The sequence below is a fragment of the Triturus cristatus genome, chromosome 11 (assembly GCF_964204655.1).
Source record: "Triturus cristatus chromosome 11, aTriCri1.1, whole genome shotgun sequence".
Classification (NCBI taxonomy): domain Eukaryota; kingdom Metazoa; phylum Chordata; class Amphibia; order Caudata; family Salamandridae; genus Triturus; species Triturus cristatus.
In genome coordinates, this window is record NC_140594.1 from 92,061,010 (window position 1) to 92,133,098 (window position 72,089).

Below are 72,089 nucleotides of genomic sequence, written 5' to 3' on the forward strand. Positions count from 1 at the left end.
TTTGTTGTAACGCTTTTCGCCCTAAGTGGGATGGGTATTCCCAGACGTGGGACCCGTGCTCACTACGCCACTGGAGTCAAGCTATCCTGGCTGATGACGGCTGATAGCCAGAAACCGGTCCTAGGATGCTTGATTCCGGTCCAGGGAAGACATGGCTTGGCAGTTCGGGCTGGACTGTTCCCATGAGGCACAGGGTCAAGACTGATTTGCATATGGCCATGTCTAAACTGGGGTGGCGTAGTGGGCAAAAGAACGATGGATTTAACCCAGATCTGTTGACTGGGGGAGAATGTCTGCATTGTCAGCATTCCGTCCATCAATTGTTTGTTGTAAAGGTTTGAAAAGTCAAGCACTCTTGCTCTGTGGAATTGAAACATTGTTTGGCGAACTTCTGACCTAACTCCACACAGCAGTGTTCCATGAGCTGTTGCTATGGTAGCAGGCAGAAGTCAAGTTGGGGGAAGGGTACTAGGCAGAAGTCAAGTTGGGGGAAGGGTACTTTTGGAAAAGGGTTGGTTTTCAACCAATAGAAATGTGTGATTACATTTGAAAAAAAGGGGGAAGCACTGAGATTTGAAACTAACATGTATATGTGTGGAAAAAGAGAGGGAACGTTTGCCATTATCTGGTTCTGCTGAGAGGAGAGAGGTGTAAAGAACAGAGATCCTGGCTCTGATAATCTGCTGTTTGAGTGCCACATTTCTTTCACAACTAACTAATTTTAAAGGTGAGTTTAGAGTTTGAGAGGGGATGTATATGGTAAATTAAGAAATGAATAATAGAAATGCAATTCTTTTTGTTGAAGTTGTGTTTATTATTTTCTGTTTTGGGAGAAATTTAAATGTGAGGAACAAGTAAAATAATATGGACTATGTTTTCTCAATAAATTAAGGTGTACTGGTATAATAAAAGAATAGTTTAAGGGTTTGAGGTTGGACTCAGTAATGCAAATACATTCAGCACCACTAAGGCTGGTTGCCCTTGCTGGAGTGTAGGCAGACACCCAGGTTACAAATGATGCTGGTCTGAAAAAGCAGTTTGGACATGTGCTTTTTAAAAAATCTGAAAAGTGGATTCATAATGTGTCAGTCTGTAAAAGTGTTTATCACTTGAAAAAAAAAAGAGCAGTAAGTGTGCTTTCAAATTGGCAAAGAAATGTCGTTTTGTGACTAATGTGAAAACATGACTCTGTGTGCAAATAGGAATTACAGGCAGAGATTTATTGCGTATTGCTCTGGTGATTTCACAGTTGCATTAGATGGAAAGGGGGAGCCATTTTTTGGTGCAGAAGCAGACTCTTAGCACACAGGTAGCTGCTTACCATGTGGAATCATGCACAGTATTCACAAGCGAGTGGGGTTTGAGGTTTCAGTCAGTAATGCAAATACATTCAGCATCACTAAGGCTGGTTGCCCTTGCTGGAGTGTAGGCAGACACCCAGGTTACAAATGATGCTGGTCTGAAAAAGCAGTTTGGACATGTGCTTTTTAAAAAATCTGAAAAGTGGATTCATAATGTGTCAGTCTGTAAAAGTGTTTATTACTTGCCAAAAAAAAGAGCAGTAAGTGTGCTTTCAAATTGGCAAAGAAATTTCGTTTTGTGACTAATGTGAAAACATGACTCTGTGTGCAAATAGGAATTACAGGCAGAGATTTATTGCGTATTGCTCTGGTGATTTCACAGTTGCATTAGATGGAAAGGGGGAGCCATTTTTTGGTGCAGAAGCTGACTCTTAGCACACACCCAGCTGCTTACCATGTGGAATCATGCACAGTATTCACAAGCGAGTGGGGTTTGAGGTTTCAGTCAGTAATGCAAATACATTCAGCATCACTAAGGCTGGTTGCCCTTGCTGGAGTGTAGGCAGACACCCAGGTTACAAATGATGCTGGTCTGAAAAAGCAGTTTGGACATGTGCTTTTTAAAAAATCTGAAAAGTGGATTCATAATGTGTCAGTCTGTAAAAGTGTTTATTACTTGCCAAAAAAAGAGCAGTAAGTGTGCTTTCAAATTGGCAAAGAAATTTCGTTTTGTGACTAATGTGAAAACATGACTCTGTGTGCAAATAGGAATTACAGGCAGAGATTTATTGCGTATTGCTCTGGTGATTTCACAGTTGCATTAGAAGGAATGGGGGAGCCTTTTTTTGGTGCAGAAGCTGACTCTTAGCACACAGGTAGCTGCTTATCATGTGGAATCATGCACAGTATTCACAAGCGAGTGGGGTTTGAGGTTTCAGTCAGTAATGCAAATACATTCAGCATCACTAAGGCTGGTTGCCCTTGCTGGAGTGTAGGCAGACACCCAGGTCACAAATGATGCTGGTCTGAAAAAGCAGTTTGGACATGTGCTTTTTAAAAAATCTGAAAAGTGGATTCATAATGTGTCAGTCTGTAAAAGTGTTTATTACTTGCCAAAAAAAAGAGCAGTAAGTGTGCTTTCAAATTGGCAAAGAAATTTCGTTTTGTGACTAATGTGAAAACATGACTCTGTGTGCAAATAGGAATTACAGGCAGAGATTTATTGCGTATTGCTCTGGTGATTTCACAGTTGCATTAGATGGAAAGGGGGAGCCATTTTTTGGTGCAGAAGCAGACTCTTAGCACACAGGTAGCTGCTTACCATGTGGAATCATGCACAGTATTCACAAGCGAGTGGGGTTTGAGGTTTCAGTCAGTAATGCAAATACATTCAGCATCACTAAGGCTGGTTGCCCTTGCTGGAGTGTAGGCAGACACCCAGGTTACAAATGATGCTGGTCTGAAAAAGCAGTTTGGACATGTGCTTTTTAAAAAATCTGAAAAGTGGATTCATAATGTGTCAGTCTGTAAAAGTGTTTATTACTTGCCAAAAAAAAGAGCAGTAAGTGTGCTTTCAAATTGGCAAAGAAATTTCGTTTTGTGACTAATGTGAAAACATGACTCTGTGTGCAAATAGGAATTACAGGCAGAGATTTATTGCGTATTGCTCTGGTGATTTCACAGTTGCATTAGAAGGAATGGGGGAGCCTTTTTTTGGTGCAGAAGCTGACTCTTAGCACACAGGTAGCTGCTTATCATGTGGAATCATGCACAGTATTCACAAGCGAGTGGGGTTTGAGGTTTCAGTCAGTAATGCAAATACATTCAGCATCACTAAGGCTGGTTGCCCTTGCTGGAGTGTAGGCAGACACCCAGGTTACAAATGATGCTGGTCTGAAAAAGCAGTTTGGACATGTGTTTTTTAAAAATCTGAAAAGTGGATTCATAATGTGTCAGTCTGTAAAAGTGTTTATTACTTGCCAAAAAAAAGAGCAGTAAGTGTGCTTTCAAATTGGCAAAGAAATTTCGTTTTGTGACTAATGTGAAAACATGACTCTGTGTGCAAATAGGAATTACAGGCAGAGATTTATTGTGTATTGCTCTGGTGATTTCACAGTTGCATTAGATGGAAAGGGGGAGCCATTTTTTGGTGCAGAAGCAGACTCTTAGCACACAGGTAGCTGCTTACCATGTGGAATCATGCACAGTATTCACAAGCGAGTGGGGTTTGAGGTTTCAGTCAGTAATGCAAATACATTCAGCATCACTAAGGCTGGTTGCCCTTGCTGGAGTGTAGGCAGACACCCAGGTTACAAATGATGCTGGTCTGAAAAAGCAGTTTGGACATGTGCTTTTTAAAAAATCTGAAAAGTGGATTCATAATGTGTCAGTCTGTAAAAGTGTTTATCACTTGCCAAAAAAAAGAGCAGTAAGTGTGCTTTCAAATTGGCAAAGAAATTTCGTTTTGTGTCTAATATGAAAACATGACTCTGTGTGTAAATAGGAATTACAGGCATAGATTTATTGCGTATTGCTCTGGTGATTTCACAGTTGGATTAGAAGGAAAGGGGGAGCCTTTTTTTGGTGCAGAAGCAGACTCTTAGCACACAGCCAGCTACTTACCATGTGGAATCATGCACAGTATTCACAAGCGAGTGGGGTTTGAGGTTTCAGTCAGTAATGCAAATACATTCAGCATCACTAAGGCTGGTTGCCCTTGCTGGAGTGTAGGCAGTCACCCAGGTTACAAATGGTGATGGTCTGAAAAAGCAGTTTGGACATGTGCTTTTTAAAAAATCTGAAAAGTGGATTCATAATGTGTCAGTCTGTAAAAGTGTTTATTACTTGCCAAAAAAAAGAGCAGTAAGTGTGCTTTCAAATTGGCAACGAAATTTCGTTTTGTGACTAATGTGAAAACATGACTCTGTGTGCAAATAGGAATTACAGGCAGAGATTTATTGCGCATTGCTCTGGTGATTTCACAGTTGCATTAGATGGAAAGGGGGAGCCATTTTTTGGTGCAGAAGCAGACTCTTAGCACACAGGTAGCTGCTTACCATGTGGAATCATGCACAGTATTCACAAGCGAGTGGGGTTTGAGGTTTCAGTCAGTAATGCAAATACATTCAGCATCACTAAGGCTGGTTGCCCTTGCTGGAGTGTAGGCAGACACCCAGGTTACAAATGATGCTGGTCTGAAAAAGCAGTTTGGACATGTGCTTTTTAAAAAATCTGAAAAGTGGATTCATAATGTGTCAGTCTGTAAAAGTGTTTATTACTTGCCAAAAAAAAGAGCAGTAAGTGTGCTTTCAAATTGGCAAAGAAATTTCGTTTTGTGACTAATGTGAAAACATGACTCTGTGTGCAAATAGGAATTACAGGCAGAGATTTATTGCGTATTGCTCTGGTGATTTCACAGTTGCATTAGAAGGAAAGGGGGAGCCTTTTTTGGTGCAGAAGCTGACTCTTAGCACACAGCCAGCTACTTACCATGTGGAATCATGCACAGTATTCACAAGCGAGTGGGGTTTGAGGTTTCAGTCAGTAATGCAAATACATTCAGCATCACTAAGGCTGGTTGCCCTTGCTGGAGTGTAGGCAGACACCCAGGTTACAAATGGTGTTGGTCTGTAAAAGCAGTTTGGACATGTGCTTTTTAAAAAATCTGAAAAGTGGATTCATAATGTGTCAGTCTGTAAAAGTGTTTATCACTTGCCAAAAAAAAGAGCAGTAAGTGTGCTTTCAAATTGGCAAAGAAATTTCGTTTTGTGACTAATGTGAAAACATGACTCTGTGTGCAAATAGGAATTACAGGCAGAGATTTATTGCGTATTGCTCTGGTGATTTCACAGTTGCATTAGATGGAAAGGGGGAGCCATTTTTTGGTGCCGAAGCAGACTCTTAGCACACAGCCAGCTACTTACCATGTGGAATCATGCACAGTATTCACAAGCGAGTGGGGTTTGAGGTTTCAGTCAGTAATGCAAACACATTCAGCATCACTAAGGCTGGTTGCCCTTGCTGGAGTGTAGGCAGACACCCAGGTTACAAATGGTGCTGGTCTGAAAAAGCAGTCTGGACATGGGCTTTTTAAAAAATCTGAAAAGTGGATTCATAATGTGTCAGTCTGTAAAAGTGATTATTACTTGTCAAAAAAAAAGAGCAGTAAGTGTGCTTTGAAATTGGCAAAGAAATTTCGTTTTGTGACTAATGTGAAAACATGACTCTGTGTGCAAATAGGAATTACAGGCAGAGATTTATTGCGTATTGCTCTGGTGATTTCACAGTTGCATTAGAAGGAAAGGGGGAGCCTTTTTTTGGTGCAGAAGCAGACTCTTAGCACACAGCCAGCTACTTACCATGTGGAATCATGCACAGTATTCACAAGCGAGTGGGGTTTGAGGTTTCAGTCAGTAATGCAAATACATTCAGCATCACTAAGGCTGGTTGCCCTTGCTGGAGTGTAGTCAGTCACCGAGGTTACACATGTTGCTGGTCTCAAAAAGCTGTTTGGACATGTGCTGTTTTCAGAATCTGAAAAGTGGATTCATAATGTGTCAGTCTGTAAAAGTATTTATCACTTGCCAAAAAAAAGAGTAGTAAGTGTGCTTTCAAATTGGCAAAGAAATTTCGTTTTGTGACTAATGTGAAAACATGACTCTGTATGTAAATAGGAATTACAGGCATAGATTTATTGCGTATTGCTCTGGTGATTTCACAGTTGGATTAGAAGGAAAGGGGGAGCCTTTTTTTGGTGCAGAAGCAGACTCTTAGCACACAGCCAGCTACTTACCATGTGGAATCATGCACAGTATTCACAAGCGAGTGGGGTTTGAGGTTTCAGTCAGTAATGCAAATACATTCAGCATCACTAAGGCTGGTTGCCCTTGCTGGAGTGTAGGCAGTCACCCAGGTTACAAATGGTGATGGTCTGAAAAAGCAGTTTGGACATGTGCTTTTTAAAAAATCTGAAAAGTGGATTCATAATGTGTCAGTCTGTAAAAGTGTTTATCACTTGCCAAAAAAAAGAGCAGTAAGTGTGCTTTCAAATTGGCAAAGAAATTTCGTTTTGTGACTAATGTGAAAACAAATGTAGTAATATATTTAAATAAAATAAAGGAATTTTTTTTTAGTTTTTTTCAGGTATTGCTGAAGAGCAGTGAACAAAATTTAAGATGCCTACAAAATCCAGAGTAAAAAAAGAGCACAAAAAAAACCTATATTTGAAGACAACTGGAGGACCTAAGTTAGTTGAAGATGCTCATGTTGGGAAGAAGAAAAAATCTTCTGGTAAGCAAACAAAAGATTTTCTAAGGAACATATTCAAAAAAAGGAAAAATGTACGAAATGTCTGTACTGGAAAGAATGATTTCAATCGAAAAGGACAGGAAAAAATTGAGAATTTAGTTAATGCAAATATACCTTCAGCAACTAAAAAGATAAACTTAAACAGAAAAACAGCGTTTAAAGAGATACGTAGAAAAATGTTTCAGAGGAGAGTTATGTCCAATTTGATAAAGGATGTGAAGAAATATAAGCAAAAGGCAAAGTTTTTTAAGAGAAAAAAAGAAATTGAAGCCATTGCAGCAAAGGCATTAGAATTAAAAAGGAAACTATTCATTTTAATTTTGAATAGGATGCGTACATTAGACAAAATGGCTAATGTACTGAAATCACATAGCAAAAGGAAAAGAGTAGTGAACAGAACAAACTTTTGTAAAGTTTTTTTAGGAAAATGGATGCATAGTTCAAGTAGTGAACCTTTTTTTAATGAAGAGAGTTATTTTCAAAGTAATAGTTTGCTGCATGCAGTTGACACCAAATGTCGTGCTTATGAAGTGAAAAATGGTTGCATAATGGAGAAGGAGATAATGGTTCCAAGAGATGAGGTACAAGTGATGGCGGATGAGGCTATGGGGAGACGTCCTAAAGCCCCAGTGTACACTTGGAATTGTAGTAGTATTTGCACTGTGCGTCAGGAATCTATTGATAAATTTCGTGAGTTTCTAAGAGAATATAGCAAAAAAAGTGTGAAACAGAAGATTAAGGTGCTTCAAAGTCTAGATCCATGCAGAGTGAGAGAGAATACTGGTTTGCAGGGTCATTCTCTGGCTTGTCTATCTAGAAAAGTGTGTAATAGTGTTTTCCATCATTTTAGGATGCTGGCTGTTCATCATACTGAAATGAGAAAGTTTGTGAGACGGTTGTATTTTGCTAAAAGTCCAGCAATAAAGTTAGATGAATTGAATAGGGCTCTGTTCCGTGGAACGGTATCAGATGTAGAGAAGGTTGTTGATGAAATTCAGTTTTGTTACTTTGGACCTGAACAAAACAGTGCAGAGAAGGACCCAGTGAATGAGGAAGAAGGGGAAGAAAATGTAGAACCCTCTGTAAGTAAGACATTTAATGATCACATAACAAAATTTGCAATAATCTCTAATAAAAGACCAAATATTACTTGTATTTGTTGCCGCAGAACTCATTATAGAAAACAAACCAGGTATGTTGATCTCTACAGAAAGAGTGAAAATGAAGATAATTATAAGTGGAAGGATTTTGCCACCTATATATTTCTTGAAAATTGTTTTGAATTGGGTGAAGTTCAGCGTATTTGTAAATACTGTTACAACAAGTTAGAGGAAAATAGAATGCCGACCAGAGCTGTACATAATAATTTAGAATTGGATGCTATTCCTGCTGAACTTTCTGAATTAAATACATATGAGTCTATACTCATTCAATGTGTTCATCCGTTCCAGACCATAGTACGTATGGAGCCCAAAACTGGTAAATTACCTCCTTCAGATTTACTGAGAGGTTTAAAAGGTAGAGTGGTGTATTTGCCCTTGGATTTGAAAAAAAATATGGAAACTATTGATGCGGATACTTTGGAAACTGAACCATTAATTATTCTGGTTAATGGTGTACCTACAAAGAATAAGAAGATTTGTCAGGAGCTGGTAGATGTACGGAAAGTACAAAGAGCAAATTTGTATTTGAAAAGGAATAACAAATGGTATGAATCAATTTATATAGAAGAAGAAGAAGAAGATTTACAAGAAGACACAGAAACACCAACTGGACAAATTGAAAAAGTGGACAAGTCAAAGGAAGAAGAAATTTATGAACATTTTAGCATACATCCTCTTCATTCAAAAGAAGTTATGGGAGACAATATTGATCTATTTCAGATGAAGAAAGCAAAAGGAACTCCCGTGAGTGTATGGGAGGAGAGCTTGGAAGCTCGATGTTTTCCCCAGCTGTTTCCTAAAGGAAAAGGAGGACGATACGATGAACGTCCGGAACAGATTCCAGCTTCTGAGTATCGGACTACAAGACTATATGCTGAAGATCCCAGATTTCGACAAAGTATTCCTTATTTGTTCCATCTTTTATTTGAAAGCGACTTGTCTGCACTGTCTTATGCAGTAAATCACATTTTAAAAAGTGGAGTACATTTACAAAATGTGTCTGCTAAGGATTTTACGGAGAAAGTGCAGCACCGAGATGATCATTTGGAAACACAACTGATCAATCTGATGGCTTGTCAGCGTGGGACTAATGAATATTGGTACCGACGCCATGGTGAATTAAAATGCATGTTACGGAATTTAGGAACTCCAACATGGTTCCTTACCCTAAGCTGTGCCGAGTACGCTTGGGATGATTTACTGGATTTTCTACGAGAGGCAAATTCAAACATTAAAAACATCGAATACAAGACAGCAGGAGAACTGTGCTCATTGGATCCGGTTAATGTTTGCAGATATTTCAATCATAGATTTGAGGCTATGATGTCCTTCATCTGCAATAAAAAAAATCCACCTCTAGGAGAAGTAGTGGATTTCTTTTGGAGAAAAGAGTACCAGGCAAGAGGTGCTCCTCATATTCATATGCTGTTGTGGATCAAGGATGCCCCAAAGTTTGGAACAGATACTGATGAAGCAGTGTTATCTTACATTGAAGAATATGCAACATGTGCTATACCAAAAAGCACAGAAGAGAAAAAGTTAAAGGAGCAAGTTTTACGTTTCCAAAGTCATCGGTGTGGAAAATACTGTCGACGGAAATACAAGAGCAAAGATAAATACTACACTAAATGTCGATTTGGATTTCCTAGACCTGTTCTTTCAAATGGAAGAGTTAACAGTTTTATGTCATCTGTGAGACATACTATCACAAGAAAATCACCTAAGAATACCTACAACCTTAAAAGAAAAGAAGAATCAAAAAATATAAATGACTACAACCCAGTGATTTTATCCATGTGGAACGCTAACATGGATATACAGTATGTAGCTGACAATTCCATTGCTGTTGCTCGATATGTAACGTCTTACATTACGAAATCAGAAAAAACAGAATTGAAGGAAATGTGGGAAGAGATTTCTCACGAGAAAACTGTCAGTAAGAAGCTGTACAGTTTCAGTTTGAAGATGTTATCGCATCGAGAAATTGGATCCTACGAATGTTCAGATAGGTTATCTTCTGCAAGTCTCTACTCGAAATCAAGAAGAATAATTTGGGCAAGTTTAGGCCTTGCAGCAATGAGAAATCGGGTACTGAAATCTGTTGGAGAAATTGAATATTTGGCCGAGAATGACCCAGAAAGTACAGATATTTTGAAATCAAACATGTTGGACACATATTACCCAAAGAGAAGTCATCATCTGGAGAACATGTGTCTCTATGAAGTGCTGCAGAACTACATTTATTCACGGAAAGCCGCAGAAGACATCAACAATGGAAAATATAAAGTCATTGGTGAGGAAGGATGTTTGGTGAAGCAAACAAAAGGAAGTTTGATAAATCACCGGAAACTGAGTTGCGACACTACTGACAAAAAGGAATTTTACTACTTGGCTCTTTTACAGCTGTTTAAACCATGGCGTACAGAGGATGAACTACTAGGAGAATTTCAAAGCTATGAAGATTCTTTTAATGCTTGCAAAGACAGCATACAATGCAATACATTCACAACTTATCTGCAAATGTTAAATGAAGAAATTGAACAGGAAACTACAATTGCAGCAGAAATAGCTAGAGACAGTTCTCAGGACAGCCAAAGTTCAGGAACACTCAGTCAAGATCCACTAGGACAACCAATCGTTGAAAATGAAGCATCAATAGCCATGAATGAAGTGGAAACGGCTATGAATCAAGCTCAAGGAGAATTTATAGACTTACAAAATTTGGAAAGACAACTGAACGAAGAGCAGCAACAAATTTATGAAGAGATCAGAAACAAAATTGATCACGGATTTCTACATGAAAAAAAAGAGTGCTCATGCACATCATTTCATCCAATCAGGATGTATGTAAGCGGACAAGCTGGAACTGGAAAAAGTTTCCTAATAAAAGTCATCAGAAGCTACCTTCAGCAAAAAACGGATTCTACTTTGTCTTGTGTGGTTACTGCTCCAACTGGGTTAGCAGCATATAACATAAAAGGAATCACTTTACATCGTTTGCTAATGTTACCAGTGGAGCATGAGAACAAAATACAATACAACAAGCTAACTGGAGAAGTATGCTTGGAAGTTTCAAGAGTATTGAAGAAGATGCAAGTTCTCATTATTGATGAGGTGAGCATAGTATCAAACTTAATGCTTGCCTTTGTGCATTTAAGAATGCAGCAAATTCTGAAGTCAGACTATGACGTGTTATTTGGAGGAAAACACGTCATAGTTTTTGGAGATCTTTTGCAACTTACTCCAGTTAAAGGACAACCAGTGTTTAATACTGTGACACATGAAGACACGAAGAAGTCATTGGGAAGCATCGGTAATACAAATATTTGGTCCTTCTTTGAGTACAAGGAACTTACAACTAATATGAGGCAAGCAAACGATGAAGAATATGGAAGTATTCTGAAAGATATCAGGATTGGACTACTCACAGAAGCTGGCAAAAAAGCATTACAGACTCGGCTGCTACATAATTTATTTCCAAAGGAAGAAATAGTTGCAGAGAAGATATACAAGAACATTGCAGAAAACAAAAGTGTCATCTGCTTAATGCCAACTCTAAGTGAATGCTCAATATTCAATGAGGAGCTTTTGAAATTGGAAAAGGAAGATATCAGGAAATTGGAAGCAGTGGACAAAATTGAGGATGGAAGAATTACTGTCACATTAACAGGCACACTGAAAAATAAATTGGATTCACTAGAGAAGAAGATTTCCAAAACAGCTGGATTAGAAAAAAATCTATATGTTTGCATGAACTGTAGAGTATTTTTAAGGAGAAATTTGGATGTTGAAAAAGGTTTAGTTAATGGAGCTATGGGAAGAGTTGTGGGTTTTATTAATTATCAGAAAAAAGATGGAATTGAATGTTTAAAAATAAAATTTGATCAGATAAAAGAAGTTAAAGACATTTGTCGTTGTACAGTTCGTTTCATGCTTGTGAAAGACTTATATGTACGTAGGAAGCAGTTTCCGTTTTCGCTAGCATATGCTGTAACTATTCACAAGTCTCAAGGATTGACTGTAGATTGTGCATTTGTGAACATTGGTTCAACTGTGTTCAAAGAAGGTATGGCATATGTTGCTTTGTCACGAGTGAAAACATTATCAGGTTTATTCATGATAGACTTTGATGATTCAAAAGTTAGTGCTGATACAAATTGTATAAAGGAGTATAATAGATTAAGAAGAAGCTATGCTCCTCATTTAGGTCAGTATCCTGTGTTGGAGAAACGTGTAGTTTCTCGTAAAAGGAGAAATGAGAATATCTGTAATGAAGATGTAGAGAGGAGGAAAAAAAAGAGGAGTGATGTAATTGCATGCAAAAAGAATAAGGAAAATGAAGAACAGGTTGTAGGATGTTATTTTGAAAATAGCTCTGGTGTCAACTGCTACGCTAATGTAGTGCTGAATGTTGCATTTTATCTGGAAAGTTTGCAAGAGCAGATAATAGTAAATCAGGGAAAAAGATTCTGTACTGTGCTGAGTCTCCTTTTTGAAAAGCTGAGTAATGATAAAACTCAAATAGAAAGTGCTACTGAAATTAGAAAAGTTTTAGATGTATGTTCAGGACGAACACAGTTTTCTCAAAATGTACAGCAAGACGCACAGGAATTCTTGATTTATTTTCTTCAGGTACTGGAAGAAGAAGGGGTTAACATTGAAAATGTATTTGGTCTCTCTTATAAATGGGAACATAGTTGTGAAAACTGTTATAATATATGTGGCTCTAATGTTGATTCTGAAAGGTTTATTTATTTAACATTGCCAGAGAGTAAAACAGTCACTTTTGCTAAATTAGTTAAAGATGCTAATCATAGCATGCAATGCGGTGAGTGTAAATCTGACATGTTTTCAACATTAATTTTAAAGGAATACAGACAGTATGTAATTTTAATGATGCAACGATGTAGAGCTGATGGTTCAAAATTGGATACTTTAATAAAGAAGTTTACAGGACAGCAATTATCAATTTCAGGAAAAACTTTTGTAACAGTTGCAATAATTTTCCATGATGGACCTACTGTAACTTCTGGTCATTACACAGTTTATCTTAAATGTGAAAAAGGCTGGACACTGTGTAATGATTCCCAATTGATTTTTAAGCAACGTTTGCCTTTTGATTTAGCAAATTCCTATCTAATCTTCCTGAAACCTAAATTTTAGAGAGATTTGACAACATCTGGACAAAACAATTTTACCATTTAATTGGATTACCATTTGGAATTTACAAATAAAAAGATTTAACAAATTATCATTTGGCCTAATGGAAAGGTAACCAATTGTAATGTGGAATTTTTCCATTTTTTAAGGAAACTTTGGAAAACGAAAAATTTAGAAAAAATCGGTAACATCTGCACAATTTAAATTTTGTAATGTTATTGGATTGCCATTGGAAATTTTTTCAAAAAAGATTTTTAAAATTACTATTTGGCCATGCGGAAAAGTAAACAATTCTATTGTGGACTTATTTAATTATTAATTAATCTTTTGGAAACCAAAATGTTACAGAGAATCGGTGACATCTGTACAATTTAAACTTTTGTTTTTTATTGGATTACCATTGGAAATTAAACAAAAAAAGAATTTTAAAATTACTATTTGGCCTAAAGGAAATGGAACCAGATGTATTGTGGAGTTATTTGACATATATTATTGTGATTATACTTCTGAAACAAAAATATCAGACGGTATTTTAAAGAAATAAGTATTGATATTAGATGATATTTTTTAAGAATATTATGCATTTCTATAAAGTTATGTTTATGCAAAAAGAGATTGTGGGCTTTTTTAAAAACAATCTTTGAGATTGTTAATTTTTTTTTGCCTGCTGTTAAATGATGAATGCAATTGCTTTCACAATTTATAGTGAAATGCAATATTTTCTGAAAACAGCAAAAAAAAGGCAAAAATATTTTTTGAAAAATATGTAAATATGTGTACTGTATTATAAAATGTTTTATTAAATATTAATACTTTTTTCTTTTTTTTCAGATTGAGATAGAACATTTTCGAAAACTAGAACCATTTTTAAAGCAATTAAAAAAAAATTTAAATTAATAAATATTTTTTTGAGTGGGTATGGTAAGTCAATAATGTCATGGTCCCTTTTTTCCACTTCTCTACAATCACATTTGCAGTTTTTAATTGTAGTCTCTCAAGGACCTTGTAATGTGATAATTGATTTTTAGTGTTTTTTAAAAAAAAAAAAAAAAAAATACGCGTACCGTACGCGTACGGTAAAAAAAAAAAAAAAAACGTTTTTAAAAAAATATATAAAAAATAGATGAAAGGTAAGGTTGGCTCTTAAAAGAGCCGTTGTGTTCATGCAGGGACAGAGGAAAGAAAGAATGGGAATATTAGACGGTACGACAAGTGTGCTGATCTATTTTATTGTTCACTAGGGACATACTGGTCTGCCTATAAGTAATTAGATCGTGACAATTGGCGCACCGTACTTCAACCCTCGCAAACCGAGGGTTAATTTCCAGAGGACCAGAAAAAGGAGATGCTCCCCCCACAGATGAAGGGCTCACCTGACCTGCAGAAGAAGGACTCGGCTCTGCAGATGATGGTCCAGGGTGAGCTGCTGTGGATGTGCTTGGTTGACTTACTGAAGGGTTACGTTCAGTAAGTCGAGCATGTGTCCTTCTGTGTACATCCTTAAGGTGTCTCATCATGGTGTGATTCCCAAAGGAATACTTCCTGTCAGGATTACCTCTTGAAAGTACACGCTTACACAGCTTGCAAGTCACTAAGGGTGCATTTACCTTTTGCTGGCCTTCTGGAAAAGTAAAATACTCCCATACGTAAGAGGTCTTTTGTTTCCTCGCTCTCTGCCTCAAGGTAGTGCTGCTAGCCTCACTCTCAGAAGAGCTCTGCTGTTCTGCCATCGTATCACAAAGACAACCCAGCTCCTTCTCCTAAGGGATCACAAGCAGAAATGAGAGGAATGGGTGTGGTGTAGGAGAGTTCTAGAACTGAAAGTAGTTTCAACCAATCAAAAGTTGTGTTTCATGATCACATGACCTACCGTACGCTTACGGTACGCTTACGGCAAAAGTACGCATGCGCGTAAAAAAGACACGCGCTTGCGCGCATGCGCATAACAGTCACTCCCCGACACTTCCGCGTAACGTGCGCGTGTAGCGTACACGCGTACGCGCCCCACGCGGAGTACGCGCGGCTACGCAAATTGCGTAACTATACGCAAACAGCGTAGATAAATTACGGACATTGCGTAAACCGTACGCTTACCGTAAGCTTACGGTACGCGTACTAAAAAAAAATTTAAAAAAAAGGAAAAAATGTATTGCTAATAAATTTTACCTGTTTATTTTATAAAATATGTTAAAAAAAACATATTGTAGAATTTTAAAAATGTAACCATAGTCTTTAAAAAAGGATAGAAAATTAAAATAAAAATATGTAAAAAAAAAATAAGAAAAAAAAAAAATTAGCATTTAAAAAACCTTGCAAATTCACTGAAAAAACCATGGGTTTCACACACGTTATAGTTAGGAATTAGCATTTAAAAAACCTTTGAAATTCACTGAAAAAACCATGGGTTTCACACACGTTATAGTTAGGAATTAGCATTTAAAAAACCTTAGAAATTCAATGAAAAAACCAAAGGTTTCACACATGTTATAGTTAGCTGGACATTTCACTCGTAAAAAACCAATGAAATTCCCCCGTTATAGTTAGTTCAGCTAACTATAACTCGCGCGCCCGCAATGCACTACTGATGACGTCACATATTACATCACTCATGACATGGTCAGTGACATCACTCATGACATCACTGATGACATCTCAAATGACATCACTGATGACATTATCCTTGTGACAGAGTGGTAGACCTCCTCTCACCCTAATATAACCTTTGATACAAACATTCAAAAATAGAGACTAAAATTTTCAAAACAATGGACATACCAATAACAGTTACAACAACCTATTCAGTAATTCTAAGATCCACATACACATCCACTCATCCACCAACAATCCTATACAGTCACTCATACATGTACTCACACATCATATGTACTCATACACCTAAACATCCTGTAACACAATCCCACTCATCCATAGAGTTACTCACACACATAGTCACTCATGCTAATAAAGAATCAAACATCCATTTACTTGCATATACAGTTATACACACACCAGCACACTTACTTTTACAGAAACTTACACATACTTAGTCTTTTTAACAATCAATTATAGAAACACATACTTATTCATACAGGAACTCTTCCAATCTCTCACTCTCACATATACTCACTTATAAACACCAATAGTCACATATACTAGATTAAAACATATGTAGTTACTTATGAAGACACTATTCAGACAGTCATTCACTCACTAACACACCCATGCACACACTCATCCACCCATACAGTCCTGCACACATGCTGTCTTCAACACATACAAACAGTGAGTAACTCATTCATGCATCTATGCACTACGTAATACCCCCCACAACACCATGAAGACACTCAGACACTTATACTGATACAAAAAAAAACAACTATTAACCTATATAGACACTCATGTAGCTACTCACCAACCCATGCAGCCACTTATATACAAAGTGAGAGACTGATACAGGTATTTACACATTTAAACATTACTCACTAAGCCATGTATTCAAAAAGATACACTTAATCAGTCAGTTATACAATCAATTTTTCAGAAACAAATCATCAATTTAGACACTTATATACTCATTTATTCTTCCATCGACCTTGAGATATACATATATAAAACATATTTAATTTTCAGAAAAACACACATTCACTGGATGATGTCATCAGTGATGTCATTTGAGATGTCATCAGTGATGTCATGAGTGATGTCACTGACCATGTCATGAGTGATGTAATATGTGACGTCATCAGTAGTGCATTGCGGGCGCGCGAGTTATAGTTAGCTGAACTAACTATAACGGGGGAATTTCATTGGTTTTGTACGAGTGAAATGTCCAGCTAACTATAACATGTGTGAAACCTTTGGTTTTTTCATTGAATTTCTAAGGTTTTTTAAATGCTAATTCCTAACTATAACGTGTGTGAAACCCATGGTTTTTTCAGTGAATATATATATATTACCTACTGGCGGTCGCCAGTAGGTAGTTATAGTTAGGACCCCTTTTCCATAGGAAAACCTCAACATTCTATTTTGAATAACTTTGGCGCCGGTCGACGAATCCTCGCGAATTTTTCAAAATAGGTGGGGCGCTACGCTCCGCTCCTACCCTGAAAGTCTCGGGGGGATTCGTCAAGCGGGGGCTGAGATAAAAGGGGGGTCCCAAAACGTGTTTTTCCCATGCATTTTTCCATAGGACCTTTAGACAGGGCTACAGCCCGAACGGCTGAACAGAATTACTAGAAATTTGGCAGAGAGGTAGTCCCCAGGTCAAGGAAGTGCCTTTTGTAGGTTTGGTGTAAATCTGTTCAGTAGATTCTGAGAAAATAGCCTTTAAATCAATATATATATATCTAAGCGCGCTCCGTGCGCGCTGGGTTCGCGCACCTCGCCGTGCGCGAGCGCAATTCTGATTGGTTGTTAGATCTTAGTAAACATTCGAATCGGTGGAAATCAGGAAGCGGCGGCCGCCATTTTGTCTATCGCATAAAGAGGGGGTGATAAACAAAGGGGGAGAACTTGAAAAGGGGGCAGAGTGGGTAGAAATAGACCCAGTAGGCATTGTAAGGGGGTCAAAGTAGGACCTTGTAGGGCAAAAAAAAAGATTAATATTTTGTTAAAAAATATCGCCGAGTGCGCGCACCCAGCGCGCACCCGGAAAAAAACTTAATAAAACAAATTTTAAAAAAAACGCATTTAAGTGTTTAGATATAAGGTGGCTCTAAAAAGAGCCCTTGTGTTTATTGTTTGTTTTTTGGTACCTACAAGTAAGTACCGATGCAGAGTCTGAGGTTCAAGAGAAAGACTCTGTTGCCTTCATCAGTGAAGTGCACACCATCTCCTCTATAAATGTCTTGCATGTCGTAACGCAAGTTGTTGTGGTAAATGGAACCCATACCATAGTCTCTGAGGAAAGCAGAAATAGATTTGTTGACGTGCTTCCTTGCTTTGTCAATCTGCGGACAAAATTGGTTGGACCAGTTCCACTTTTGCCTTTGGCATATGTTAGAATATACAAAGGCAGTTTGTGGAAAAAGCGACATCAATTGCACAAAGGTGTCCTTAATAAGCATTTCCAGACCTACCCCAGTTAAAGTGCCTAGATCATTACCACCACAGTGCACAATAATAAGGTTAGGCTGTGGGAGATGTTGAAAGGTTTTCACCAAAGGCATTAATTGGTGCCACTTTAACCCTCTCTGACCAATCCATTTGATGTCTACATTTGGCAAAGCAAGGTCTCTCACCATACCTCTCTTCTCTGCAAATTTTTCACTCCAGAAGACATAGCTGTGTCCTACAATCCACACTGTGAACATCTTCAAAGGAGATCTGGATGCACTCAGGAGGTGTAATTCAGTAGAATGGTAAAAAGAAATGAAAGACAGTTTGGAAATGGAGGCATACATATTTTTTTATAAAAAAAAAGAACTGATTGGCTGTTTCATACCATTCTACACTAAAAACTAGGCTGTATGTGTAAAATAATAGAAGCATGTTTTGTATTGGTACAGAAAAATGTGTTACCAAAGAACAGTATTTTGGATTTGCTGTTAGGTTTGAAAAGTCAAGCACTCTTGCTCTGTGGAATTGAAACATTGTGTGGCGAACTTCTGACCTAACTCCACACAGCAGTGTTCCATGAGCTGTTGCTATGGTAGCAGGCAGAAGTCAAGTTGGGGGAAGGGTACTAGGCAGAAGTCAAGTAGGGGGAAGGGTACTTTTGGAAAAGGGTTGGTTTTCAACCAATAGAAATGTGTGATTACATTTGAAAAAAAGGGGGAAGCAGTGAGATTTGAAATTAACATGTATATGTGTGGAAAAAGAGAGGGAAAGTTTGCCATTATCTGGTTCTGCTGAGAGGAGAGAGGTGTAGAGAACAGAGATCCTGGCTCTGATAATCTGCTGTTTGAGTGCCACATTTCTATCACAACTAACTAATTTTAAAGGTGAGGTTAGAGTTTGAGAGGAGATGTATATGGTAAATTAAGAAATGAATAATAGAAATGTAATTCTTTTTGTTGAAGTTGTGTTTATTATTTTCTGTTTTGGGAGAAATTTAAATGTGAGGAACATGTAAAATAATATGGACTATGTTTTCACGATAAATTAAGGTGTATTGGTCTGGACATGGGCTTTTTAAAAAATCTGAAAAGTGGATTCATAATGTGTCAGTTTGTAAAAGTGATTATTACTTGTCAAAAAAAAAGAGCAGTAAGTGTGCTTTGAAATTGGAAAAGAAATTTCGTTTTGTGACTAATGTGAAAACATGACTCTGTGTGCAAATAGGAATTACAGGCAGAGATTTATTGCGTTTTGCTCTGGTGATTTCACAGTTGCATTAGTAGGAAAAAGGGGGAGCGATTTTTTGGTGCAGAAGCAGACTCTTAGCACACACCCAGCTAATTTCCATGTATAATCATGCACAGTATTCACAAGCGAGTGGGGTTTGAGGTTTCAGTCTGTAATGCAAATACATTCAGCATCACTAAGGCTGGTTGCCCTTGCTGGAGTGTAGGCAGTCACCCAGCATACACATGGTGGTGGTCTGAAAAAGCAGTCTGGACATGGGCTTTTTAAAAAATCTGAAAAGTGGATTCCTAATGTGTCAGTCTGTAAAAGTGATTATTACTTGTCAAAAAAAAAGAGCAGTAAGTGTGCTTTGAAATTGGCAAAGAAATTTCGTTTTGTGACTAATGTGAAAACATGACTCTGTGTGCAAATAGGAATTACAGGCAGAGATTTATTGCGTTTTGCTCTGGTGATTTCACAGTTGCATTAGTAGGAAAAAGGGGGAGCGATTTTTTGGTGCAGAAGCAGACTCTTAGCACACACCCAGCTAATTTCCATGTATAATCATGCACAGTATTCACAAGCGAGTGGGGTTTGAGGTTTCAGTCTGTAATGCAAATACATTCAGCATCACTAAGGCTGGTTGCCCTTGCTGGAGTGTAGGCAGTCACCCAGCATACACATGGTGGTGGTCTGAAAAAGCAGTCTGGACATGGGCTTTTTAAAAAATCTGAAGTGTGGATTCATAATGTGTCAGTCTGTAAAAGTGATTATTACTTGTCAAAAAAAAGAGCAGTAAGTGTGCTTTGAAATTGGCAAAGAAATTTCGTTTTGTGACTAATGTGAAAACATGACTCTGTGTGCAAATAGGAATTACAGGCAGAGATTTATTGCGTTTTGCTCTGGTGATTTCACAGTTGCATTAGTAGGAAAAAGGGGGAGCGATTTTTTGGTGCAGAAGCAGACTCTTAGCACACACCCAGCTAATTTCCATGTATAATCATGCACAGTATTCACAAGCGAGTGGGGTTTGAGGTTTCAGTCTGTAATGCAAATACATTCAGCATCACTAAGGCTGGTTGCCCTTGCTGGAGTGTAGGCAGTCACCCAGCATACACATGGTGGTGGTCTGAAAAAGCAGTCTGGACATGGGCTTTTTAAAAAATCTGAAGTGTGGATTCATAATGTGTCAGTCTGTAAAAGTGATTATTACTTGTCAAAAAAAAAGAGCAGTAAGTGTGCTTTGAAATTGGCAAAGAAATTTCGTTTTGTGACTAATGTGAAAACATGACTCTGTGTGCAAATAGGAATTACAGGCAGAGATTTATTGCGTTTTGCTCTGGTGATTTCACAGTTGCATTAGTAGGAAAAAGGGGGAGCGATTTTTTGGTGCAGAAGCAGACTCTTAGCACACACCCAGCTAATTTCCATGTATAATCATGCACAGTATTCACAAGCGAGTGGGGTTTGAGGTTTCAGTCTGTAATGCAAATACATTCAGCATCACTAAGGCTGGTTGCCCTTGCTGGAGTGTAGGCAGTCACCCAGCATACACATGGTGGTGGTCTGAAAAAGCAGTCTGGACATGGGCTTTTTAAAAAATCTGAAGTGTGGATTCATAATGTGTCAGTCTGTAAAAGTGATTATTACTTGTCAAAAAAAAAGAGCAGTAAGTGTGCTTTGAAATTGGCAAAGAAATTTCGTTTTGTGACTAATGTGAAAACATGACTCTGTGTGCAAATAGGAATTACAGGCAGAGATTTATTGCGTTTTGCTCTGGTGATTTCACAGTTGCATCAGTAGGAAAAAGGGGGAGCGATTTTTTGGTGCAGAAGCAGACTCTTAGCACACACCCAGCTAATTTCCATGTATAATCATGCACAGTATTCACAAGCGAGTGGGGTTTGAGGTTTCAGTCTGTAATGCAAATACATTCAGCATCACTAAGGCTGGTTGCCCTTGCTGGAGTGTAGGCAGTCACCCAGCATACACATGGTGGTGGTCTGAAATAGCAGTCTGGACATGGGCTTTTTAAAAAATCTGAAAAGTGGATTCATAATGTGTCAGTCTGTAAAAGTGATTATTACTTGTCAAAAAAAAAGAGCAGTAAGTGTGCTTTGAAATTGGCAAAGAAATTTCGTTTTGTGACTAATGTGAAAACATGACTCTGTGTGCAAATAGGAATTACAGGCAGAGATTTATTGCGTTTTGCTCTGGTGATTTCACAGTTGCATTAGTAGGAAAAAGGGGGAGCGATTTTTTGGTGCAGAAGCAGACTCTTAGCACACACCCAGCTAATTTCCATGTATAATCATGCACAGTATTCACAAGCGAGTGGGGTTTGAGGTTTCAGTCTGTAATGCAAATACATTCAGCATCACTAAGGCTGGTTGCCCTTGCTGGAGTGTAGGCAGTCACCCAGCATACACATGGTGGTGGTCTGAAAAAGCAGTCTGGACACGGGCTTTTTAAAAAATCTGAAAAGTGGATTCATAATGTGTCAGTCTGTAAAAGTGATTATTACTTGTTAAAAAAAAAGAGCAGTAAGTGTGCTTTGAAATTGGCAAAGAAATTTCGTTTTGTGACTAATGTGAAAACATGACTCTGTGTGCAAATAGGAATTACAGGCAGAGATTTATTGCGTTTTGCTCTGGTGATTTCACAGTTGCATTAGTAGGAAAAAGGGGGAGCGATTTTTTGGTGCAGAAGCAGACTCTTAGCACACACCCAGCTAATTTCCATGTATAATCATGCACAGTATTCACAAGCGAGTGGGGTTTGAGGTTTCAGTCTGTAATGCAAATACATTCAGCATCACTAAGGCTGGTTGCCCTTGCTGGAGTGTAGGCAGTCACCCAGCATACACATGGTGGTGGTCTGAAAAAGCAGTCTGGACATGGGCTTTTTAAAAAATCTGGAAAGTGGATTCATAATGTGTCAGTCTGTAAAAGTGATTATTACTTGTCAAAAAAAAAGAGCAGTAAGTGTGCTTTGAAATTGGCAAAGAAATTTCGTTTTGTGACTAATGTGAAAACATGACTCTGTGTGCAAACAGGAATTACAGGCAGAGATTTATTGCGTTTTGCTCTGGTGATTTCACAGTTGCATTAGTAGGAAAAAGGGGGAGCGATTTTTTGGTGCAGAAGCAGACTCTTAGCACACACCCAGCTAATTTCCATGTATAATCATGCACAGTATTCACAAGCGAGTGGGGTTTGAGGTTTCAGTCTGTAATGCAAATACATTCAGCATCACTAAGGCTGGTTGCCCTTGCTGGAGTGTAGGCAGTCACCCAGCATACACATGGTGGTGGTCTGAAAAAGCAGTCTGGACATGGGCTTTTTAAAAAATCTGAAAAGTGGATTCATAATGTGTCAGTCTGTAAAAGTGATTATTACTTGTCAAAAAAAAAGAGCAGTAAGTGTGCTTTGAAATTGGCAAAGAAATTTCGTTTTGTGACTAATGTGAAAACATGACTCTGTGTGCAAATAGGAATTACAGGCAGAGATTTATTGCGTTTTGCTCTGGTGATTTCACAGTTGCATTAGTAGGAAAAAGGGGGAGCGATTTTTTGGTGCAGAAGCAGACTCTTAGCACACACCCAGCTAATTTCCATGTATAATCATGCACAGTATTCACAAGCGAGTGGGGTTTGAGGTTTCAGTCTGTAATGCAAATACATTCAGCATCACTAAGGCTGGTTGCCCTTGCTGGAGTGTAGGCAGTCACCCAGCATACACATGGTGGTGGTCTGAAAAAGCAGTCTGGACATGGGCTTTTTAAAAAATCTGAAAAGTGGATTCATAATGTGTCAGTCTGTAAAAGTGATTATTACTTGTCAAAAAAAAGAGCAGTAAGTGTGCTTTGAAATTGGCAAAGAAATTTCGTTGTGTGACTAATGTGAAAAGAAATGTAGTAATATATTTAAATAAAATAAAGGATTTTTTTTTTAGTTTTTTTCAGGTATTGCTGAAGAGCAGTGAACAAAATTTAAGATGCCTACAAAATCCAGAGTTAAAAAAACCCAGAAAAAATACGTATATTTGAAGACAACAGGAGGACCAAAGTTAGTAGAAGATGCTCATGTTGGGAAAAAGAAAAAATCTTCTGGTAAGCAGAAAAAACAATTTCTTAAAAATATATTCAAAACAAGGAAAAATTTAAAAAATGTCTGTACTGGAAAGAATGTTAAGAAACAAAAAGGACAGGAAAAAATTGAGAATTTAGTTAATGCAAATATACCTTCTGCAACTGAAAAGATTTACATAAACAGAAAAACAGCGTTTAAAGAGATACGTAGAAAAATGTTTCAGAGAAGAGTTATGTCCAATTTGATAAAGGATGTGAAGAAATATAAGCAAAAGAGTAAGTTTTATAAAAGAAAAAAAGAAATTGAAGTCATTGCAGCAAAGGCATTAGAATTAAAAAGGAAACTATTCATTTTAATTTTGAATAGGATGCGTACATTAGACAAAATGGTTAATGTACTGAAATCACATAGCAAAAGGAAAAGAGTAGTGAACAGAACAAACTTTTGTAAAGTGTTTTTAGGAAAGTGGATGCATAGTTCAAGTAGTGAACCTTTTTTTAATGAAGAGAGCTATTTTCAAAGTAATAGTTTGCTGCATGCAGTTGACACCAGAGGTCGTGGTTACGAAGTGACAAATGGTTGCATAATGGAGAAGGAGATAATGGTTCCAAGAGATGAGGTACAAGTGATGGCGGATGAGGCTATGGGGAGACGTCCTAAAGCCCCAGTGTACACTTGGAATTGTAGTAGTATTTGCACTGTGCGTCAGGAATCTATTGACAAATTTCGTGAGTTTCTAAGAGAATATAGTAAAAAAAGTATGAAACAGAAGATTAAGGTGCTTCAAAGTCTGGATCCATGCAGAGTGAGAGAGAATACTGGTTTGCAGGGTCATTCTCTGGCTTGTCTATCTAGAAAAGTGTGTAATAGTGTTTTCCATCATTTTAGGATGCTGGCTGTTCATCATACTGAAATGAGAAAGTTTGTGAGACGGTTGTATTTTGCAAAAAGTCCAGCAATAAAGTTAAATGAATTGAATAGGGCTCTGTTCCGAGGAACGGTATCAGATGTAGAGAAGGTTGTTGATGAAATTCAGTTTTGTTACTTTGGTCCTGAACAAAACAGTGCAGAGAAGGACACAGTAAATGAGGAAGAAGTGGAAGAGAATGTAGAACCCTCTGTAAGTAACACATTTAATGATCACATAACAAAATTTGCAATAATCTCTAATGAAAGACCAAATTTTACTTGTATTTGTTGCCGCAGAACTCATTATAGAAAACAAACTAGGAATGTTGATCTCTACAGAAAGAGTGAAAATGAAGATAATTATAAGTGGAAGGATTTTGCCACATATATATTTCTTGAAAATTGTTTTGATTTGGGTGAAGATCAGCGTATTTGTAAATACTGTTACAACAAGTTAGAGGAAAATAGAATGCCGACCAGAGCTGTACATAATAATTTAGAATTGGATGCTATTCCTGCTGAACTTTCTGAATTAAATACATATGAGTCTATACTCATTCAATGTGTTCATCCGTTCCAGACCATAGTACGTATGGAGCCCAAAACTGGTAAATTACCTCCTTCAGATTTACTGAGAGGTTTAAAAGGTAGAGTGGTGTATTTGCCCTTGGATTTGAAAAAAAATATGGAAACTATTGATGCGGATACTTTGGAAACTGAACCATTAATTATTCTGGTTAATGGTGTACCTACAAAGAATAAGAAGATTTGGCAGGAGCTGGTAGATGTGCGGAAAGTACAAAGAGCAAATTTGTATTTGAAAAGGAATAACAAATGGTATGAATCAATTTATATAGAAGAAGAAGAAGAAGAAGATTTACAAGAAGACACAGAAACACCAACTGGACAAATTGAAAAAGTGGACAAGTCAAAGGAAGAAGAAATATATGAACATTTTAGCATACATCCTCTCCATTCAAAAGAAGTTATGGGAGACAATATTGATCTGTTTCAGATGAAGAAAGCAAAAGGAACTCCCGTGAGTGTATGGGAGGAGAGCTTGGAAGCTCGATGTTTTCCCCAGCTGTTTCCTAAAGGAAAAGGAGGACGATACGATGAACGTCCAGAACAGATTCCAGCTTCTGAGTATCGGACTACAAGACTATATGCTGAAGATCCCAGATTTCGACAAAGTATTCCTTATTTGTTCCATCTTTTATTTGAAAGCGACTTGTCTGCACTGTCTTATGCAGTAAATCACATTTTAAAAAGTGGAGTACATTTACAAAATGTGTCTGCTAAGGATTTTATGGAGAAAGTGCAGCACCGAGATGATCATTTGGAAACACAACTGATCAATCTGATGGCTTGTCAGCGTGGGACAAATGAATATTGGTACCGATGCCATGGTGAATTAAAATGCATGTTACGGAATTTAGGAACACCAACATGGTTCCTTACCCTAAGCTGTGCCGAGTACGCTTGGGATGATTTACTGGATTTTCTACGAGAGGAAAATTCAAACATTAAAAACATCGAATACAAGACAGCAGGAGAACTGTGCTCATTGGATCCAGTTAATGTTTGCAGATATTTCAATCATAGATTTGAGGCTATGATGTCCTTCATCTGCAATAAAAAAAATCCACCTCTTGGAGAAGTTGTAGATTTCTTTTGGAGAAAAGAGTACCAGGCAAGAGGTGCTCCTCATATTCATATGCTGTTGTGGATCAAGGATGCACCAAAGTTTGGAACAGATGCTGATGAAGCAGTGTTATCTTACATTGAAGAATATGCAACATGTGCTATACCAAAAAGCACAGAAGAGAAAAAGTTAAAGGAGCAAGTTTTACGTTTCCAAAGTCATCGATGTGGAAAGTACTGTCGACGGAAATACAAGAGCAAAGATAAATACTACACTAAATGTCGATTTGGATTTCCTAGACCTGTTCTTTCAAATGGAAGAGTAAACAGTTTTATGTCAGCTGTGAGACATACTATCACAAGAAAATCACCTAAGAATACCTACAACCTAAAAAGAAAAGAAGAATCAAAAAATATAAATGACTACAACCCAGTCATTTTATCCATGTGGAACGCTAACATGGATATACAGTATGTAGCTGACAATTCCATTGCTGTTGCTCGATATGTAACGTCTTACATTACCAAATCAGAAAAACAGAATTGAAGGAAATGTGGGAAGAGATTTCTCACGAGAAGACTGTCAGTAAGAAGCTGTACAGTTTCAGTTTGAAGATGTTATCGCATCGAGAAATTGGATCCTACGAATGTTCAGATAGGTTATCTTCTGCAAGTCTCTACTCGAAATCAAGAAGAATAATTTGGGCAAGTTTAGGCCTTGCAGCAATGAGAAATCGGGTACTGAAATCTGTTGGAGAAATTGAATATTTAGCCGAGAATGACCCACAAAGTACAGATATTTTGAAATCAAACATGTTGGACACATATTATCCAAAAAGAAGTCAACATCTGGAGAACATGTGTCTCTATGAAGTGCTGCAGAACTACATTTATTCACGGAAAGCCGCAGAAGACATCAACAATGGAAAATATAAAGTGATTGGTGAGGAAGGATGTTTGGTGAAGCAAACAAAAGGAAGTTTGATAAATCACAGGAAGCTGAGTTGCGACACTACTGACAAAAAGGAATTTTACTACTTGGCTCTTTTACAGCTGTTTAAACCATGGCGTTCAGAGGACGAACTACTGGGAGAATTTCAAAGCTATGAAGATTCTTTTAATGCTTGCAAAGACAGCATACAATGCAGTACATTCACAACTTATCTGCAAATGTTAAATGAAGAAATTGAACAGGAAACTACAATTGCAGCAGAAGTAGCTAGAGACAGTTCTCAAGACAGCCAAAGTTCAGGAACACTCAGTCAAGATCCTCTAGGACAACCAATCGTTGAAAATGAAGCATCAATAGCCATGAATGAAGTGGAAACAGCTATGAATCAAGCTCAAGAAGAATTTATAGACTTACAAAATTTGGAAAGACAACTGAATGAAGAGCAGCAACAAATTTATGAAGAGATCAGAAGCAAAATTGATCACGGATTTCAACATGAAAAAAAAGAGTGCTCATGCACATCATTTCATCCAATCAGGATGTATGTAAGCGGACAAGCTGGAACTGGGAAAAGTTTCCTTATAAAAGTCATCAGAAGCTACCTACAGCAAAAAACGGATTCTACTTTGTCTTGTGTGGTTACTGCTCCAACTGGGTTAGCAGCATATAACATAAAAGGAATCACTTTACATCGTTTGCTAATGTTACCAGTGGAGCATGAGAACAAAATACAATACAACAAGCTAACTGGAGAAGCATCCTTGGAAGTTTCAAGAGTATTGAAGAAGATGAAAGTTCTCATTATTGATGAGGTGAGCATGGTATCAAACTTAATGCTTGCCTTTGTGCATTTAAGAATGCAGCAAATTTTGAAGGCAGACGATGACATGTTATTTGGTGGAAATTACGTCATAGTTTTTGGAGATCTTTTGCAACTTACTCCAGTTAAAGGACAACCAGTGTTTAATACTGTCACACATGAAGACACGAAGAAGTCATTGGGAAGCATCGGTAATACAAATATTTGGTCCTTCTTTGAGTACAAGGAACTTACTACTAATATGAGGCAAGCAAACGATGAAGAATATGGAAGTATTCTGAAAGATATCAGAATTGGACTACTCACTGAAGCTGGCACAAAAGCATTACAGAGTCGGCTGCTACATAATTTATTTCCAAAGGAAGAAATAGTTGCTGAGAAGATATACAAGAACATTGCAGAAAACAAAAGTGTCATCTGCTTAATGCCAACTCTACGTGAATGCTCAATATTCAATGAGGAGCTTTTGAAATTGGAAAAGGAGGAGATCAGGAAATTGGAAGCAGTTGACAAAATTGAGGATGGAAGAATTACTGTCACAGTAACAGGCACACTGAAAAATAAATTGAATTCACTAGAGAAGAACATTTCCAAAACAGCTGGATTAGAAAAAAATCTATATGTTTGCATGAACTGTAGAGTATTTTTAAGGAGAAATTTGGATGTTGAAAAAGGTTTAGTTAATGGAGCTATGGGAAGAGTTGTGGGTTTTATTAATTATCAGAAAAAAGATGGAATTGAATGTTTAAAAATAAAATTTGATCAGATAGAAGAAGTTAAAGATATTTGTCGTTGTTCAGTTCGTTTCATGCTTGTGAAAGACTTATATGTACGTAGAAAGCAGTTTCCATTTTCTCTAGCATATGCTGTAACTATTCACAAGTCTCAAGGATTGACTGTAGATTGTGCATTTGTGAACATTGGTTCAACTGTGTTCAAAGAAGGTATGGCTTATGTAGCTTTGTCACGAGTGAAAACATTATCTGGTTTATTCATGATAGACTTTGATGACTCAAAAGTTAGTGCTGATGCAAATTGTGTAAAGGAGTATAATAGATTAAGAAGAACCTATGCTCCTCATTTAGGTCAGTATCCTGTGTTGGAGAAACATGTAGTTTCTCGTAAAAGGAGAAATGAGAATATCTGTAATGAAGATGTAGAGAGGAGGAAAAAAAAGAGGAGTGATGTAATTGCAAGCAAAAAGAAAAAGGAAAATGAAGAACAGGTTGTAGGATGTCATTTTGAAAATAGCTCTGGTGTCAACTGCTACGCTAATGTAGTGCTGAATGTTGCATTTTATCTTGAAAGTTTGCAAGAGCAGATAATAGTAAATCAGGGAAAAAGATTCTGTTCTGAGCTGAGTCTCCTTTTTCATAAGCTGAGTAATGATAAAAGTCAAATAGAAAGTGCTACTGAAATTAGAAAACTTTTAGATGTATGTTCAGGACGAACACAGTTTTCTCAAAATGAACAGCAAGATGCACATGAATTTTTGATGTATTTTCTTCAAGTACTGGAAGAAGAAGAAGTTGCAATTGATATTTTATTTGGTCTCTCTTATAAATGGGAACATACTTGTGAAAACTGTTATAATATATGTGGCTCTAATGTTGATCATGAAAGGTTTATTTATTTGACATTACCAGAGAGTAAAACAGTCACTTTTGCTAAATTAGTTAAAGATGCTAATCATAGCATGCAATGCGGTGAGTGTCAATCTGACATGTTTTCAACATTAATTTTAAAGGAATACGGACAGTATGTAATTTTAATGATGCAACGATGTAGAGCTTGTGGTAAATAAAATAAATATTACCGGACTGAATTTCATACGGAATCTTAAAATAAAGTAAAATAGCTCAAAATAACAAGAGGCAGAATCCGTGGTATAAGAGGTTTTCTAAGTGGGCTTTATTCCATTCAAAATGGCCGACTCGAGTCGCGGCCCTCAGGTTCCGTCACCACGAGGGTTCAGGAAGTGAAGTACAATAATTTATTAACAGACATGTATTTTTATAATAAGTTCATTACAATGAAACGAATGTAGAAGGCGTAACATTTGATAAGAAAAATGACAAAACAGTGACATAATCGAAACTAGGCGTAATAAGGAATAAAAGAAACATGATTGGTTAGAATTATCAGACATAGGTGGATCTATAAGATAATACTTGGCATAGATGCGCGCGCGGCAGCATGACGTGTAATTGACGTGCAACTAGGGGGTGAGGGGGACTTGACATTTAGCTCTACATGTGGAGACGAGAAGTCTGGGGTCAAGTCAACCTAATCCCAAATCATATCTAACATCCTATGTTTAAAGAACTATGTTATCCACAAGGAAGGACTCTCGGACAGAATCTATTCTATACTGACTGTGTACGTGTACAAGCGTCTAAGTGTCTATATGAGATGCGAGGGGCAGAAAACTTTCCATGGCAACAGGGCTATGAATCACTTGCAGGAGGACGGAAAGGCTGAGTCCTCTGCTTGTGAGCCAAAGGAAATGTTTACCCAAATCACTGGACAGGAATGCATCGGCTGGAGAGCAAAATAGATAATTCGAAGGTGAAATACAACTTCTTGGCAGACAGGCGAAAACTGGCCGAGGCAGGCACCGTTAGCTGCACAGGGAGTAGGACAAAGTTCATGGATACAGATGCGAGCTCAAACTGAAGCTGTCAGAGACAGAGAGCAGGGAAAGGCTTTGAGGACAGAATCGGGCCTACTTGCCTGAACTGTAAAAATGGAGTAACTTAGCCATATAAAGTCGGTGGCCTTTCATACTTAGGAATCGAATATCCAGCCCATTGATGGCGGATCTGACAGAGAACATGTTGACGGTAGACACACATATGTTTGCGTCTTAGAAACTGGAACTGGAGGGAACATACATGTACTTGTAACATGCATATAGAACCGTTGGGGTCCAAGATAGGGGACATAACTGATCAGGAAAATCCACATTTCCACATTCCCTCCTTGTCCCCTTCTTGCCCTTCACGAGACATCAATCTTCATCATTCCATTGATTTGCTCATGGAGCATCATTTCTTCTTCCTTCTTCTTCCGGTATTTTGAACGAGAACTGTGATATGGAATGCATGATGTGGCACACAGACCACAAATCGCTGGTCCACATTGTAGGCATAAACAACAACTGAAGAGCATAAGAAGGCCAATACCTAGGAAGGATAGAACTCTCCATCCCCAGGCTGATATCACACTCCAAAACCACCCGGACCACGTCCAAGTGCCTGGATTCTCGTGTATCTGGCTTACAATCTTATGAAGGCGTGTTATAGCTTTATATACAGATGGCGAATTTTCTGGTATGAATATGCAGCAGCTGGATCCGATGACCCTGCAAGCTCCGCCCCTATCGGCCAGGATGACGTCAAGGACAAGACGATTCTGGAGAACAACAATTCTCATCACTGATTGTTCCTCTGTCAGATTGCCTAGGGCGGCTATAGTCTCGTTTACTACAGCTTCAAGAGTCTTGGTGAGTCTGCGTATCAGCTTACTATTTGATATCGTACCTATATAGGGAAAGATACCTTTATTGAAATCTACATACTTGTCCCATGCTGTCTCAGTATAATCGACAACTGGGAGATCTCTTTGCTCTCTATTGTGTACTAAATGAACATTTCGATAATAATCAGGGGGAGCTAGGAAAACAGGTGGCAAAAGGAATGCGATGTAACAGGTACCATCCCAATCTAGAGGCAGACGCATATATGCCGTCTGACCACATATGAAGTAAGAATGGCGAGAAGCTCTAAATGAAGATTTACCTTGATCACTATATTCTACTGTAGTAACGCATTGGCTATGGCCCATATGTATGGAACCAACTTTTCTTACACATAATTCACCCTTAACTGGAAATACTGACATAGTGGGCAGAATTAGTTCAACTTCGGATTTGACATTCAGAATCATAAGATTAGGCGTAAAATTACCTAATTTATACACTTCATTTTCTAAATCAGTTCCTGTTCTACTGGGGTGACCCTCCTTATTAGGGTGACAGACTTTGAATAAAACTAGATTCAGATTTCCCCATATCCAATGTTGTTGATAAACTGCTGTGTCTGGGTCTATGGAATTTAATAAACTAAACCATGCTCCACAGGAGCCATTGTGTGTGAATGGATGTGGAAAGAAAGGCAGAACTCCTTTGTTATTCTGATAGGGAGGAAGTCGGCCACACACCCAACAATTGGTGGCATTACTAGTCTGATGGGAATGATGTAACATACTAATGAATGTGTTATTGCGCAGCGCAAGTCTATAGGATAATTCATGTGGCGGTAGGTCACTAAAAGAATGTTCATCAGTTATATTGAAAACACGTTTAGAAACAGGATAATACATATGCAACAATATACTTGCAGTAACTATTAAAAAACTCAAGGAAGACAAAATTAATAAAGTCACAATACAGTGGTTACGCAGTAATTTACAATAAGCATGTCGTTTCATTATGATTCTGGACTCTACGTGATTCAGACCTAAGGGGTACATGTCGGGACAGATTCAACCGCTTCACCTTGGAGAGGACTTAAACAATCAAATCGTCCGACAGTTTAGATCTGGACCTGAGTTTCTGTTTATAGAGTTCGGTGCTACTGGCCTCAGCCAAAGGTAGCTTTGAGTCAATGGGGGAAGACACACGGGCAGTACTGTCTGTGTCAGGAGGAAGTCCATGAAATTTTTTGACGTGACTGGAATGAATCCACCCTTTTCGTCCCTCGATCTTCACGGCTGTTCTTGTGGTCAACAGGACCAACTTGGGTGCTTTCCACCTGGGCTCCAATTGACTTTTCCTGTCGAAGTTTCTCACAAAGACAAGATTACCCGGAACAACGTCATGGGGTTTCGCCTCAGTGTTGTCGGGAAAGGCTGCAGCTACCTGTGAACGAGAAGATTGTAGTGCAGACATCAAGGAAGCCAGGTAATCTGTCAGCATATTACAGTCAACATCAGTTATTTTACGTGGCATAGGCGTCCCCCACATATTCGGTGGTCTACCAAAGATCACCTCATACGGGGATAGCCCTGTTCTAGAGTGTGCTACCATTCTCATGTAAAAGAGTGCAACTGGTAATGCTACTATCCAGTCGACACCTTTCTCTCTACATATTTTGGACAGTCTGATTTTCAGTGTCTGGTTATGTCTTTCTACGAGACCTGCTGCCTCGGGGTGTCGGACACAGTGGAATTTCCACTGATATCCCAACAAGAGTGAGACATGTTTCATTAATTCGGATGAGAAAGGCTGACCGTTATCTGAATATACAACACGTGGTAAACCGTACCGTGGGAAGAATTCTCGAACTAGCTGCTTGGCAGTAGTCGGGGCAGTGTAATCTGATACGGGATACGCCTCTGTCCAACGGGAGAGAGCGCAGACAACTACAAGGACATATTTGAATCCTCGACAACGTTCCATCTGAATATAATCCATCTGGAGGACTTCAAAAGGATGGTCAGGAGGCTGAAATCCACCCTGCTCTACGGGAACACTCTTTCCTGGATTAAACTGACAACATATCATACAGGTACGAACTTTTTGTTTAGCTGCTGCTCGTAAATGTTTGTTGAACCAAATGTGCTGAATACTGTCTAGCATAGCCTTCTCTCCTAAATGTGCTGGACTGTGAACTGTAGCTATAATGGCTTGAACCATGGAATCAGGGAGAAACCATACAGATTTCTCCTTCGTCATCCATCCTTGATCTGTCTGGATCCCTCCTAGTTCAGTCCACTTCTTTATTTCTTCTGCTGTGGCATGTGTCTGTATGTCAATTACGTCAAGTGCGGGATCCTTAATTGTCATACACTGTGTTGGTGTCTGAACTATTGGCTTTGTCATGTCTAATGTGCGATTCTGAGCAGTCTGTTTAGCTGTTCTGTCAGCTAAATCATTGCCTTGAGAAATGGTATCAGTAACCTTCGTGTGTGCTTTACATTTCATAATCGATATAGCAGTGGGTAGATGTATTGCGTCTAACAAGGCATGAATGAGGGGTCCGTGCTGAATGTGGGCACCATGGGACGTTAAATAACCTCTCTCTCGCCATAGCACGCCGAAGTCGTGTACAACTCCGAATGCATAACGTGAGTCAGTGTATACATTAACTTTCTTATTTGTGGCTTGAATACAGGCTTGCGTTAGAGCAATAAGTTCTGCTGCTTGGGCTGACAGAGTATCTATACAATGTGTCTCAATAACTTCAGTGTCTGTTGTGACTGCATACGCGGCCACTAAATCTCCTGTACTTGCTCTCATGCATGATCCGTCTACATACAACGTCAGGTCTGGATCTAACAATGGAACGTCTGTCAAGTCTTGTCTAGGTTTCGTCTTTATTTCAATGATTTCAACACAATCATGAGCTAGTGGGTCTGTTCCAATTACAGGTAATAGTGTAGCAGGATTCAATGTATTACACCGTCGGATCTCTATGTGTGGTTGAAACAATGTCAGTTCATAACCGGTAAGTCTTGCTATGGTCAAGTGTTGTGTTTGTGTTCGGTTCACAAGAACCTCTACTGCATGTGGTACTTGAACTGTCAATGGGTGTCCTAATACTATGGCATCGCTTTGTCTGATTGCTAAAGCTGTCGCTGCCACTGATTTCAGGCATGCAGGCAAAGCCTGAGCTACGGGATCTAATGTACTGGAAAAATAAGCACATGGCTTGCGTGATCCTGCTTGATCCTGAGTGAGTACTGACAAGGCAGTACCTTCGCGTTCTGTAACAAAGAGTGTAAAAGGTTTGCTATAACATGGTGTTGCTAAAACAGGTGCTTGACATAAAGCTTCCTTTAGGCTTTCAAAAGCTTGTGTATGTTCCTGAGTCCAAGGGAGAACAGTCGATGTGACTGCCTCCTGTGTGGTTAACTGAATGAGTGGTTTTGCTAGAAATGCGTACTGAGGGATCCACTGCCTACAATATGAAGTGAGGCCTATGAAAGCCCGCACCTCCTTTTGTGTCTGGGGTATTGACATGTTAGCAATTAACTGGATGCGATCTGGTGTAAGCTGCCTTCCCTCCTTGGACAGCGAGTGACCAAGATAAATAACTCGCTGAACACAGAATTGCAGCTTAGAAGGGGACACCTTGTGCCCCTTGTCGGCTAGGAAATGTAAAACTGTCAGAGAAGCTTTTTCACATTCTGGCTCGCTTCTCGCGGTGATCAGCAGATCATCGACATATTGAAGCAGTGCAGTATTGACTGGCATGTGGATACTGTCAAGTTCTCGTTTCAGTGCTTGGCTGTAGATGCTGGGGCTTTCTGTAAATCCTTGAGGAGCGCGTGAGAATTTAAAGCTGCGCCCATTTAAACTGAATCCGAACAAGTATTGGCTTTCCGGATCTATTGGGACGCTGAAAAAGGCATTCTTGAGATCAATTACAGTAAAAAATGTTGCTTCGGAATCAATTGCTGTCAACAATGATGATATATCAGGGACCACAGGGAATTGTGGTACAATACACTTGTTTAGTTCACGCAAATCAATAACCAATCGGTATACTGGCGGAGCAGTAGGATCAGTTCGTTTAAGAATCGGAATTATCGGTGAATTACATACATTGGAGTCTGTTTCTACAACTACTCCCTGGGCAATTAGCTCATCAATGATTTTCAACAAAGCCACTACAGCATCATGCGGTAACTTGTATTGTCGCATTCGTGGTAGTACCACTCCTGCTTTCAATGTAACTCGATAGGGTGTAATGTTCATGTAACCAACATCCGTAGGGCCTTGTGCCCATAGATGTACTGGTAAAGTCTGTAGTCGGGGATCCATGTCTCTAGACACATAGTGACCTTTAAAATCACGCAAAAACAACCTTACTCCTTCCGGAGAACAACATATTATGGCTCCTAGTGCTTTCAGAGTTTTAATTCCTAACAGATTTTCTGGGCATGATTTAGTAAGTAATAAATCTGTAGTTCGTGTCAAAGGTCCTATCGTAAGTGGTAGAGGCTGTGATACTTCATTAACAATAGGTTTTCCTGAAAAACCAAGGGAAACATTTTGAGAGCCTGAGAGGGGTGCCCCTGGAACTTCACTACGTTTTATGGTTGTTCGACTTGCCCCTGTATCGAGTAAGAATTTTCTATCTTGACCTAATAATTCACTATGTACATAAGGTCCTTCTTGATCTACCGGAATCTCGATAAGCGGTAAGTCAACTTCCCTCTCTAGGCTGGTTCATGCGTAACGCTGATACTCAGGGTATTCATACTGTGCAGTCTGATACATTTGTTGTGTTGTGGTTTGTGTGGCAGTAGCAGGCAACGGTGGTGCAGCTGGCACAAACTGTATGGGTTGCTGTGAGGCTGGCATAGACTGTTGCTGAACTGGCACGGACTGCCCATGCTGCATAGCTCCTTTTTCATTCTGATCTTGTCTAACTAATCGTGGTCTCTCTTTTGCAATACCTGTAGCTATATTTCGTTTCAGGACTTGACAATCATGTACATAATGGCCTAGTTGTTTACAGTAATTGCAGGTTCCTTTTACAGGAACTGCAGAATCACCAGAATGTGTCACACCCTTTTTGTGACCATCTGCTGGTACTGTCTGAGAAACTAGCATTTTCATTTTTGTATCCTTCATGCGTCTATGCTCGTGTTCTTGTTCATCCCTAATTCTATTGTGATGATACTGTAACATTTGTAGCATTTGCGACGGAGTGTTACTTTGCCAGGTACTCTCGAATTTCAATATTCTATTCTTCACTGGGGGCAATGCATTTTCCACTAATTTTGTCACAAATAGATGTGGATATGAGTCACTACTTGCTTTTATACCACTATTTATACCAAAACATTTTTCAAATCGAGCATAATAATCGCTTGTGTCTTCATCTTGCTTTTGTTTACAGGCTGTGATTGCACCCCAATCTTCCTTTTTTGTAGTTAATAAACGTGGCAGTACCTGTACTAGTAAACCTGGTAATAGTTTAACTTTATCCCCGAGCCCCGAACCTGCAGCTCGGCCCCTTTCTTCCTCTGCTAATGCTGTCCAGTCTATCTTTTGGTCTCCCACTTCCCACTCTTTTTCTTTCAGTTTTTCATATATGCCAGCAGGCAAAAGCACCTTTAATATCGTCATAATATCAGGAAAGGTGTACTCTCCCATCAGTAACATGTCTTTAATTTCTCGGTGGAAACCCGCTGGGTCTTTGTCATGACTAGGTACTACTTTTTTCATTTCTAATAATTCCATTTTTGATATGGGTGTGTAAACAAATACACGGTGAAACTCATTGTCTTCGCCTTTTATTGGGTGCACTTCCCGTAAAGGATTTTGTCTATCCATGTAGTACGGTGCTCTTTCTCTGGGGGGCAAGGAGAGAGAATCTGGACTTACAAAAAGGACATACTGCTTACGTGACACTAATATCTCTTTAATTAGCTTGTTACTAGAACCTCTCCATCTGTACGTAAGTAGTTCTGTTAATATATCAGGTAAAGGACCAGGGTCAGCATGTTGGCTCTTATATAATATGAGGAGTTGCTGAATCATATAGATTCCAGCTAAACGTTGTTCATCTGTACTGAGGTTGAGAAACGTGTGTGCTACGGTCTCATCACCGTATTTTTCAGGACTAACAACCCAGTGCACGGCTGATCTGGCTAATTCTTGCTCATCCATGGAATCGAGGAGGTGGTAACCTCTTCGTTCTCGTAGTATTTTATCTGCGGCTTGAAACAAATGTTCAGGAGACTTCAGATTCATTACAGGCGTCGGATACGTTCTGCTATTATTTGGACATACAGAGTGTATTGGATCAGAAAAACATCTAGTATTTTCACAAGATCTTCCTCTGCCTACATAGGCTATGGTCTCTGACTGTCTTGCGGAATTCCCTGATTCGGACACTTCATCTTGCTCAAACTCGTCTGTTCCCAATCTCTCTTCATGAATACGCTCTATTTCTTTACGTATTTTTCGGCACATGGCTATTATACAATTTTGCTTATCGTGTCTCCCTTCTGATATATTCTGACTCCATCTTGTAAGAATAAGCATTGCATTCGGGTCTACCCCCGGACGATCTTGATTTCTGATCACACAGTTTATGAGGAAACGTAACAGTTCCCCCTGTATCTCTACTTTCTGGAATTCCATAGCTCTGTTAATACATCCTGGATCTCGTCCTGTTTGAACAAAATGATATATGTTATCCAGATGCGTAGTCATTCCTGGTAACCTTGCTAAATACTCTGCGGCTCGTCTGATACGTAATGATGCCAGGACCATTTCGTCCTCTTTACCGACCACTGGGTCATATCTACAATTTACAAGGAGTTCCTTAAGCGTACGTTCATTTACGAACTTAGGTGTACGTGAATGTGCTGACTCTTGAAAAACAAGTTTATTTATTCTAGGTGGTGTGAAAGTACGGCTAGCACCTCCCGTGGCCCCATCTGGGGCGTCGGGTGTGAATGGGTTCGTCGAACGTGACACAGCAACTATGGGTGTCGATACCCCTGTAGAGTCGACTGCGGAGACAGATGCGGAAACAGATGTGCTTGCCGATGCTTGTGTCGGAACTTGCTGTTGCACGGGGACAGATACCTGATCCTGACGTTGAACCCCTCCGCCAGACGGTCTATGTGGTGCAGCGTTAGCATACTCGGGAGCTGCGTCATCTAGATATGAGGAAAGAAAAACATCTTCTGCGGTTCTGGGATGCCCCTTTGGATGTACCTTAATTGGAAATAATGGGGGTGGCAAGTCTTTTGGCATCTCTGTAACAGCCTTAGGTAGTCCTTCGGCTAGAAGGGGATACATACCATTCATAAGAGCATTTCTTTGTCTATTCACTTGTTCTGATTTCACTCGGATACCTTCCTCAATTAATAGATTTTCTTGAACTTTATTTGAACTTTCTTTACTCCTCTCTTCTTGTCTACGTGCTTTTTCTGTTCGTCTATGAGATTCTTTACGCCATAACTCAACAGCGTCTTTCTGTGACTGTCTGACCTTTCTTTTCCATAACTCTTCCTCCACTTTCATGATGCACTCTGCATCCCAGGTTCCCGCTATGGGCCACCTTTGACTTTCCGGTAATCCTTTGGTATAATCTACCCATAGATCAAGAAACAATATGGCATCTAAGCCATGTTTATGGTACATGAAATGTCCTGGAGTGTCTCTAGGAGGAATAGGAACTGCTTCTTCAAGCACCCCTTTTCTGGTAGTAATCTGTCTTAACTTCGAGAAGAGCGGCATATTGACAACTGATCTGATACTTACTCTTGAACTTACTTAATACGAGAAACACAATAATGAACAGTGAACAATGAACAGTCATTCATACCACAATATGCAAGACATTTTCTGAATACTTTAAACATTAAACATTAAACATTATAACAATGATCGACAATGATGACAGTCTGCTTAACTAATCACCACGCTGAATTCTTGACAATAACTGAATACTTCGGAATACTTGATATACTGCTAAACAGTACATATACACTGCTAAACAGTGCAGACCGGATTTGTGTACCCAAATCCGTCTTGACCGGCACAACCTATGTGCGCGTCAACACGCCTCCCCGGCGATGGTACTCACCGAGTAGCTCCTTGAAACGGAAGGCCTCAGAGAATGGACAGGACTCGATAACTGCGGACATCGGACCCTCTGGACGTCGGAATTTCGGAAAACCTGGTGGGCCTCTGTATACCTCGGATCTTGCTCTCTCAGCTAGGCTCTGGTCGGGATACTTCGCACTTCTCACCGCCTCGTCTGGGTTGATCGCAGCCTCAGTCGCCCCCGCTTGACCGGAGGGAGCTTACAGGAAATCCTGCTGGTACGCGTTTATGGTCCGTCCAGCTGTGGCAGGAGACCGGGCCTGCAACGCACCGCCGGCGCGTGAGATGAGAAAGTGTCCCTGTTCGGGCGCCATTATGTGGTAAATAAAATAAATATTACCGGACTGAATTTCATACGGAATCTTAAAATAAAGTAAAATAGCTCAAAATAACAAGAGGCAGAATCCGTGGTATAAGAGGTTTTCTAAGTGGGCTTTATTCCATTCAAAATGGCCGACTCGAGTCGCGGCCCTCAGGTTCCGTCACCACGAGGGTTCAGGAAGTGAAGTACAATAATTTATTAACAGACATGTATTTTTATAATAAGTTCATTACAATGAAACGAATGTAGAAGGCGTAACATTTGATAAGAAAAATGACAAAACAGTGACATAATCGAAACTAGGCGTAATAAGGAATAAAAGAAACATGATTGGTTAGAATTATCAGACATAGGTGGATCTATAAGATAATACTTGGCATAGATGCGCGCGCGGCAGCATGACGTGTAATTGACGTGCAACTAGGGGGTGAGGGGGACTTGACATTTAGCTCTACATGTGGAGACGAGAAGTCTGGGGTCAAGTCAACCTAATCCCAAATCATATCTAACATCCTATGTTTAAAGAACTATGTTATCCACAAGGAAGGACTCTCGGACAGAATCTATTCTATACTGACTGTGTACGTGTACAAGCGTCTAAGTGTCTATATGAGATGCGAGGGGCAGAAAACTTTCCATGGCAACAGGGCTATGAATCACTTGCAGGAGGACGGAAAGGCTGAGTCCTCTGCTTGTGAGCCAAAGGAAATGTTTACCCAAATCACTGGACAGGAATGCATCGGCTGGAGAGCAAAATAGATAATTCGAAGGTGAAATACAACTTCTTGGCAGACAGGCGAAAACTGGCCGAGGCAGGCACCGTTAGCTGCACAGGGAGTAGGACAAAGTTCATGGATACAGATGCGAGCTCAAACTGAAGCTGTCAGAGACAGAGAGCAGGGAAAGGCTTTGAGGACAGAATCGGGCCTACTTGCCTGAACTGTAAAAATGGAGTAACTTAGCCATATAAAGTCGGTGGCCTTTCATACTTAGGAATCGAATATCCAGCCCATTGATGGCGGATCTGACAGAGAACATGTTGACGGTAGACACACATATGTTTGCGTCTTAGAAACTGGAACTGGAGGGAACATACATGTACTTGTAACATGCATATAGAACCGTTGGGGTCCAAGATAGGGGACATAACTGATCAGGAAAATCCACATTTCCACATTCCCTCCTTGTCCCCTTCTTGCCCTTCACGAGACATCAATCTTCATCATTCCATTGATTTGCTCATGGAGCATCATTTCTTCTTCCTTCTTCTTCCGGTATTTTGAACGAGAACTGTGATATGGAATGCATGATGTGGCACACAGACCACAAATCGCTGGTCCACATTGTAGGCATAAACAACAACTGAAGAGCATAAGAAGGCCAATACCTAGGAAGGATAGAACTCTCCATCCCCAGGCTGATATCACACTCCAAAACCACCCGGACCACGTCCAAGTGCCTGGATTCTCGTGTATCTGGCTTACAATCTTATGAAGGCGTGTTATAGCTTTATATACAGATGGCGAATTTTCTGGTATGAATATGCAGCAGCTGGATCCGATGACCCTGCAAGCTCCGCCCCTATCGGCCAGGATGACGTCAAGGACAAGACGATTCTGGAGAACAACAATTCTCATCACTGATTGTTCCTCTGTCAGATTGCCTAGGGCGGCTATAGTCTCGTTTACTACAGCTTCAAGAGTCTTGGTGAGTCTGCGTATCAGCTTACTATTTGATATCGTACCTATATAGGGAAAGATACCTTTATTGAAATCTACATACTTGTCCCATGCTGTCTCAGTATAATCGACAACTGGGAGATCTCTTTGCTCTCTATTGTGTACTAAATGAACATTTCGATAATAATCAGGGGGAGCTAGGAAAACAGGTGGCAAAAGGAATGCGATGTAACAGGTACCATCCCAATCTAGAGGCAGACGCATATATGCCGTCTGACCACATATGAAGTAAGAATGGCGAGAAGCTCTAAATGAAGATTTACCTTGATCACTATATTCTACTGTAGTAACGCATTGGCTATGGCCCATATGTATGGAACCAACTTTTCTTACACATAATTCACCCTTAACTGGAAATACTGACATAGTGGGCAGAATTAGTTCAACTTCGGATTTGACATTCAGAATCATAAGATTAGGCGTAAAATTACCTAATTTATACACTTCATTTTCTAAATCAGTTCCTGTTCTACTGGGGTGACCCTCCTTATTAGGGTGACAGACTTTGAATAAAACTAGATTCAGATTTCCCCATATCCAATGTTGTTGATAAACTGCTGTGTCTGGGTCTATGGAATTTAATAAACTAAACCATGCTCCACAGGAGCCATTGTGTGTGAATGGATGTGGAAAGAAAGGCAGAACTCCTTTGTTATTCTGATAGGGAGGAAGTCGGCCACACACCCAACAATTGGTGGCATTACTAGTCTGATGGGAATGATGTAACATACTAATGAATGTGTTATTGCGCAGCGCAAGTCTATAGGATAATTCATGTGGCGGTAGGTCACTAAAAGAATGTTCATCAGTTATATTGAAAACACGTTTAGAAACAGGATAATACATATGCAACAATATACTTGCAGTAACTATTAAAAAACTCAAGGAAGACAAAATTAATAAAGTCACAATACAGTGGTTACGCAGTAATTTACAATAAGCATGTCGTTTCATTATGATTCTGGACTCTACGTGATTCAGACCTAAGGGGTACATGTCGGGACAGATTCAACCGCTTCACCTTGGAGAGGACTTAAACAATCAAATCGTCCGACAGTTTAGATCTGGACCTGAGTTTCTGTTTATAGAGTTCGGTGCTACTGGCCTCAGCCAAAGGTAGCTTTGAGTCAATGGGGGAAGACACACGGGCAGTACTGTCTGTGTCAGGAGGAAGTCCATGAAATTTTTTGACGTGACTGGAATGAATCCACCCTTTTCGTCCCTCGATCTTCACGGCTGTTCTTGTGGTCAACAGGACCAACTTGGGTGCTTTCCACCTGGGCTCCAATTGACTTTTCCTGTCGAAGTTTCTCACAAAGACAAGATTACCCGGAACAACGTCATGGGGTTTCGCCTCAGTGTTGTCGGGAAAGGCTGCAGCTACCTGTGAACGAGAAGATTGTAGTGCAGACATCAAGGAAGCCAGGTAATCTGTCAGCATATTACAGTCAACATCAGTTATTTTACGTGGCATAGGCGTCCCCCACATATTCGGTGGTCTACCAAAGATCACCTCATACGGGGATAGCCCTGTTCTAGAGTGTGCTACCATTCTCATGTAAAAGAGTGCAACTGGTAATGCTACTATCCAGTCGACACCTTTCTCTCTACATATTTTGGACAGTCTGATTTTCAGTGTCTGGTTATGTCTTTCTACGAGACCTGCTGCCTCGGGGTGTCGGACACAGTGGAATTTCCACTGATATCCCAACAAGAGTGAGACATGTTTCATTAATTCGGATGAGAAAGGCTGACCGTTATCTGAATATACAACACGTGGTAAACCGTACCGTGGGAAGAATTCTCGAACTAGCTGCTTGGCAGTAGTCGGGGCAGTGTAATCTGATACGGGATACGCCTCTGTCCAACGGGAGAGAGCGCAGACAACTACAAGGACATATTTGAATCCTCGACAACGTTCCATCTGAATATAATCCATCTGGAGGACTTCAAAAGGATGGTCAGGAGGCTGAAATCCACCCTGCTCTACGGGAACACTCTTTCCTGGATTAAACTGACAACATATCATACAGGTACGAACTTTTTGTTTAGCTGCTGCTCGTAAATGTTTGTTGAACCAAATGTGCTGAATACTGTCTAGCATAGCCTTCTCTCCTAAATGTGCTGGACTGTGAACTGTAGCTATAATGGCTTGAACCATGGAATCAGGGAGAAACCATACAGATTTCTCCTTCGTCATCCATCCTTGATCTGTCTGGATCCCTCCTAGTTCAGTCCACTTCTTTATTTCTTCTGCTGTGGCATGTGTCTGTATGTCAATTACGTCAAGTGCGGGATCCTTAATTGTCATACACTGTGTTGGTGTCTGAACTATTGGCTTTGTCATGTCTAATGTGCGATTCTGAGCAGTCTGTTTAGCTGTTCTGTCAGCTAAATCATTGCCTTGAGAAATGGTATCAGTAACCTTCGTGTGTGCTTTACATTTCATAATCGATATAGCAGTGGGTAGATGTATTGCGTCTAACAAGGCATGAATGAGGGGTCCGTGCTGAATGTGGGCACCATGGGACGTTAAATAACCTCTCTCTCGCCATAGCACGCCGAAGTCGTGTACAACTCCGAATGCATAACGTGAGTCAGTGTATACATTAACTTTCTTATTTGTGGCTTGAATACAGGCTTGCGTTAGAGCAATAAGTTCTGCTGCTTGGGCTGACAGAGTATCTATACAATGTGTCTCAATAACTTCAGTGTCTGTTGTGACTGCATACGCGGCCACTAAATCTCCTGTACTTGCTCTCATGCATGATCCGTCTACATACAACGTCAGGTCTGGATCTAACAATGGAACGTCTGTCAAGTCTTGTCTAGGTTTCGTCTTTATTTCAATGATTTCAACACAATCATGAGCTAGTGGGTCTGTTCCAATTACAGGTAATAGTGTAGCAGGATTCAATGTATTACACCGTCGGATCTCTATGTGTGGTTGAAACAATGTCAGTTCATAACCGGTAAGTCTTGCTATGGTCAAGTGTTGTGTTTGTGTTCGGTTCACAAGAACCTCTACTGCATGTGGTACTTGAACTGTCAATGGGTGTCCTAATACTATGGCATCGCTTTGTCTGATTGCTAAAGCTGTCGCTGCCACTGATTTCAGGCATGCAGGCAAAGCCTGAGCTACGGGATCTAATGTACTGGAAAAATAAGCACATGGCTTGCGTGATCCTGCTTGATCCTGAGTGAGTACTGACAAGGCAGTACCTTCGCGTTCTGTAACAAAGAGTGTAAAAGGTTTGCTATAACATGGTGTTGCTAAAACAGGTGCTTGACATAAAGCTTCCTTTAGGCTTTCAAAAGCTTGTGTATGTTCCTGAGTCCAAGGGAGAACAGTCGATGTGACTGCCTCCTGTGTGGTTAACTGAATGAGTGGTTTTGCTAGAAATGCGTACTGAGGGATCCACTGCCTACAATATGAAGTGAGGCCTATGAAAGCCCGCACCTCCTTTTGTGTCTGGGGTATTGACATGTTAGCAATTAACTGGATGCGATCTGGTGTAAGCTGCCTTCCCTCCTTGGACAGCGAGTGACCAAGATAAATAACTCGCTGAACACAGAATTGCAGCTTAGAAGGGGACACCTTGTGCCCCTTGTCGGCTAGGAAATGTAAAACTGTCAGAGAAGCTTTTTCACATTCTGGCTCGCTTCTCGCGGTGATCAGCAGATCATCGACATATTGAAGCAGTGCAGTATTGACTGGCATGTGGATACTGTCAAGTTCTCGTTTCAGTGCTTGGCTGTAGATGCTGGGGCTTTCTGTAAATCCTTGAGGAGCGCGTGAGAATTTAAAGCTGCGCCCATTTAAACTGAATCCGAACAAGTATTGGCTTTCCGGATCTATTGGGACGCTGAAAAAGGCATTCTTGAGATCAATTACAGTAAAAAATGTTGCTTCGGAATCAATTGCTGTCAACAATGATGATATATCAGGGACCACAGGGAATTGTGGTACAATACACTTGTTTAGTTCACGCAAATCAATAACCAATCGGTATACTGGCGGAGCAGTAGGATCAGTTCGTTTAAGAATCGGAATTATCGGTGAATTACATACATTGGAGTCTGTTTCTACAACTACTCCCTGGGCAATTAGCTCATCAATGATTTTCAACAAAGCCACTACAGCATCATGCGGTAACTTGTATTGTCGCATTCGTGGTAGTACCACTCCTGCTTTCAATGTAACTCGATAGGGTGTAATGTTCATGTAACCAACATCCGTAGGGCCTTGTGCCCATAGATGTACTGGTAAAGTCTGTAGTCGGGGATCCATGTCTCTAGACACATAGTGACCTTTAAAATCACGCAAAAACAACCTTACTCCTTCCGGAGAACAACATATTATGGCTCCTAGTGCTTTCAGAGTTTTAATTCCTAACAGATTTTCTGGGCATGATTTAGTAAGTAATAAATCTGTAGTTCGTGTCAAAGGTCCTATCGTAAGTGGTAGAGGCTGTGATACTTCATTAACAATAGGTTTTCCTGAAAAACCAAGGGAAACATTTTGAGAGCCTGAGAGGGGTGCCCCTGGAACTTCACTACGTTTTATGGTTGTTCGACTTGCCCCTGTATCGAGTAAGAATTTTCTATCTTGACCTAATAATTCACTATGTACATAAGGTCCTTCTTGATCTACCGGAATCTCGATAAGCGGTAAGTCAACTTCCCTCTCTAGGCTGGTTCATGCGTAACGCTGATACTCAGGGTATTCATACTGTGCAGTCTGATACATTTGTTGTGTTGTGGTTTGTGTGGCAGTAGCAGGCAACGGTGGTGCAGCTGGCACAAACTGTATGGGTTGCTGTGAGGCTGGCATAGACTGTTGCTGAACTGGCACGGACTGCCCATGCTGCATAGCTCCTTTTTCATTCTGATCTTGTCTAACTAATCGTGGTCTCTCTTTTGCAATACCTGTAGCTATATTTCGTTTCAGGACTTGACAATCATGTACATAATGGCCTAGTTGTTTACAGTAATTGCAGGTTCCTTTTACAGGAACTGCAGAATCACCAGAATGTGTCACACCCTTTTTGTGACCATCTGCTGGTACTGTCTGAGAAACTAGCATTTTCATTTTTGTATCCTTCATGCGTCTATGCTCGTGTTCTTGTTCATCCCTAATTCTATTGTGATGATACTGTAACATTTGTAGCATTTGCGACGGAGTGTTACTTTGCCAGGTACTCTCGAATTTCAATATTCTATTCTTCACTGGGGGCAATGCATTTTCCACTAATTTTGTCACAAATAGATGTGGATATGAGTCACTACTTGCTTTTATACCACTATTTATACCAAAACATTTTTCAAATCGAGCATAATAATCGCTTGTGTCTTCATCTTGCTTTTGTTTACAGGCTGTGATTGCACCCCAATCTTCCTTTTTTGTAGTTAATAAACGTGGCAGTACCTGTACTAGTAAACCTGGTAATAGTTTAACTTTATCCCCGAGCCCCGAACCTGCAGCTCGGCCCCTTTCTTCCTCTGCTAATGCTGTCCAGTCTATCTTTTGGTCTCCCACTTCCCACTCTTTTTCTTTCAGTTTTTCATATATGCCAGCAGGCAAAAGCACCTTTAATATCGTCATAATATCAGGAAAGGTGTACTCTCCCATCAGTAACATGTCTTTAATTTCTCGGTGGAAACCCGCTGGGTCTTTGTCATGACTAGGTACTACTTTTTTCATTTCTAATAATTCCATTTTTGATATGGGTGTGTAAACAAATACACGGTGAAACTCATTGTCTTCGCCTTTTATTGGGTGCACTTCCCGTAAAGGATTTTGTCTATCCATGTAGTACGGTGCTCTTTCTCTGGGGGGCAAGGAGAGAGAATCTGGACTTACAAAAAGGACATACTGCTTACGTGACACTAATATCTCTTTAATTAGCTTGTTACTAGAACCTCTCCATCTGTACGTAAGTAGTTCTGTTAATATATCAGGTAAAGGACCAGGGTCAGCATGTTGGCTCTTATATAATATGAGGAGTTGCTGAATCATATAGATTCCAGCTAAACGTTGTTCATCTGTACTGAGGTTGAGAAACGTGTGTGCTACGGTCTCATCACCGTATTTTTCAGGACTAACAACCCAGTGCACGGCTGATCTGGCTAATTCTTGCTCATCCATGGAATCGAGGAGGTGGTAACCTCTTCGTTCTCGTAGTATTTTATCTGCGGCTTGAAACAAATGTTCAGGAGACTTCAGATTCATTACAGGCGTCGGATACGTTCTGCTATTATTTGGACATACAGAGTGTATTGGATCAGAAAAACATCTAGTATTTTCACAAGATCTTCCTCTGCCTACATAGGCTATGGTCTCTGACTGTCTTGCGGAATTCCCTGATTCGGACACTTCATCTTGCTCAAACTCGTCTGTTCCCAATCTCTCTTCATGAATACGCTCTATTTCTTTACGTATTTTTCGGCACATGGCTATTATACAATTTTGCTTATCGTGTCTCCCTTCTGATATATTCTGACTCCATCTTGTAAGAATAAGCATTGCATTCGGGTCTACCCCCGGACGATCTTGATTTCTGATCACACAGTTTATGAGGAAACGTAACAGTTCCCCCTGTATCTCTACTTTCTGGAATTCCATAGCTCTGTTAATACATCCTGGATCTCGTCCTGTTTGAACAAAATGATATATGTTATCCAGATGCGTAGTCATTCCTGGTAACCTTGCTAAATACTCTGCGGCTCGTCTGATACGTAATGATGCCAGGACCATTTCGTCCTCTTTACCGACCACTGGGTCATATCTACAATTTACAAGGAGTTCCTTAAGCGTACGTTCATTTACGAACTTAGGTGTACGTGAATGTGCTGACTCTTGAAAAACAAGTTTATTTATTCTAGGTGGTGTGAAAGTACGGCTAGCACCTCCCGTGGCCCCATCTGGGGCGTCGGGTGTGAATGGGTTCGTCGAACGTGACACAGCAACTATGGGTGTCGATACCCCTGTAGAGTCGACTGCGGAGACAGATGCGGAAACAGATGTGCTTGCCGATGCTTGTGTCGGAACTTGCTGTTGCACGGGGACAGATACCTGATCCTGACGTTGAACCCCTCCGCCAGACGGTCTATGTGGTGCAGCGTTAGCATACTCGGGAGCTGCGTCATCTAGATATGAGGAAAGAAAAACATCTTCTGCGGTTCTGGGATGCCCCTTTGGATGTACCTTAATTGGAAATAATGGGGGTGGCAAGTCTTTTGGCATCTCTGTAACAGCCTTAGGTAGTCCTTCGGCTAGAAGGGGATACATACCATTCATAAGAGCATTTCTTTGTCTATTCACTTGTTCTGATTTCACTCGGATACCTTCCTCAATTAATAGATTTTCTTGAACTTTATTTGAACTTTCTTTACTCCTCTCTTCTTGTCTACGTGCTTTTTCTGTTCGTCTATGAGATTCTTTACGCCATAACTCAACAGCGTCTTTCTGTGACTGTCTGACCTTTCTTTTCCATAACTCTTCCTCCACTTTCATGATGCACTCTGCATCCCAGGTTCCCGCTATGGGCCACCTTTGACTTTCCGGTAATCCTTTGGTATAATCTACCCATAGATCAAGAAACAATATGGCATCTAAGCCATGTTTATGGTACATGAAATGTCCTGGAGTGTCTCTAGGAGGAATAGGAACTGCTTCTTCAAGCACCCCTTTTCTGGTAGTAATCTGTCTTAACTTCGAGAAGAGCGGCATATTGACAACTGATCTGATACTTACTCTTGAACTTACTTAATACGAGAAACACAATAATGAACAGTGAACAATGAACAGTCATTCATACCACAATATGCAAGACATTTTCTGAATACTTTAAACATTAAACATTAAACATTATAACAATGATCGACAATGATGACAGTCTGCTTAACTAATCACCACGCTGAATTCTTGACAATAACTGAATACTTCGGAATACTTGATATACTGCTAAACAGTACATATACACTGCTAAACAGTGCAGACCGGATTTGTGTACCCAAATCCGTCTTGACCGGCACAACCTATGTGCGCGTCAACACGCCTCCCCGGCGATGGTACTCACCGAGTAGCTCCTTGAAACGGAAGGCCTCAGAGAATGGACAGGACTCGATAACTGCGGACATCGGACCCTCTGGACGTCGGAATTTCGGAAAACCTGGTGGGCCTCTGTATACCTCGGATCTTGCTCTCTCAGCTAGGCTCTGGTCGGGATACTTCGCACTTCTCACCGCCTCGTCTGGGTTGATCGCAGCCTCAGTCGCCCCCGCTTGACCGGAGGGAGCTTACAGGAAATCCTGCTGGTACGCGTTTATGGTCCGTCCAGCTGTGGCAGGAGACCGGGCCTGCAACGCACCGCCGGCGCGTGAGATGAGAAAGTGTCCCTGTTCGGGCGCCATTATGTGGTAAATAAAATAAATATTACCGGACTGAATTTCATACGGAATCTTAAAATAAAGTAAAATAGCTCAAAATAACAAGAGGCAGAATCCGTGGTATAAGAGGTTTTCTAAGTGGGCTTTATTCCATTCAAAATGGCCGACTCGAGTCGCGGCCCTCAGGTTCCGTCACCACGAGGGTTCAGGAAGTGAAGTACAATAATTTATTAACAGACATGTATTTTTATAATAAGTTCATTACAATGAAACGAATGTAGAAGGCGTAACATTTGATAAGAAAAATGACAAAACAGTGACATAATCGAAACTAGGCGTAATAAGGAATAAAAGAAACATGATTGGTTAGAATTATCAGACATAGGTGGATCTATAAGATAATACTTGGCATAGATGCGCGCGCGGCAGCATGACGTGTAATTGACGTGCAACTAGGGGGTGAGGGGGACTTGACATTTAGCTCTACATGTGGAGACGAGAAGTCTGGGGTCAAGTCAACCTAATCCCAAATCATATCTAACATCCTATGTTTAAAGAACTATGTTATCCACAAGGAAGGACTCTCGGACAGAATCTATTCTATACTGACTGTGTACGTGTACAAGCGTCTAAGTGTCTATATGAGATGCGAGGGGCAGAAAACTTTCCATGGCAACAGGGCTATGAATCACTTGCAGGAGGACGGAAAGGCTGAGTCCTCTGCTTGTGAGCCAAAGGAAATGTTTACCCAAATCACTGGACAGGAATGCATCGGCTGGAGAGCAAAATAGATAATTCGAAGGTGAAATACAACTTCTTGGCAGACAGGCGAAAACTGGCCGAGGCAGGCACCGTTAGCTGCACAGGGAGTAGGACAAAGTTCATGGATACAGATGCGAGCTCAAACTGAAGCTGTCAGAGACAGAGAGCAGGGAAAGGCTTTGAGGACAGAATCGGGCCTACTTGCCTGAACTGTAAAAATGGAGTAACTTAGCCATATAAAGTCGGTGGCCTTTCATACTTAGGAATCGAATATCCAGCCCATTGATGGCGGATCTGACAGAGAACATGTTGACGGTAGACACACATATGTTTGCGTCTTAGAAACTGGAACTGGAGGGAACATACATGTACTTGTAACATGCATATAGAACCGTTGGGGTCCAAGATAGGGGACATAACTGATCAGGAAAATCCACATTTCCACAAGCTGATGGTTCAAAATTGGATACTTTAATAAAGAAGTTTACAGGACAGCAATTATCAATTTCAGGAAAAACTTTTGTAACTGTTGCAATAATTTTCCATGAAGGACCTACTGTTACTTCTGGACATTACACAGTTTATCTTAAATGTGAGAAAGGCTGGACACTGTGTAATGATTCCCAATTGGTTTTTAAGCAACGTTTGCCTTTTGATTTAGCAAATTCCTATCTAATCTTCCTGAAACCTAAATTTTAGAGAGACTTGGCAAAATCTGGACAAAACAATTTTACCATTTTATTGGATTACCATTGGAATTTTCAAAAAAAAGATTTTTTAAATTATCATTTGGCCTAATGGAAAGATAACCAATTGTAATGTGGACTTTTATAATTTTTTATGAAACTTTCAAAAACCAAAAATTTAGATAAAATTGGTAACATCTGCACAATTCAAATTTTGGAATGTTATTGGAGTGCCATTGGAAATTTTTTTCAAAAAAGAATTTTAAAATTACTATTTCACCATGCAGAAAAGTAACCAATTCTATTGTGGACCTATTAAATTATTAATAAATCTTTCGGGAACCAAAATGTTACAGAGAATCGGTGAGATCTGTACAAATTTAACTTTAGAATTTTATTGGATTACCATTGGGAATTTAATCAAAAAAGAATTTTAAAATTACTATTTGGCCTAAAGGAAATGGAATCAGATGTATTGTGGAGTTATTTGAGATATAATATTGTGATTATACTTCTGAAATAAAAATATCAGACGGTATTTTAAAGAAATAAGTATTGTTTTTAGATGATATTTTTTTAGAATATTATGCATTTCTATAATGTTAAGTTTAAGTGAGAAGAGATTCTGGGCTTTTTTAATACAATCTTTGAGATTGTTATTTTTTTTTTGCCCGCTGTTAAAAGATGAATGCAATTGCTTTCACAATTTATAGTGAAATGCAATATATTCTGAAAACAGCAAAAAAAGGCAAAACATTTTTTTGATAAATATGTAAATATGTGTACTGTATTATAAAATGTTTTAAAAAATATTAATACTTTTTTTTTTCAGATTGATATAGAAAATTTACGAAAACTAGACCCATTTTTAAAGCAATTTTTGAGAAAAATAAATGAAAAAATATTTTTTTGAGTGGGTATGGTAAGTCACCAATATCATGGTTCCTTTTTTTCTACTTCTCTACAATCACATTTTCAATTTTTAATTGTAGTCTCAAAAAAAAAAAAAAAAAAAAAAAACCTTGGGTGCGCGCAGGGTGCGCGCACCTCAAAAAAATTTCTAAAAAAATTTCTAAAAAAAAGATTTGTTTGGTTAAGTTTATAAGTGGCTCTTAAAAGAGCCCTTGAGTTAATGGAGGGAAACAGGAAGAGAAAAACGCAAAAAAAGAAAAAACATCTATGACCTAGTGCACGGATGCGCATCAAATTTTCTCTGAAGGAGATCAGGACTGGTCTCCCCCACAGAAATAAGAGAACCGCAATCAGTGCACCGTGTAGACAACCTCGCCAAACAAGGTGGACCAACAAGAGGTATAGAAACAGGTGAAGGCACCATCGCAGCTGAAGTGCTCCCCTGAGCTGCCGAAGATGTGCTCGGCTGAGCTGCTGCTGATGTCGTCGGCTGAGCAGGTGGAGGGTTTTCTCCAGAAGCTCGACGATAAGTTACTGGATGCATTTTGTAAACATGTCTCAACATAGTGTGAATGCTAAAAGAATATTTCTTGTTAGGATTCCCACGAGATAAGACTTTTTTACAAAGTACACATGTAACTTTCGGTGCATTTACCTTTTTCTCACCATCTGGAAAAGAGAAAAACTGCCATATAAAGCTGTCTTTCTGCTTCCTGTTCCTCTGCCTCTCAAGAGTGTCCTGGTCACTGTCTGAAGTAGGTTGCTGTTCAGCCATTGTCTCTCAACAACAGAATAGCTCCTTCTCCAAAGGAATCAGAACTAATAATGAGGGGAGTAGGTGTGGTTTGGGAAGAATCTGGAACAGAAAGTACTTCAAACCAATCAAAAGTAATGATTCTTGATCACATGACTTGCCATGAGGGGATTGGGTGTGGTATTGAAACAATTAGAAACTGAAAGTAATGATAACCAATAAGAAATATTGTTTTATTATGTATAAACCCGAGGTGCGCGCACTACGCAAGCTCCGAGCGCGCACCCCGTGATGACGTATGCACGAACGTGTAAACGCGCAGGTGCATACGTCATATGCGCGTACCTAGCGCGCATACGTTGAACACGCGTATACGCGACCGTTATTGCGCATAATTTTAGCGTATGCGGAAGTAAACCGCGTCGAGCGCGTAGGACGCATGCGTACGTACGTACGCATACATACTGGGTGCGCGCTCCCAGCACGCACCATGAAGTATATTTGCGCACGTAAATAACGTACGCCGGAATTCATTAAAAACTTACGAAATAGTACTAGGAGCGCGCTCAGAGCGCGCACCCCAAGAATTTATAAAAAAAAAAAAAAAGTGGACATAAAATAATTTAAAAAATTAAAAAAAAAAAAAATATCCTAATTGAATTTTTTTTAAAAATAATTTATAAAAAAAAAAAGATAATATATAAATGAATATATAGTAATTTTATTTTAATAAAAAAAAATATCTTTAATTAAAAATACATAACTTAGCATATAAAAAACCATACAAATTCACTGAAAAAACCAAAGGTTTCAAAAACGTTATAGTTAGGGATTAGCATTTAAAAAACCTTGCAAATTCACTGAAAAAACCATAGGTTTCACACACGTTATAGTTAGGAATTAGCATTTAAAAAACCTTGCAAATTCAATGAAAAAAACAAAGGTTTCACACATGTTATAGTTAGCTGGACATTTCACTCGTAAAAAACCAATGAAATTCCCCCGTTATAGTTAGTTCAGCTAACTATAACTCGCGCGCCCGCAATGCACTGCTGATGACGTCACATATTACATCACTCATGACATGGTCAGTGACATCACTCATGACATCACTGCAAAAGGCACATCCCTGACCTGAGGACTACCTCTTTGCCAAATTTCAAGTAATTCTGTTCAGCGGTTCGGGCTGTACCTTCGACTAAAGGTCCTATGGGAAATTGCATAGGGAAAACGTGTTTTGGGACCCCCCTTTTTTCTCGGCCCCCGCTTGACGAATCACCCCGATACTTTCAGGGTAGGAGCTGAGTGGGGCGCCCCATTAGTTTTGATAATTTCGCAAGGATTCGTCAACCGGCGGCAAAGTTATTCAAAATAGAATTTTTAGATTTCCTATGGAAACACGGTCCTAACTATAACTATCTACTGGCGACCGCCAGTAGATAATATGTATATATATATTCAATGAAAAAACCAAAGGTTTCACACATGTTATAGTTAGCTGGACATTTCACTCGTAAAAAACCAATGAAATTCCCCCGTTATAGTTAGTTCAGCTAACTATAACTCGCGCGCCCGCAATGCACTGCTGATGACGTCACATATTACATCACTCATGACATGGTCAGTGACATCACTCATGACATCACTGATGACATCTCAAATGACATCACTGATGACATCACTGATGACGTCATCCGTGTGATAAATTACCACATCTTCTCACACCCTAATATAACCTTTGATACACCGACTCATAATTTAAGATTACAATTCTCAAAACCATACATACTGCAATACCAATAACTACATACCCACTTATTACCTCTTAGGTCTACATACACCTCCACTCATTCACCTGTACAGTCACTCATACTTACAGTCACTCCATACAAAACTAACATATGCATTTATACACCTATATAGACACTCACACACTACCAATCATCCATAGAGGTACTCTCACACCTACTCAGTCATGCAAATAATCACACTCCCATTTACTCACCTATGCGGTTATACACACTCAAGTTCACTTACTCATAAAAATAGTATCACATTCTTACACTCTTATAGAATCATTGATACAAGCACACACTCATCCATACAGTCACTCTCACAATCACACACTCTCACATCTACCCACGTATATACTCTTACACACATATATACTGCCTTTCACATATGTAGTTAGTCACAAATGTACCACTGAGATATACATTCAATCCCTAACACACCCATACATACACTCACTCAACCATACAGTCCATCACAAATGCACTCTTAAAACCATGCACCCATAGAATCACCCACTCACACATCTATGCATAGAGTCACACACACCCTACCCACACAAACACTGAGGAACCCATAAAGATACTGAGACAAGCAATCAATAACTCATACAGACACTTAGATAGGTATTCACAAAACCATGCCGCCACTTATACACCAACATACAGACACATACAAACATTTACACAGTTTTAGTCACTAGTCTGCAGTGAGATACATTTAATGACTCACTTATAGAGTCAGTTATGCACCACAGAAAATCATCCATTTACACACTTATACACCCACTTATTCTTCAACAGGCCTTTCCCTATATATATTAAACATAATAAAATTGTTCAGAAACACATACTCAATGGATGATGTCATCAGTGATGTCATTTGAGATGTCATCAGTGATGTCATGAGTGATGTCACTGACCATGTCATGAGTGATGTAATATGTGACGTTATCAGCAGTGGACTGCGGGCGCGCGAGTTATAGTTAGCTGAACTAACTATAACGGGGGAATTTCATTGGTGTTTTACGAGTGAAATGTCCAGCTAACTATAACATGTGTGAAACCTATGGTTTTTTCAGTGAATATATATATATATATAGAGATAGATAGACTTCCACAGAGAGTAATAGCACTCGTGGGGACGGTGTACCAAATTTATTTAGCAGTACAACAGACGCGTTTAGGAAGACTCCTTCTTCAGTGTTTATACATCACACTGGAAGGCCCCACATTTAAATATCATAAAAGAGCATTGCAATTGAAAATGGGCTACATTTTCCAATGCCGATAATCGGTGGCATCTTAAAGTCATGCATTTTAGGAAGATCATTGTCATTAAAGACGGACTAGAATTACAATGCCGAATATCGGCGCCATCTTAGAATTATACTCTCTGATCTTCTACCTGATTTCTGCCGTGTCTTGGCATTCCTCAATATTTGCTCGGTATAATTGCACACATCCTTAGTTCTTGTTTACATTAGACATATCATACTAATAACAAGGCAACCATTTAAATGCTATTTTATAAAATGACTTCCTAAAGTGACTTCTTTACAAAAATGCAGGACGCAGTTTTCTATGCGATGTAAATCACGTCGTGTATCTGCACCCGCATGCTTTTTGGACCACCTCATTAGTCCTCCATATTGCTATGTTGCCGTATATGGGCTAGCCCTTACTGTGCATTAATGCTCGATTAACAGAAGAAAAACATTTCATCATACAGGTACAACCTTACCAGACCTATGTACCCAAATGTACCACCAATTCCTCTCCACTATTTAGGTCTTTGGGGGTCTTTGTCTGCAGGTCGATAATATATCGAGACTCCAGCCTCCTGAGTCTCAACACTCTATCCCCCCTCTGCTGTTCATCGGGACGTGATCAATACTAAAGTATTGTAATAGATCCCTATTGCTCTTATGTTTGATGACAAAATGTCTTGCGACAGGGTAATTCAAATCTTTGTTTGTGATAACGCGCATATGTTCCAATACAAGTATCTTCACACTGTGTATCATACTGCCTATATACTTGAGGCCACAGGATAAATCAAGCAATAGACAGAATGGGTGGTCTGGCATGTCATGAAATTCGTGATTGTCTTACGCTTATTCAATCCTTCAATCTCATATGTTAGCACTCTTTTGCTGTTAGTGCAAGCTTTGCACTTACCGCAGGAATAAAACCCTTTCATGTCCCTCAATGTCCCTTGTTTTTGTGGTGTTATTTCTAGATGGCTATGGACTAATCTGTCTCTAAGGGATCTAGCCTTCCTATACTTGATTTGTGGAACTGGAGGGATGTCCATCCCTATAATCATGTCCGTTTTTAATACATGCCAGTTTCTACTTAAGATGTCTCTTAGCAAATTTGCATCCTCCGAATATGTTGTGATCAGTCAGTGTTCAGCTAACTATAACTCGTGCCCACACAATGCACTGCTGATGACGTCACATATTACATTTTCATGACATGGTCAGTGACATCACTGACAACATCTCAAATGACATCACTGATGTCATCACTGATGACATCATCCAGTGACTATGTGTTTCTGTAAAGTTTAATTTTGTTTCATATATATGCCAAGCTGTATTGAGGAATGAGTGGGTGTATAAGTGTCTGTATGGAGGATTTAGTAGGTATGTGACTGACTGTATAAGTGAGTGATTAAATGTGTCTTACTGAATGCATGTGTTAGTGACTAAACAGTATGAAAGTCTGTATCAGTCTGGCTGTTGTTGTGTAAGCTGCTGCATGGGTTGGTGAGTAGCTGCATGAGTGTCTATATGGGTTATTGATTGCTTGCCTGAGTATTTGTGTGGCTGCCTGAGTGTGTGTGTGGGTGGGTGGGAGGTGTGTGACACTGTGCATAGATGTGTGAGAGGTTGATTCACTGGGTGTATGGGTTCAAGAGTGCATGTGGAAACAGCTGAATGGGGGGGTGAGTGTGTGTATGGGTGTGTGTATGGGTGTATGAGTGTGTTGGTGAGTGAATACAGTGGTACATGTGCAAGTAACTACATATGTAAAAGGCAGTATATGTGTATATAAATAACTATATGTGAGAGTGGCTTCATGGATGAGTGTGTATTTGTATGAGTGATTCTATAAGAGAGTAATTATGTGTTAGTATCTGTATGAATAAATGAGGTTGTGTCTGTATAACTGTATTATAGGTGAGTAAATGGAAGTGTGAATGATTCTTTGCATGACTGACTAAGTGTGTGAGTAACTCTGGATATGTGGCAGTGTGTGAGTGTCTGTATAGGTGTATGAGTGCAGATGATAGTGTTGTAATGATGAATGACTGCATGTATTAGTGACTGTATGGGTGAATGAGTGGATGTGTGTGTAGACCTAGGTATCAGTCAGTGCGTATTTAGTAACTTGTACTGATGTGTCTATTTTTTCAAAAATGGTAGTCTGCATTTTAGAGTGGGTGTATCAAAGGTTATATTCAGGTGTGAGGAGGTGCAACATATTTTCACGTGGATGATGTCATCAGTGATATCATTTTAGATGTCATCAGTGATGTCATCAGTGATGTCACTGACCATGTCATGAATAATCTAATATGTGATGTCATCAGCAGTACATTGCGGGGGCGCGAGTTATAATTAGCTGAACTAACTATAACGCTGGAATTTGCAAACAGAATATTAGGGTTACTGTGGCACACCTGAAATAGTTACATGAACCTCTGTAAATATAGAGATTTAGTTTCTAGGCAAAATGGGGTACAATATTCCCATTACTTTTTCTCTATTCAACAAAAACAATTGACAGGAATTCCGAAAAGCATAAGTCTGACACCATCCAGTTCAAGTATAGGACTGTAATTCTTTATTCTTTCTTGCGTTTGAGTCCACGAAAATGTTTTTCAATAAATAATCTCAGCACTTTTTTTGCCAACACGTGTTTCGTCTTTTCAAAGACTTTATCAAGGCCATTGATATAAACGAGAAAGAATCCGATGAAACAACAAAATTATAGCCGTTACGATGTATAGGGCTATACGGATAGACAGAAGTCTGGTTTTTGAGTAACAAGTTCGGAACTTTCCTCAAGGAATGGATAAAGCGCCAAAGTAAAGGTTTGGGATATGTATTAGTTGAGATACAAAGGTGCAGAAGCATATGCTGCTACCTATCACATAACGCAAAAAGCGATATAATCAGGTACTGGAAAGCGGTTACCAACGCGATGTGTAATATAATGGGTGCAGATCAGGTAAAATGCCACCCAGAAAACAAGAGTATCCGAGAGACGCCAATCCGCGTTTTGATGTTTAGCGGCCGGCCCGGCCGCGGAGATGCCCCGCCGCTTTTGTGAGCGGATCCTGGTGCTTGCCAACACGAGCACTGGTAGGAATCGGGGAGGCCTCATCATCGGATGTGATTGGTGTCAAGGCGGCTGTACCATGCTCACTTTCATATTTGCAATGGAGGCAGTGACACCGATTGGGGTGTAATTGAAACTTCTTGAGTTTTGCTCATGCCTTAAGACTGCATCTACCACAATGCTGTGCATGTTGACGCCCACTGGGGCGGGACTTCTAATTTCAAATAAAGGGAGTTTTCCTATGCAGCAGCTGCCTCCGTGTCTCAGTATTCACCAGTGATCAAGGGCTCATCGCCCGAAACGCGTTTGGTGCTATGAGGGAAGTGAACAGAGCAGCCAAGTTGCCGCCGCCGGTGCTGTCAGTGCGGTAAATCTTCTTTATGTGGCATCTCCATGGGGGCAACCTTTGCGTTTTGATGTTTAGCGGCCGGCCCGGCCGCGGAGATGCCCGGCCGCTTTTGTGAGCGGATCCTGGTGCTTGCCAACACGAGCACCGGTAGGAATCGGGGAGGCCTCATCATCGGATGTGATTGGTGTCAAGGCGGCTGTACCATGCTCACTTTCATATTTGCAACGGAGGCAGTGACACCGATTGGGGTGTAATTGAAACTTCTTGAGTCTTGCTCATGCCTTAAGACTGCATCTACCACAATGCTGTGCATGTTGACGCCCACTGGGGCGGGACTTCTAATTTCAAATAAAGGGAGTTTTCCTACGCAGCTGCTGCCTCCGTGTCTCAGTATTCACCAGTGATCAAGGGCTCACCGCCCGAAACGCGTTTGGTGCTATGAGGGAAGTGAACAGAGCAGCCAAGTTGCCGCCACTGGTGCTGTCAGTGCGGTAACTCCTCTTTGTGTGGCATCTCCATGGGGGCAACCTTTGCGTTTTGATATTACCTACTGGCGGTCACCAGTAGGTAGTTATAGTTAGGACCCCTTTTCCATAGGAAATCCGCAACATTCTATTTTGAATAACTTTGGCGCCGGTCGATGAATCCTCGCGAATTTCTCAAAATAGGTGGGGCGCTACGCTCCGCTCCTACCCTGAAAGTCTCGGGGGGATACGTCAAGCGGGGGCTGAGATAAAAGGGGGGTCCCAAAACGCGTTTTTCCCATGCATTTTTCCATAGGACCTTTAGAACGAGCTACAGCCCGAACTGCTGAACAGAATTACTAGAAATTTGGCAGAGAGGTAGTCCCTATGTCAAGGAAGTGCCTTTTGTAGGTTTGGTGTAAATCTGTTCAGTAGATTCTGAGAAAATAGCCTTTAAATCAATATATATATCTGAGCCCGCTTACGGTACGCTTACCGTACGCTTACGGTAAGCTTACGGTACGCGTACGGTGGCGTGCGCGAGCGCGATTCTGATTGGCTGTTAGATCTTAGTAAACATTCGAATCGGCCGAAACCAGGAAGCGGCGGCCGCCATTTTGTGTGTTTCACTCAGAAAAAAAAGAGTGAAAACAAGAAAAGGGGGCAATGAGGAGAGTTACAGACCCCCTTACATTTGTGAGGGGGTCAAAGAAGGACTGTAAAGTACAAAGAAAACATTTATTGATTTTTTAAAAAAATCACGGGGTACGCGTACGGTAAGCTTACGGTAAGCGTACGGTAGAAAAAAAAATAAAAAAATAAATGAAATTCAGATTTAAGTGTTTAGATATTAGGGGGCTCTAAAAAGAGCCGTTGGTTTTATGAAATGATTTTTTAGTGGTACCTACAAGTAAGTACCGATGCAGAGTCTAAGGTTCAAGAGGAAGACTCTGTTCCCTTTATCATTGAAGTGCACACCATCTCCTCTATAAATGTCTTGCATGTCAAAACGCAAGTTGTTGTGGTAAATGGCACCCATACCATAGTCACGGAGGAAAGCAGAAACAGATTTGTTGACGTGCTTTCTTGCTTTGTCAATCTGCGGACAGAAATGATTGGACCAGTTCCATTTTTGCCTTTGGCATATGTTGGAAAACACAAAGGCAGTTTTAGGGAAAAGTGAAAACAGTTGTGCAAAGGTGTCCTTCATAAGCATTTCCAGACCTACCCCAGTCAAAGTGCCTAGGTCATTGCCACCACAGTGCACTATTATGAGGTCAGGGTGTTGGATTTGCATGAAGGATTTCACCAATGGCATCAATTGGTGCCACTTTAACCCTCTCTGACCAATCCATTTAATGTCTACATTTGGCAAAGCAAGGTCTCTCACCATATCTGTTTTCTCTGCAAACTTTTCACTCCAGAAGACATAGCTGTGCCCTACAATCCACACTGTGAACATCTTCAAAGGAGAACTGGATGCACTCAGGAGGTGTCTTTCAGTAGAATGGCAATATGAAAAGAAAGACAGTTTGGAAATGGAGGCATACATATTTTTTTCAAAACAAAAAGAACTGATTGGCTGTTTCATACCATTCTAGAATAAAAACTAGGCTGTATGTGTAAACTAATAGAAGCATGTTTTGTATTGGTACAAAAAAATGTGTTACCAAAGAACAGTACTATGGATTTGCTGTTAGGTTTGAAAAGTCAAGCACTCTTGCTCTGTGGAATTGAAACATTGTGTGGCGAACTTCTGACCTAACTCCACACAGCAGTGTTCCATGAGCTGTTGCTATGGTAGCAGGCAGAAGTCAAGTTGGGGGAAGGGTACTAGGCAGAAGTCAAGTTGGGGGCAGGGTACTTTTGGAAAAGGGTTGGTTTTCAACCAATAGAAATGTGTGATTACATTTGAAAAAAAGGGGGAAGCACTGAGATTTGAAACTTACATGTATATGTGTGGAAAAATAGAGGGAAAGTTTGCCATTATCTGGTTCTGCTGAGAGGAGAGAGGTGAACACAACAGAGATCCTGGCTCTGATAATCTGCTGTTTGAGTGTCACATTTCTTTCACAACTAACTAATTTTAAAGGTGAGTTTAGAGTTTGAGAGGGGATGTATGTGGTAACTTAAGAAATGAATAATAAAAATGGAAATTCTTTTTGTTGTAGTTGCGTTTATCATTTTCTGTTTTGGGAGAAATTTAAATGTGAGGAACATGTAAAATAATATGGAGTATGTTTTCACAATAAATTAAGGTGTACTGGAAAAAAAAAGAATAGTTTAAGGGTTTGAGGTTGGACTCAGTAATGCAAATACATTCAGCATCACTAAGGCTGGTTGCCCTTGCTGGAGTGTAGGCAGCCACCCAGGTTACACATGGAGGTGGTCTGAAAAAGAAGTTTGGACATGTGCATTTAAGAAAATCGAAAAAAGTGGTTTCATAATGTGTCAGTCTGTAAAAGTGATTTTCACTTGCCCAAAAAAAAAAGAGCAGTAAGTGTGCTTTCAAATTGGCAAAGAAATTTCGTTTTGGGACTAATGTGAAAACATGACTCTGTGTGCAGAGAGGAATTATAGGCAGAGATTTATTGCGTATTGCTCTGGTGATTTCACAGTTGCATTAGATGGAAAGGGGGAGCGATTTTTTGGGGGAAGAAGCAGACTCTTAGCACACACCCATGTGCTTGCCATGTATAATCATGCACAGTATTTACAAGCGAGTGGGGTTTTCAGGTTTCAGTCTGTAATGCAAATACATTCAGCATCACTAAGGCTGGTTGCCCTTGCTGGAGTGTAGGCAGCCACCCAGGTTACACATGGAGGTGGTCTGAAAAAGAAGTTTGGACATGTGCATTTAAGAAAATCGAAAAAAGTGGTTTCATAATGTGACAGTCTGTAAAAGTGATTTTCACTTGCCCCAAAAAAAAGAGCAGTAAGTGTGCTTTCAAATTGGCAAAGAAATTTCGTTTTGGGACTAATGTGAAAACATGACTCTGTGTGCAGAGAGGAATTATAGGCAGAGATTTATTGCGTATTGCTCTGGTGATTTCACAGTTGCATTAGATGGAAAGGGGGAGCGATTTTTTGGGGGAAGAAGCAGACTCTTAGCACACACCCATGTGCTTGCCATGTATAATCATGCACAGTATTTACAAGCGAGTGGGGTTTTCAGGTTTCAGTCTGTAATGCAAATACATTCAGCATCACTAAGGCTGGTTGCCCTTGCTGGAGTGTAGGCAGCCACCCAGGTTACACATGGAGGTGGTCTGAAAAAGAAGTTTGGACATGTGCATTTAAGAAAATCGAAAAAAGTGGTTTCATAATGTGTCAGTCTGTAAAAGTGATTTTCACTTGCCCAAAAAAAAAGAGCAGTAAGTGTGCTTTCAAATTGGCAAAGAAATTTCGTTTTGGGACTAATGTGAAAACATGACTCTGTGTGCAGAGAGGAATTATAGGCAGAGATTTATTGCGTATTGCTCTGGTGATTTCACAGTTGCATTAGATGGAAAGGGGGAGCGATTTTTTGGGGGAAGAAGCAGACTCTTAGCACACACCCATGTGCTTGCCATGTATAATCATGCACAGTATTTACAAGCGAGTGGGGTTTTCAGGTTTCAGTCTGTAATGCAAATACATTCAGCATCACTAAGGCTGGTTGCCCTTGCTGGAGTGTAGGCAGCCACCCAGGTTACACATGGAGGTGGTCTGAAAAAGAAGTTTGGACATGTGCATTTAAGAAAATCGAAAAAAGTGGTTTCATAATGTGTCAGTCTGTAAAAGTGATTTTCACTTGCCCAAAAAAAAAAGAGCAGTAAGTGTGCTTTCAAATTGGCAAAGACATTTCGTTTTGGGACTAATGTGAAAACATGACTCTGTGTGCAGAGAGGAATTATAGGCAGAGATTTATTGCGTTTTGCTCTGGTGATTTCACAGTTGCATTAGATGGAAAGGGGGAGCGATTTTTTGGGGGAAGAAGCAGACTCTTAGCACACACCCATGTGCTTGCCATGTATAATCATGCACAGTATTTACAAGCGAGTGGGGTTTTCAGGTTTCAGTCTGTAATGCAAATACATTCAGCATCACTAAGGCTGGTTGCCCTTGCTGGAGTGTAGGCAGCCACCCAGGTTACACATGGAGGTGGTCTGAAAAAGAAGTTTGGACATGTGCATTTAAGAAAATCGAAAAAAGTGGTTTCATAATGTGTCAGTCTGTAAAAGTGATTTTCACTTGCCCAAAAAAAAAAGAGCAGTAAGTGTGCTTTCAAATTGGCAAAGAAATTTCGTTTTGGGACTAATGTGAAAACATGACTCTGTGTGCAGAGAGGAATTATAGGCAGAGATTTATTGCGTATTGCTCTGGTGATTTCACAGTTGCATTATATGGAAAGGGGGAGCGATTTTTTGGGGGAAGAAGCAGACTCTTAGCACACACCCATGTGCTTGCCATGTATAATCATGCACAGTATTTACAAGCGAGTGGGGTTTTCAGGTTTCAGTCTGTAATGCAAATACATTCAGCATCACTAAGGCTGGTTGCCCTTGCTGGAGTGTAGGCAGCCACCCAGGTTACACATGGAGGTGGTCTGAAAAAGAAGTTTGGACATGTGCATTTAAGAAAATCGAAAAAAGTGGTTTCATAATGTGACAGTCTGTAAAAGTGATTTTCACTTGCCCCAAAAAAAAAGAGCAGTAAGTGTGCTTTCAAATTGGCAAAGAAATTTCGTTTTGGGACTAATGTGAAAACATGACTCTGTGTGCAGAGAGGAATTATAGGCAGAGATTTATTGCGTATTGCTCTGGTGATTTCACAGTTGCATTAGATGGAAAGGGGGAGCGATTTTTTGGGGGAAGAAGCAGACTCTTAGCACACACCCATGTGCTTGCCATGTATAATCATGCACAGTATTTACAAGCGAGTGGGGTTTTCAGGTTTCAGTCTGTAATGCAAATACATTCAGCATCACTAAGGCTGGTTGCCCTTGCTGGAGTGTAGGCAGCCACCCAGGTTACACATGGAGGTGGTCTGAAAAAGAAGTTTGGACATGTGCATTTAAGAAAATCAAAAAAGTGGTTTCATAATGTGTCAGTCTGTAAAAGTGATTTTCACTTGCCCAAAAAAAAAAGAGCAGTAAGTGTGCTTTCAAATTGGCAAAGAAATTTCGTTTTGGGACTAATGTGAAAACATGACTCTGTGTGCAGAGAGGAATTATAGGCAGAGATTTATTGCGTATTGCTCTGGTGATTTCACAGTTGCATTAGATGGAAAGGGGGAGCGATTTTTTGGGGGAAGAAGCAGACTCTTAGCACACACCCATGTGCTTGCCATGTATAATCATGCACAGTATTTACAAGCGAGTGGGGTTTTCAGGTTTCAGTCTGTAATGCAAATACATTCAGCATCACTAAGGCTGGTTGCCCTTGCTGGAGTGTAGGCAGCCACCCAGGTTACACATGGAGGTGGTCTGAAAAAGAAGTTTGGACATGTGCATTTAAGAAAATCGAAAAAAGTGGTTTCATAATGTGTCAGTCTGTAAAAGTGATTTTCACTTGCCCAAAAAAAAAGGAGCAGTAAGTGTGCTTTCAAATTGGCAAAGAAATTTCGTTTTGGGACTAATGTGAAAACATGACTCTGTGTGCAGAGAGGAATTATAGGCAGAGATTTATTGCGTATTGCTCTGGTGATTTCACAGTTGCATTAGATGGAAAGGGGGAGCGATTTTTTGGGGGAAGAAGCAGACTCTTAGCACACACCCATGTGCTTGCCATGTATAATCATGCACAGTATTTACAAGCGAGTGGGGTTTTCAGGTTTCAGTCTGTAATGCAAATACATTCAGCATCACTAAGGCTGGTTGCCCTTGCTGGAGTGTAGCAGTCTGGACATGGGCTTTTTAAAAAATCTGAAAAGTGGTTTCATAATGTGACAGTTTGTAAAAGTGATTTTCACTTGCCCAAAAAAAAGAGCAGTTAGTGTGCATTCAAATTGGCAAAGAAATTTCGTTTTGTGACTATTGTGAAAAGAAATGTAGTAATATATTTAAATAAAATAAAGGATTTTTTTTTTTGTTTTTTTCAGGTATTGCTGAAGAGCAGTGAACAAAATTAAAGATGCCTACAAAATCCAGAGTTCAAAAAACGCAAAAAAAAAAACTATATTTGAAGACAACTAGAGGATCAAAGTTAGTAGAAGATGCTGATGTTGGAAGGAAGAAAAAATCTTCTGGTAAGCAAAAAAAATATTTTCTAAGGAATATATTCAAAAAAAGGAAAAATGTACAAAATGTCTGTACAGGAAAGAATGATTTCAAACAAAAAGGACAAGAAAAAATTGAGAATTTAGTTAATGCAAATATACCTTCTGCAACTAAAAAGTTAAACTTAAACAGAAAAACAGCGTTTAAAGAGATACGTAGAAAAATGTTTCAGAGAAGAGTTATGTCCAATTTGATAAAGGATGTGAAGAAATATAAGCAAAAGGCTAAGTTTTTTAAGAGAAAAAAAGAAATTGAAGCCATTGCAGCAAAGGCATTAGAATTAAAAAGGAAACTATTCATTTTAATTTTGAATAGGATGCGTACTTTAGACAAAATGGTTAATGTACTGAAATCACATAGCAAAAGGAAAAGAGTAGTGAACAGAACAAACTTTTGTAAAGTGTTTTTAGGAAAGTGGATGCATAGTTCAAGTAGTGAACCTTTTTTTAATGAAGAGAGCTATTTTCAAAGTAATAGTTTGCTGCATGCAGTTGACACCAGAGGTCGTTCATACGAAGTAAAAAATGGTTGCATAATGGAGAAGGAGATAATGGTTCCAAGAGATGAGGTACAAGTGATGGCAGATGAGGCAATGGGGAGACGTCCTAAAGCCCCAGTGTACACTTGGAATTGTAGTAGTATTTGCACTGTGCGTCAGGAATCTATTGACAAATTTCAAGAGTTTCTAAGAGAATATAGTAAAAAAAGTGTAAAACAGAAGATTAAGGTGCTTCAAAGTCTGGATCCATGCAGAGTGAGAGAGAATACTGGTTTGCAGGGTCATTCTCTGGCTTGTCTATCTAGAAAAGTGTGCAATAGTGTTTTCCATCATTTTAGGATGCTGGCTGTTCATCATACTGAAATGAGAAAGTTTGTGAGACGGTTGTATTTTGCCAAAAGTCCAGCAATAAAGTTAAATGAATTGAATAGGGCTCTGTTCCGAGGAACGGTATCAGATGTAGAGAAGGTTGTTGATGAAATTCAGTTTTGTTACTTTGGTCCTGAACAAAACAGTGCAGAGAAGGACACAGTAAATGAGGAAGAAGTGGAAGAGAATGTAGAACCCTCTGTAAGTAACACATTTAATGATCACATAACAAAATTTGCAATAGTCTCTAATGAAAGACCAAATTTTACTTGTATTTGTTGCCGCAGAACTCATTATAGAAAACAAACTAGGAATGTTGATCTCTACAGAAAGAGTGAAAATGAAGATAATTATAAGTGGAAGGATTTTGCCACATATATATTTCTAGAAAATTGTTTTGAATTGGGTGAAGATCAGCGTATTTGTAAATACTGTTACAACAAGTTAGAGGAAAATAGAATGCCGACCAGAGCTGTACATAATAATTTAGAATTGGATGCTATTCCTGCTGAACTTTCTGAATTAAATACATATGAGTCTATACTCATTCAATGTGTTCATCCGTTCCAGACCATAGTACGTATGGAGCCGAAAACTGGTAAATTACCTCCTTCAGATTTACTGAGAGGTTTAAAAGGTAGAGTGGTGTATTTGCCCTTGGATTTGAAAAAAAATATGGAAACTATTGATGCGGATACTTTGGAAACTGAACCATTAATTATTCTAGTTAATGGTGTACCTACAAAGAATAAGAAGATTTGGCAGGAGCTGGTAGATGTGCGGAAAGTACAAAGAGCAAATTTGTATTTGAAAAAGAATAACAAATGGTATGAATCAATTTATATAGAAGAAGAAGAAGAAGAAGATTTACAAGAAGACACAGAAACACCAACTGGACAAATTGAAAAAGTGGACAAGTCAAAGGAAGAAGAAATTTATGAACATTTTAGCATACATCCTCTTCATTCGAAAGAAGTTATGGGAGACAATATTGATCTCTTTCAGATGAAGAAAGCAAAAGGAACTCCCGTGAGTGTATGGGAGGAGAGCTTGGAAGCTCGATGTTTTCCCCAGCTGTTTCCTAAAGGAAAAGGAGGACGATACGATGAACGTCCAGAACAGATTCCAGCTTCTGAGTATCGGACTACAAGACTATATGCTGAAGATCCCAGATTTCGACAAAGTATTCCTTATTTGTTCCATCTTTTATTTGAAAGCGACTTGTCTGCACTGTCTTATGCAGTAAATCACATTTTAAAAAGTGGAGTACATTTACAAAATGTGTCTGCTAAGGATTTTATGGAGAAAGTGCAGCACCGAGATGATCATTTGGAAACACAACTGATCAATCTGATGGCTTGTCAGCGTGGGACAAATGAATATTGGTACCGACGCCATGGTGAACTAAAATGCATGTTACGGAATTTAGGAACACCAACATGGTTCCTTACCCTAAGCTGTGCCGAGTACGCTTGGGATGATTTACTGGATTTTCTACGAGAGGCCAATTCAAACATTAAAAACATCGAATACAAGACAGCAGGAGAACTGTGCTCATTGGATCCGGTTAATGTTTGCAGATATTTCAATCATAGATTTGAGGCTATGATGTCCTTCATCTGCAATAAAAAAAATCCACCCCTTGGAGAAGTAGTGGATTTCTTTTGGAGAAAAGAGTACCAGGCAAGAGGTGCTCCTCATATTCATATGCTGTTGTGGATCAAGGATGCCCCAAAGTTTGGAACAGATACTGATGAAGCAGTGTTATCTTACATTGAAGAATATGCAACATGTGCTATACCAAAAAGCACAGAAGAGAACAAGTTAAAGGAGCAAGTTTTACGTTTCCAAAGTCATCGGTGTGGAAAATACTGTCGACGGAAATACAAGAGCAAAGAAAAATACTACACTAAATGTCGATTTGGATTTCCTAGACCTGTTCTTTCAAATGGAAGAGTAAACAGTTTTATGTCAGCTGTGAGACATACTATCACAAGAAAATCACCTAAGAATACCTACAACCTTAAAAGAAAAGAAGAATCAAAAAATATAAATGACTACAACCCAGTCATTTTATCCATGTGGAACGCTAACATGGATATACAGTATGTTGCTGACAATTCCATTGCTGTTGCTCGATATGTAACGTCTTACATTACAAAATCAGAAAAAACAGAATTGAAGGAAATGTGGGAAGAGATTTCTCACGAGAAGACTGTCAGTAAGAAGCTGTACAGTTTCAGTTTGAAGATGTTATCGCATCGAGAAATTGGATCCTACGAATGTTCAGATAGGTTATCTTCTGCAAGTCTCTACTCGAAGTCAAGAAGAATAATTTGGGCAAGTTTAGGCCTTGCAGCAATGAGAAATCGGGTACTGAAATCTGTAGGAGAAATTGAATATTTGGCCGAGAATGACCCAGAAAGTACAGATATTTTGAAATCAAACATGTTGGACACATATTATCCCAAGAGAAGTCATCATCTGGAGAACATGTGTCTCTATGAAGTGCTGCAGAACTACATTTATTCACGGAAAGCTGCAGAAGACATCAACAATGGAAAATATAAAGTCGTTGGTGAAGAAGGATGTTTGGTGAAGCAAACAAAAGGAAGTTTGATAAATCACCGGAAGCTGAGTTGCGACACTACTGACAAGAAGGAATTTTACTACTTGGCTCTTTTACAGTTGTTTAAACCATGGCGTACAGAGGATGAACTACTGGGAGAATTCCAGAGCTATGAAGATTCTTTTAATGCTTGCAAAGACAGCATACAATGCAGTACATTCTCAACTTATCTGCAAATGTTAAATGAAGAAATTGAACAGGAAACTACAATTGCAGCAGAAATAGCTAGAGATAGTTCTCAGGACAGCCAAAGTTCAGGAACACTCAGTCAAGATCCCCTAGGACAACCAATCGTTGAAAATGAAGCATCAATAGCCATGAATGAAGTGGAAACGGCTATGAATCAAGCTCAAGAAGAATTTATAGACTTAGAAAATTTGGAAAGACAACTGAATCAAGAGCAGCAACAAATTTATGAAGAGATCAAAAACAAAATTGATCACGGATTTCTACATGAAAAAAAAGAGTGCTCATGCACATCATTTCATCCAATCAGGATGTATGTAAGCGGACAAGCTGGAACTGGAAAAAGTTTCCTAATAAAAGTCATCAGAAGCTACCTAAAGCAAAAAACGGATTCTACTTTGTCTTGTGTGGTTACTGCTCCAACTGGGTTAGCAGCATATAACATAAAAGGAATCACTTTACATCGTTTGCTAATGTTACCAGTGGAGCATGAGAACAAAATACAATTCAACAAGCTAACTGGAGAAGCATCCTTGGAAGTTTCAAGAGTATTGAAGAAGATGCAAGTTCTCATTATTGATGAGGTGAGCATGGTATCAAACTTAATGCTTGCCTTTGTGCATTTAAGAATGCAGCAAATTTTGAAGACAGACTATGACATGTTATTTGGTGGAAAACACGTCATAGTTTTTGGAGATCTTTTGCAACTTACTCCAGTTAAAGGACAACCAGTGTTTAATACTGTCACACATGAAGACACGAAGAAGTCATTGGGAAGCATCGGAAATACAAATATTTGGTCCTTCTTTGAGTACAAGGAACTTACTACTAATATGAGGCAAGCAAACGATGAAGAATATGGAAGTATTCTGAAAGATATCAGGATTGGACTACTCACAGAAGTTGGCAAAAAAGCATTACAGAGTCGGCTGCTACATAATTTATTTCCAAAGGAAGAAATAGTTGCAGAGAAGATATACAAGAACATTGCAGAAAACAAAAGTGTCATCTGCTTAATGCCAACTCTACGTGAATGCTCAATATTCAATGAGGAGCTTTTGAAATTGGAAAAGGAAGAGATCAGGAAATTGGAAGCAGTGGACAAAATTGAGGATGGAAGAATTACTGTCACAGTAACAGGCAAAATGAAAAATAAATTGGACTCACTAGAGAAGAACATCTCCAAAACAGCTGGATTAGAAAAAAATCTATATGTTTGCATGAACTGTAGAGTATTTTTAAGAAGAAATTTGGATGTTGAAAAAGGTTTAGTTAATGGAGCGATGGGAAGAGTTGTGGGTTTTATTAATTATCAGAAAAAAGAAGGAGTTGAATGTTTAAAAATAAAATTTGATCAGTTAGAAGAAGTTAAAGATATTTGTCGTTGTACAGTTCGTTTCATGCTTGTGAAAGACTTATATGTACGTAGGAAGCAGTTTCCGTTTTCTCTAGCATATGCTGTAACTATTCACAAGTCTCAAGGATTGACTGCAGATTGTGCATTTGTGAACATTGGTTCAACTGTGTTCAAAGAGGGTATGGCATATGTTGCTTTGTCACGAGTGAAAACATTATCAGGTTTATTCATGATAGACTTTGATGACTCAAAAGTTAGTGCTGATACAAACTGTGTAAAGGAGTATAACAGATTAAGAAGAAGCTATGCTCCTCATTTAGGTCAGTATCCTGTGTTAGAGAAACGTGTAGTTTCTCGTAAAAGAAAAAATGAGAATATCTGTAATGAAGATGTAGAGAAGAGGAAAAAAAAGAGGAGTGATGTAATTGTAAGCAAAAAGAAAAAGGAAAATGAAGAACAGGTTGTAGGATGTCATTTTGAAAATAGCTCTGGTGTCAACTGCTACGCAAATGTAGTGCTGAATGTTGCATTTTATCTGGAAAGTTTGCAAGAGCAGATAATAGTAAATCAGGGAAAAAGATTCTGTTCAGAGCTGACTCTCCTTTTTCAAAAGCTAAGTAAAGATAAAACTCAAATAGAAAGTGTTACTGAAATTAGAAAACTTTTAGATGTATGTTCAGGACGAACACAGTTTTCTCAAAATGTACAGCAAGACGCACAGGAATTCTTGTTGTATTTTCTTCAGGTAGTGGAAGAAGAAGGAGTTCCCATTGAAATTTTTTTTGGTCTCTCTTATAAATGGGAACATAGTTGTGAAAATTGTTATAATATATGTGGCTCTAATGTTGATAATGAAAGGTTTATTTATTTGACATTGCCAGAGAGTAAAACAGTTACTTTTGCAAAATTAGTTAAAGATGCTAATCATAGCATGAAATGTGGTGAGTGTAAATCTGACATGTTTTCAACATTAATTTTAAAGGAATACGGACAGTATGT